General features: G+C 43.7%; 1 protein-coding gene and 1 pseudogene across 4 annotated transcripts; both read right to left on the minus strand.

Moving 5' to 3' along the window:
• Nucleotides 1-2,376: 2,376 nt before the first annotated feature.
• On the minus strand, nt 2,377-33,764 carry cnstb (consortin, connexin sorting protein b). 4 transcript variants are annotated; one of them, XR_006079283.1, is made up of 13 exons: nt 33,502-33,764; nt 31,757-31,956; nt 31,461-31,653; nt 30,613-30,710; nt 22,691-22,721; nt 20,288-20,374; nt 19,907-20,021; nt 17,958-17,979; nt 17,747-17,840; nt 16,982-17,241; nt 16,163-16,307; nt 3,669-3,788; nt 2,377-3,397 (listed from the first exon to the last, which is right to left on the minus strand). XR_006079283.1 is itself a non-coding variant. In XM_042300930.1 (12 exons), exons 3-12 carry the CDS (start codon nt 31,546-31,548, stop codon nt 15,426-15,428), a joined length of 1,149 nt encoding a protein of 382 aa, XP_042156864.1. In that variant the 5' UTR covers nt 31,549-31,653; nt 31,757-31,953; nt 33,502-33,764; the 3' UTR covers nt 14,500-15,425. The 4 variants fall into 4 exon arrangements, 3 of the variants coding, with proteins under 3 accessions (XP_042156863.1, XP_042156864.1, XP_042156862.1); XM_042300930.1 differs by lacking the exons at nt 2,377-3,397; nt 3,669-3,788 and adding an exon at nt 14,500-15,634 and having other exon boundaries at nt 31,757-31,953; XM_042300928.1 differs by lacking the exons at nt 2,377-3,397; nt 3,669-3,788 and adding an exon at nt 14,500-15,634.
• A 3,297-nt stretch (nt 33,765-37,061) lies between these two features.
• On the minus strand, nt 37,062-59,128 carry LOC112217989 (annotated as a pseudogene).
• Nucleotides 59,129-72,089: the final 12,961 nt, after the last annotated feature.

Consider the following 72,089-nt stretch of genomic DNA (forward strand, 5'->3'; position numbering starts at 1 on the left):
ACAAAAGTCATAGGTCCTAGTTGTGGGAGTCCATTTGGGATTGGTAACAGGAGTCCTTTTCTCAGACCCTGGCTATGTCACAAACGGCACCCGATTCCCTAGAGTGCACTACTCTATAGCAAATAGGGGGCCATTTCTCTTTAAAATCTCTTCACTGAGAAGACAAGGCCATGTCTGCTGAGGTGGTTGATGAGAGTGGTCCTGGCAAACGCTGCTCCTGGACTGCATGTAAACTCCTCCTCTGTTAACCACAGCACAGGGTTTAGTTCTCGCTCCTGTCTCTGTTTACATTATTGTGTATCTACCTTTACAATGTCATGAGAGAGAGAGACTTGATAGGAAGGAATTGTGGTTCATTCAGAATGGTGAAAGCTGTCTGTACCATAGCGACAGGCGTGGCTACATGGCCAGGCTCTGTGGACCAATCAAAGTCAACATAGTAAATCAACACAAATTATGTGTACCAATGATAATCAAGATGTAGATAAGAATAAGCAAAAAACTGTGGACAGTGGACAGACCATGAACAGACACAACCCTGGCCTGCATTACTAGCAAACCAAACCAACACATCAACCAGAGACTGAGCCAACCTGCTCCATGTTTCTGGGTACAGATCCTAGCGTTAGATGGAAAGAGCTTCGCTCCATCTGTTAGAGGAGAGGGAGCAGTGACAGGGAGCACTCAAAGTTGTGACTGCTAGCCTCCACTTCCATAAACGGATCAAATGAATACAGTGCCTTATTTTAAATAATAATGAATTAAATATGTTTATACTTATCTAATCAACGATACCTGCATCCAAAACTTGAATAAGCATAAAACATTTATGGCGGTTCTTCTCACTAGACACATGGCTGACTGGACCATTCATATATAAATGTCTCATCAGGCCTGAGTCGACTACAGGGCCTGCTTCCTGCTGGGTCCAGCCTTGGTGAGCACGCCAAAGGAGAACTCTGGAAACTGAGGAGCAGAAAAAATCAACCAATTAACTGGAAAATTTAGCTCATTACCTTAATGTCCAATACAGATCATTTCTTCTTGTTATCGTTTTCCAGTACAGTAACTGTGTGCTATATTCACACAGATCTGACAGCTATAGAGGTTAGCACAGCGAGGGGCTCACAGTTCAATGAAGAGGAGGCTATTCATTTGTCTCGTCTCTCTACTCTGCTCTTCTTTCACTGCCCTTAATATGGCCAACCAACTGTGACTGTCCCTTTCTTTTACAAGATTGGTAACCAAGCTTCCTGATTAAGCTAATTACCACACACATCTAATGTGGAAAAATACACTGTATGTGCCAATATGGACTCTAGTGCACTCTAGTGCACTATGTACTGTAATGAATAGGGTGTTAGGCCCTGGTCAGAAGTAGTGCACTATGTACTGTAATGAATAGGGTGTTAGGCCCTGGTCAGAAGTAGTGCACTATGTACTGTAATGAATAGGGTGTTAGGCCCTGGTCAGAAGTAGTGCACTATGTACTGTAATGAATAGGGTGTTAGGCCCTGGTCAGAAGTAGTGCACTATGTACTGTAATGAATAGGGTGTTAGGCCCTGGTCAGAAGTAGTGCACTATGTACTGTAATGAATAGGGTGTTAGGCCCTGGTCAGAAGTAGTGCACTATGTACTGTAATGAATAGGGTGTTAGGCCCTGGTCAGAAGTAGTGCACTATGTACTTTGATGAATAGGGTGTTAGGCCCTGGTCAGAAGTAGTGCACTATGTACTGTAATGAATAAGGTGTTAGGCCCTGGTCAGAAGTAGTGCACTATGTACTGTAAGTAATAGGGTGTTAGGCCCTGGTCAGAAGTAGTGCACTATGTACTGTAATGAATAAGGTGTTAGGCCCTGGTCAGAAGTAGTGCACTATGTACTGTAATGAATAAGGTGTTAGGCCCTGGTCAGAAGTAGTGCACTATGTACTGTAATGAATAGGGTGTTAGGCCCTGGTCAGAAGTAGTGCACTATGTACTGTAATGAATAGGATGTTAGGCCCTGGTCAGAAGTAGTGCACTATGTACTGTAATGAATAGGGTGTTAGGCCCTGGTCAGAAGTAGTGCACTATGTAGAGTAAAGGAGTGTCTTTCCAGGGCCGAACTTCCCAAGGAACCAAAACAGCAGGCTGCCACAGAACATCTTTATCAATCACCAGACGCCACCGACACCTACATGCACAGAGTACTGAACCTGGGGAGGGAGGAAAGGGAAGGAGGGAGAATGGGAGAGAGAGAGAGAGAGAGAGAGAGAGAGAGAGGGAAAGAGAGGGAAAGAGAGGGAAAGAGAGGGAAAGAGAGGGAAAGGGAAAGAGAGAATGGGAGAGAGAGAGGGAGGGAAAGAGAGAATGGGGGAGGGAGAGGGAGGGAAAGAGAGGATGGGAGAGAGAGGGAGAGGGAGAGAGGAGAGGGAGAGAGGAGAGGGAGAGGGAGAGAAAATATATATGAATAACATTTAACATGTGTATGTTCCTGTAAGCTACTGATGCCAGGTGAAAGGTACAGTAGAGGTAGAACACATCACAGGCATTATATTCCCTAGTGCAGCATTGTTGTCCAGAACCAGTGTTGAGACACTCCACAGACATAATGAGGAGAGAAATATGATGAATCACTTGAGACTGATGTATGACTCATTATCATCTAGCTCTCTCCACATGAAGAAAGACACGGGTTGTTTACAATCTTTTTTCTCTCCACATTGGATGTTTGTGAGTAAATGAGGCTTCACCAGAAACAGTAGTTTCATCAGAAGCTAGTAATTAAAAAAATATGTGGACGGTCGCTGTTGCTTGACCTAATTAGCTGTAGTGAAAGCAGGGAAGGGGAGAGAGTTGAAGATACTGAGGTAGACTATGGACATGGCAGGAGTTCTACCTATAATATAATACACACTTTTAGCGCATGCATTCCAGTCATGCGTGCATACATTTTAGATACTAGGTGGTCCCGGGAATCAAACACACTAACCTGGCGCTGCAAGCACCATACTGGACCAACTGAGCTACAGAGGACCACCTACATGGGTACAGGTGGGTACAGTACGCAACAGTAGATGGGCTTGAACAGTGGGCTTGGTATTGAGTAGGTTGGGTAGCCATGATGGATAAAATACTGGCTAAAGAAGGGGTAGCCAGGTTACCAGTCCATTTCTGCTTTGGTAAAACTGGTCAAAACAGCTACTCATCAGCAAGACAACAATGTAGCATTATTGAGTAATTGAATGCAGGCAGACACGGGCAGGTCCAGAGGGTCAAGGTTTGTTGTTGTGTTACATCTTAACGTTGACTCCTCCTCATACAGGAAGCGCTGGAATCTCCTGACCACCCATGGGTCTGAGCCAATGAAGGATATGGCATGCTGGACAATCTGTTTACTGAAGAACAGGCTAGCCCTGAGGAATACACACACACACACACACACACACACACACAGTCATAGTACTTCCAAATGCACTCTCGATTTGCACCATCACCCACAGAATTCAACACAGACAGATGCCATTAACTAATTTCATCTAATTTCATCTATTCATCTATAGACTTGTCCTCTAAATCCACCTCAGCATTGCCAAGAACCGACTGTCCCATACCAATAAAATGACATTACTTTGAATGGGAAGGCAGTGAACACAGACAGTCTGTACATCAGAGATCTGCCAATACCTCTTCTTGACTTTGGCTCCTACAATGGGGAGAGGTTGGTGGTCAAATTTCTTCCTCAGCTTTCTCAGGGAGCCGCTCTCTGCAAAGCCGTAGATGGCTGACTTCCATGTCACAGCCTCCCTACAGGGAAGGGAGGAACATCTCTTTAGCCAAGTCACCATCACAACAAACTGTTAAAGATATATTTCACTTCAAAAATTCAGTCTGTCAGAATTCACCATGGCAACAAACATATTTTTAAGGGATAGTCCACCCCTAAATTAACATTTGGCTGATATTTTCTATCCTCAAAAATGGTTTATGAGACCACATCTCATGCCATTTGTTGTGTCGAATGAAATGATGAAATAGACGGTGCCTATAGTTAGTTTTCCTTCAGGCAAATAGCTGGATGTACAAAATATGATGTGGACCTTGGACTCATCTTAACATTAGATCTAAAAACAGCTTTGATTTTTAAGTGAACTTTAAATACTTTAATGTAAGACTGCATTTCCCATAATGCATCTGTAGGAAACAGGAAGTGAGAGCTGTCTACCACACAGCTGTCAGTGTTCCTATTAACAGATATGACACAGAGTTATTATGTGTCCTTTGCTGAAGGAAAGACTGAACTAATACACAGATAGAAACCTCATTGGAAACCAACAAGAGTACTGATGCAGTGAGTTCATAGTGCCTGTTTGAAATGCAGTTAAAAACAAAAACATCTTCTTTGCCAAAATGGTGCTGTAATTCATAATTGATAACAGGAAAAACACCAGGAATAAAAAAAGAGCCTGAAAATTCTATGTCAAAAGCAAAAATACGTCTGAGAAGTGGAATTGTCAATTCTTCACAGATGGCTGCCGGTACAAACACGCAGACATAAACAAAAACATTCACGAACACAACTAACAGTGCAGCTCTCTGCCTTTTTAAACTGGTCCCTGGTGTACAGGATGCTCATGTCAGCTGGGATGGAGTCAAATCCACAGCTGCCAATTACACCGCTCTGCTGAGGTGGTCCAGTTGCATTCTCTCCAGGAACTATGGACCTTAACACAACACGACCGTACAAACTACCATTCAAACACTATGCCAATCGAGCAAAGGTTCTGTTGTCTTTACAGGTCTGATATCTGATTCAAGGTTAATTTTACAGTAATGCTATTGGTCAACTTCTCAGATTTTGAATGCAAACAACTCTGATGTTATAAAAGGGTCTTAGGTTCATTGTCTCTTTCTCTTTTTTGCTCCTGATCTGTGCTGGTGAATCTCTCCCATAAGCTATGGGCCATGGTACTCTCTCTCTCCCATAAGCTATGGGCCATGGCACTCTCTCTCTCTCCCATAAACTATGGGCCATGGCACTCTCTCTCTCTCCCATAAGCTATGGGCCATGGCACTCTCTCTCTCCCATAAACTATGGGCCATGGCACTCTCTCTCTCTCCCATAAGCTATGGGCCATGGCACTCTCACTCTCCCATAAGCTATGGGCCATGGCACTCTCTCTCCCATAAGCCATGGGCCATGGCACACTCTCTCTCCCATAAGCTATGGGCCATGGCACTCTCTCTCTCTCATAAGCTATGGGCCATGGCACTCTCACTCTCCCATAAGCTATGGGCCATGGCACTCTCTCTCTCCCATAAGCTATGGGCCATGGCACTCTCACTCTCTCATAAGCTATGGGCCATGGCACACTCTCTCTCTCCCATAAGCTATGGGCCATGGCACACTCTCTCTCTCTCATAAGCTATGGGCCATGGCACACTCTCTCTCTCCCATAAGCTATGGGCCATGGCACACTCTCTCTCTCCCATAAGCTATGGGCCATGGCACACTCTCTCTCTCTCATAAGCTATGGGCCATGGCACACTCTCTCTCCCATAAACTATGCGCCATGGCACTCTCACTCTCTCATAAGCTATGGGCCATGGCACACTCTCTCTCTCCCATAAGCTATGGGCCATGGCACACTCTCTCTCTCTCATAAGCTATGGGCCATGGCACACTCTCTCCCATAAACTATGGGCCATGGCACTCTCACTCTCTCATAAGCTATGGGCCATGGCACACTCTCTCTCTCCATAAGCTATGGGCCATGGCACACTCTCTCTCTCCCATAAACTATGGGCCATGGCACACTCTCTCCCATAAACTATGGGCCATGGCACACTCTCTCTCTCCCATAAACTATGGGCCATGGCACACTCTCTCTCTCCCATAAACTATGCGCCATGGCACTCTCTCTCTCCCATAAACTATGCGCCATGGCACACTCTCTCTCCCATAAGCTATGGGCCATGGCACACTCTCTCTCCCATAAGCTATGGGCCATGGCACACTCTCTCTCTCCCATAAACTATGGGCCATGGCACTCTCTCTCCCAAAAGCTATGGGCCATGGCACACTCTCTCTCTCCCATAAGCTATGGGCCATGGCACTCTCTCTCTCTCCCATAAGCTATGGGCCATGGCACTCTCACTCTCCCATAAGCTATGGGCCATGGCACTCTCTCTCCCATAAGCCATGGGCCATGGCACACTCTCTCTCCCATAAGCTATGGGCCATGGCACTCTCTCTCTCTCATAAGCTATGGGCCATGGCACTCTCACTCTCCCATAAGCTATGGGCCATGGCACTCTCTCTCTCCCATAAGCTATGGGCCATGGCACTCTCACTCACTCATAAGCTATGGGCCATGGCACTCTCTCTCCCCATAAGCTATGGGCCATGGCACTCTCTCTCTCCCATAAGCTATGGGCCATGGCACTCTCTCTCTCCCATAAGCTATGGGCCATGGCACTCTCTCTCCCCATAAGCTATGGGCCATGGCACTCTCTCTCTCCCATAAGCTATGGGCCATGGCACTCTCTCTCCCCATAAGCTATGGGCCATGGCACTCTCACTCTCTCATAAGCTATGGGCCATGGCACTCTCTCTCTCCCATAAGCTATGGGCCATGGCACTCTCACTCTCCCATAAGCTATGGGCCATGGCACTCTCTCTCTCCATAAGCTATGGGCCATGGCACTCTCACTCTCTCATAAGCTATGGGCCATGGCACACTCTCTCTCTCTCATAAGCTATGGGCCATGGCACTCTCTCTCTCCCATAAGCTATGGTCCATGGCACTCTCACTCTCTCATAAGCTATGGGCCATGGCACACTCTCTCTCTCCCATAAGCTATGGGCCATGGCACACTCTCTCTCTCTCATAAGCTATGGGCCATGGCACACTCTCTCTCTCCCATAAGCTATGGGCCATGGCACACTCTCTCTCCCATAAACTATGCGCCATGGCACTCTCACTCTCTCATAAGCTATGGGCCATGGCACACTCTCTCTCTCCCATAAGCTATGGGCCATGGCACACTCTCTCTCTCTCATAAGCTATGGGCCATGGCACACTCTCTCCCCATAAACTATGGGCCATGGCACTCTCACTCTCTCATAAGCTATGGGCCATGGCACACTCTCTCTCCCATAAGCTATGGGCCATGGCACACTCTCTCTCCCCATAAACTATGGGCCATGGCACACTCTCTCTCTCCCATAAACTATGGGCCATGGCACACTCTCTCTCCCCATAAACTATGGGCCATGGCACTCTCTCTCTCCCATAAGCTATGGGCCATGGCACTCTCTCTCCCCATAAGCTATGGGCCATGGCACTCTCTCTCTCCCATAAGCTATGGGCCATGGCACTCTCTCTCTCCCATAAGCTATGGGCCATGGCACTCTCTCTCCCATAAGCTATGGGCCATGGCACTCTCACTCTCTCATAAGCTATGGGCCATGGCACTCTCTCTCTCCCATAAGCTATGGGCCATGGCACTCTCACTCTCCCATAAGCTATGGGCCATGGCACTCTCTCTCTCCCATAAGCTATGGGCCATGGCACTCTCACTCTCTCATAAGCTATGGGCCATGGCACACTCTCTCTCTCTCATAAGCTATGGGCCATGGCACTCTCTCTCTCCCATAAGCTATGGGCCATGGCACTCTCACTCTCTCATAAGCTATGGGCCATGGCACACTCTCTCTCCCCATAAGCTATGGGCCATGGCACACTCTCTCTCTCTCATAAGCTATGGGCCATGGCACACTCTCTCTCTCCCATAAGCTATGGGCCATGGCACACTCTCTCTCCCATAAACTATGCGCCATGGCACTCTCACTCTCTCATAAGCTATGGGCCATGGCACACTCTCTCTCTCCCATAAGCTATGGGCCATGGCACACTCTCTCTCTCTCATAAGCTATGGGCCATGGCACACTCTCTCTCCCATAAACTATGGGCCATGGCACTCTCACTCTCTCATAAGCTATGGGCCATGGCACACTCTCTCTCTCCCATAAGCTATGGGCCATGGCACACTCTCTCTCTCCCATAAGCTATGGGCCATGGCACACTCTCTCTCTCTCATAAGCTATGGGCCATGGCACACTCTCTCTCCCATAAACTATGGGCCATGGCACTCTCACTCTCTCATAAGCTATGGGCCATGGCACACTCTCTCTCTCATAAGCTATGGGCCATGGCACTCTCTCTCTCCCATAAGCTATGGTCCATGGCACTCTCACTCTCTCATAAGCTATGGGCCATGGCACACTCTCTCTCTCCCATAAGCTATGGGCCATGGCACACTCTCTCTCTCTCATAAGCTATGGGCCATGGCACACTCTCTCTCCCCCATAAGCTATGGGCCATGGCACACTCTCTCTCCCATAAACTATGCGCCATGGCACTCTCACTCTCTCATAAGCTATGGGCCATGGCACACTCTCTCTCTCCCATAAGCTATGGGCCATGGCACACTCTCTCTCTCATAAGCTATGGGCCATGGCACACTCTCTCTCCCATAAACTATGGGCCATGGCACTCTCACTCTCTCATAAGCTATGGGCCATGGCACACTCTCTCTCCCATAAGCTATGGGCCATGGCACACTCTCTCTCTCCCATAAACTATGGGCCATGGCACACTCTCTCTCTCCCATAAACTATGGGCCATGGCACACTCTCTCTCTCCCATAAACTATGGGCCATGGCACTCTCTCTCCCATAAGCTATGGGCCATGGCACTCTCTCTCCCCCATAAGCTATGGGCCATGGCACTCTCTCTCTCCCATAAGCTATGGGCCATGGCACTCTCTCTCTCCCATAAGCTATGGGCCATGGCACTCTCTCTCTCCCATAAGCTATGGGCCATGGCACTCTCACTCTCTCATAAGCTATGGGCCATGGCACTCTCTCTCTCCCATAAGCTATGGGCCATGGCACTCTCACTCTCCCATAAGCTATGGGCCATGGCACTCTCTCTCCCATAAGCTATGGGCCATGGCACTCTCACTCTCTCATAAGCTATGGGCCATGGCACACTCTCTCTCTCTCATAAGCTATGGGCCATGGCACTCTCTCTCTCCCATAAGCTATGGGCCATGGCACTCTCACTCTCTCATAAGCTATGGGCCATGGCACACTCTCTCTCTCCCATAAGCTATGGGCCATGGCACACTCTCTCTCTCATAAGCTATGGGCCATGGCACACTCTCTCTCCCCATAAGCTATGGGCCATGGCACACTCTCTCTCCCATAAACTATGCGCCATGGCACTCTCACTCTCTCATAAGCTATGGGCCATGGCACACTCTCTCTCTCCCATAAGCTATGGGCCATGGCACACTCTCTCTCTCTCATAAGCTATGGGCCATGGCACACTCTCTCTCCCATAAACTATGGGCCATGGCACTCTCACTCTCTCATAAGCTATGGGCCATGGCACACTCTCTCTCTCCCATAAGCTATGGGCCATGGCACACTCTCTCTCCCCATAAACTATGGGCCATGGCACACTCTCTCTCTCCCATAAACTATGGGCCATGGCACACTCTCTCTCTCCCATAAACTATGGGCCATGGCACACTCTCTCTCTCCCATAAACTATGCGCCATGGCACTCTCTCTCTCCCATAAACTATGCGCCATGGCACACTCTCTCTCCCATAAGCTATGGGCCATGGCACACTCTCTCTCCCATAAGCTATGGGCCATGGCACACTCTCTCTCCCATAAACTATGGGCCATGGCACTCTCTCTCTCCCAAAAGCTATGGGCCATGGCACACTCTCTCTCCCCATAAGCTATGGGCCATGGCACTCTCTCTCCCAAAAGCTATGGGCCATGGCACACTCTCTCTCTCCCATAAGCTATGGGCCATGGCACTCTCTCTCTCCCATAAGCTATGGGCCATGGCACTCTCTCTCCCATAAGCTATGGCACTCTCTCTCTCCCCATAAGCTATGGCACTCTCTCTCTCCCATAAGCTATGGCACTCTCTCTCTCCCATAAGCTATGGCACTCTCTCTCTCCCATAAGCTATGGCACTCTCTCTCTCCCATAAGCTATGGCACTCTCTCTCTCCCATAAGCTATGGCACTCTCTCCCTCTCTGATCATGCTTAGAATAATGCCTTTATTAATGCATTGTAGATTAAGCTTTCTGCCTTGTGAATGTAATCATTCATTTTACAAAGTAATGAAATACACTTGTATTTAGAATTCCATTCCCCAACATTTCTTGATAGCCTATTAGTGTAACTCAACTATTTTTTATTTTTTATTTTACCTTTATTTAACTAGGCAAGTCAGTTAAGAACAAATTCTTATTTTCAAATTCAATGACAGCCTAGGAACAGTGGGTTAGATTTGTACCTTGTCAGCTCGGGGGTTTGAACTGGCATCCTTCCGGTTACTAGTCCAACACTCTAACCACTAGGCTACCCTGCCGCCCCACTATGGTCTCTTGCATGATGCTAAATCATCTTTATGGAGTCAGGTAAACATTTTAATAGGCTAATTGCATAGTCTTATTCCGGGTCGCATATGAGATATTTATAATATCATATATATCCAATAATACCTCACTACAGTAAGTGGTGACCCCGACGTGATGCTCAGACCTCCAAACAATGTCATAAAGTGTGATTGAGTCATCACGCTGGGCCTTGGTGCCTGCAAGTCGCCAGTCGCGAGTATCACCTGCTTTCATTTTTGCACTACGTGTACGTGTGTGTGTGTGTATGTTAATCAACTCATCATCACCTTATCAAAAGTCAAACGTATACTATCATCTCCTTATATGATTCCCATATCTTTGCTTTTGCCAACATATTATTATGGTCCATACATACTGATAGAGCAGAGTCTACTGTAATGTTCTGCAGTACCCAGGACACAGCTACACAGTCAGCATATTCCTTACAAGCTTAATGCGCAGCGACAGTTTTCCAATTATCATTGGGGACAGGAGTACCTTGGGAGTCTGGACGAATGACAACTCAGGCCCACAGCTGTGAGAGGCCAACCAGACGCCTCCTTCCTCCCAGGTCTCAACAACAACAACACTCATTATAACTGGCCCCACACAGTTGAGAACAACCAGTCCTTGTTGGCACATGATGGCCCATGAGTCTGCTTCGGAAACATCAGCCATGAATATTGCAACTTCAGTCCTTTAATAGCTCTGGCTTACCTGGAAACTGAGATCAAAGTTGCCCTGAATGCATGCACTGGTTAAAACACCCACGTTTACAGTGAATCATAGTAGTTGTCCTGAATGCATGCACTGGTTAAAACACCCACGTTTACAGTGAATCATAGTAGTTGTCCTGAATGCATGCACTGGTTAAAACACCCACGTTTACAGTGAATCATAGTAGCTTAATAAAATAAGCATTTAGACTGATCATACAGTTTGGAAACATTTGCGTTGTAAGACCAGTTTGCACTGTTACTGATCCCACAAGGCAGTGGGATCACTATTCATTCATAGAGTAATTGGTTTATTTATTAATTGATTAATTAATTCAGACTTAGTCATTATAAATCACATACAGTTATAACACCAACTGGGATTAAACTGCAGTATGCACCCATTTAGTGTTTAAATATTAAGTTGTGTTGTTGTTTACCCGTAGAGAACAACTACTGCGTGTGCATACTGTGAGTGCCTAGTCGTTCGAAGGCAACTGAAACCGTTGCCGCTGTAAATCATTATATAGTAGCCTAGTCAAACCATGACTAACATCAAATCTTTATTTTACTGGCAGCAGGTAGTATACACTTGCTTCTCTTTTCTGGTTAGGCTAGTGTACAACACGTATGGAGCGTCACTCTTGGAGGCGTGGTTCAGAACTCCCTCCAGCCACTGTCTGCTCTGTCCAGCCAAGGCACATTTCAGAGACCCACTGGGACCTTCGGCGCTCTGAGCCTCTTCCACCACAAACTGCCTGTTAAAACCAGAGGCTCCGAATATGATAATGTTTTCAGGCCTGGCAGAGGTTACAGTCAACATTGTGCACTAATGCCTATTTACTCAGTGCAATGTGTAAATGGATCTGGGGCAGGGCAGACTACTCTAAATCGCCCCTAGTATTGACTTGTGTTGTGATGTCAACCAATGTAACTACTATAATTTCAACCAATGCATTCGGTATTACTACAATGGTAGGCGGAATATAGCCATAATGAAATACTACACCACATGGGTTGGCATAATATGAAATAACTCAAACTTTGTCTGAAAACATATAAACTACGCAGAAGTCTTGTTTGAGTCGACTGAGCTGTAGTCTAAAGCTTAATAGTATGCAGTATAATTAATACTACACTGATATTTTTCTAGATTCATAGTGGCTGGTTGGGTTTCAAGGTTTACTGAGACATCTTGTGGCCAGTTGGTGATATTACATCTTGAGTGGAGGCACTGTGTGTAGGCTACAACGTTGCACAACTCATGCCAGTGTGAACTGTAAAATAACATCAACATACCAAGTTTCCTTAATATAATTTATATTCCATCCATATATTCCATTCTACACCTGCATTGCTTGCTGTTTGGGGTTTTAGGCTTGGTTTCTGTACAGCACTTTGAGATATCAGCTGATGTACGAAGGGCTATATAAATACATTTGATTTGATTTGATTGAGAAAACAAGTCAACAAAAATACGGCAACATTTAAACATGGATTGCATGATGCAACACAATAAACAACATACGGTGAAAATTAGAGGCAACATTCATTGACATTACTCAACCACAACCATTTAGAGAGCATGGAAAGAGAAAATAAGATGTTGACCAAAGACAACAATGTCAGGGGCAATAGATAGAACAGAAGTCTGGGACATTCCAATGGTAAACTGGGACTTCCTGTCTGATGTCCATCAAACACAGATTTGTGTGTGCTCTCTGTGCTGTCTGAACCAGCAGGAGAACACAACTGTCAGTCAACAAAGCACTGTGTGTCCTGGAGATCTACTGGGTCTAGATCAGGGTTCTCCAACTCTGGTCCTTGAGAGATACTGGGTCGAGATCAGGGTTCTCCAACTCTGGTCCTAAAGAGCTACTGGGTCTAGATCAGGGTTCTCCAACTCTGGTCCTAAAGAGCTACTGGGTCTAGATCAGGGTTCTCCAACTTTGGTCCCGGAGAGATACTGGGTCTAGATCAGGGTTCTTCAACTCTGGTCCTGGAGAGATACTGGGTCGAGATCAGGGTTCTCCAACTCTGGTCCTAAAGAGCTACTGGGTCTAGATCAGGGTTCTCAAACTCTGGTCCTGGAGAGATACTGTGTGTGCATGATTTTGATCCAGCCTTGCAATATAGTGTTCAGATTGAACCACAGTTAGCAGAATCAGGTGTTACTGCTGGGCTGGAATGAAAGCCTGCACACCCACAAGATCTCTGATTTGCAGATCCTTGACGTACAGTAGATATACGTAAACAATGTCTATTCATGAAAGAAAGGGAATGGATTTGTATTGAATACGTTAAGATCTACTCATAGAATAAAATACATAGGACATTAAAGGCTGTACGGATACATGAGCAGCACAACTAGACAAAAGTGCCTGAGATGTTGAGTAATCCGTACAGTACTGAATGTCATGACTACATTAAAATGCATTACTGTATGAACATTGACCTTAGTTCATATTGTCATACCAAGAGCCATACATACGGTATCTATCATGCATATTTGTATTGATATCGTTACTCGGTTATCGGCAAATTACTTCACAATGTGCTAATTCCAGAGTGCCGTTCTTCACAAATGTGGACTTTCATTTGCAGTGGTCAACAACCATGAGTTCCTTCAGGGGAATGTAAGAGTAATTCCAAACCCAAGTCTCCACCTACAAAAACATCTGGAAAATGTACAGGCTACATTTGACAAGTCAAGGAGTCAAGGAGACAAGTCAAGGACTCGAGGCAACAAGTCGAGGAGGAAGTGTCCTTTCAATCCCCAACAAGTCTTTGTTTTTTAATAGCATACTGTACCCCAAGTTTTACTATGAGGCTCTCAAATCCAGATAAACATATTTACTGTTTATCGAATTGTATCTGTTCTTCAGATAAACATCTTTGCAAATTCAGATAAACATATTTTCTCATGAAAAATTTGAACTGGAATATACAGGTAACTACCAAGATAAAGGAAAAACATGAGTAAATGAGGGATACAAAGGATATTGACAGCAGGTGCTTCCACACGGGTGTGGTTCCTGAGTTAATTAAGCAATTAACTTCCCATCATGCTTAGAGTCATGTATAAAAATGCCGTTGCCCACTATTTAGGGATCTAAGTGCTTCCACACAGTGTGGTACCTGAGTTAATTCAGAAATTATCATCCCATCATGCTCGCTCGCTCGCTGTCTGTCTGTCTGTCTGTCTGTCTGTCTGTCTGTCTGTCTGTCTATCAGTCTCCAGACCTCAACCAAATTGAACACTTATGGGAGATTCTGGAGTGTTTTCCACCACCATCAACAAAACAACAAACAATGTCTTGTGGAAGAATGGTGTTGCCTTCCTCCAACAGAGTTCCAGACACTTGTAGAATCTATGCCGAGGTGTATTGAAGCTGTTCTGGCAGCTCGTGGTGACTCAACTCCCTATTAAGATACTTTATGTTGGTGTTTCCTTTATTTTGGCAGTTACCTGTACTTTACAATGCTATGCTTTGTTCCTCTGTGGTTTTGGGAGCTCTTTTGTGCAGCGTCCACAAGTTAAAAGAAGAGGTTAAAAACAAGATGGGAGGCAGTGTTCTGGAAACAGATTGGACTGCATCTGAAATGTCACTCGGTAGAAACGTCTCCTGTTGGGTCACTGATTATAAGCCCATTCAGTCTTTATTTCAGGCCCTTCCACAGAACAACAATGACCTTATGACCTTGACTGCTACAGTAGGTAGGTTCTTCTGTATGTTTAGTCCATAGACTGCTGCAGTAGGTAAGTTCTTCTGTATGTTTAGTCCATAGACTGCTACAGTAGGTAGGTTCTTCTGTATGCTTAGTCCATAGACTGCTACAGTAGGTAGGTTCTTCTGTATGTTTAGTCCATAGACTGCTACAGTAGGTAAGTTCTTCTGTATGTTTAGTCCATAGACTGCTACAGTAGGTAGGTTCTTCTGTATGCTTAGTCCATAGACTGCTACAGTAGGTAGGTTATTCTGTATGTTTAGTCCATAGACTGCTACAGTGGGCTACTGAGTCTACATCGTCTGCAGCAGTAGGTAAGTGACTGTATGTCCTGACTGCAGCAATAAGTGACTGTATGTCCTGACTGTATGTCCTGACTGCAGCAGTAAGTGACTGTATGTCCTGACTGTATGTCCTGACTGCAGCAGTAAGTAACTGTATGTCCTGACTGTATGTCCTGACTGCAGCAGTAAGTGACTGTATGTCCTGACTGCAGTAGTAGTCCTGACTATGATCGTATGGGCATCCAGTGGCTGAACCTATCCAAGAAGCGTTGTACGTGCACAACGTAAAAGTCTACATTGTGAGAGAAATCAATGCAGATGCTACTGTATGTGTCCGCTAGGGTGCAGTACAGAGCCGTCCCGCCCAGACTGATCACCACGGTTACCAGGCACAACAACAGCAGGATCAAACATGAGTCTCCGCCCACCTCGTCTGCACAGAGAAAAAAACATACTAATTAATATTTTGAACAAGATAATGGTGGTTGGTGCAGATGGTATGAGGTGTTACTACAATGTTATTATATTTGTATTCATTTATTTGCCCCTGGGGCGGCAGGGTGGCCTAGTGGTTAGAGCGTTGGACTAGTAACCGGAAGGTTGCAAGTACAAACCCCCGAGCTGACAAGGTACAAATCTGTCGTTCTGCCCCTGAACAGGCAGTTAACCCACTGTTCCTAGGCCGTCATTGAAAATAAGAATTTGTTCTTAACTGACTTGCCTGGTTAAATAAAGATAAAAATAAATAAAAATAAATGTATAATATGTATAGCTTGTATAGACTGTGTGTGTGTGTGGGGGGGGCATGGTGCTCACAACACCAGGGTTGTGGGTTTGATTCCCACAGGGGACCAGTATGTGTATATATATATACACTCACTACTGTCAGTTGCTCTGGATAAGAGAGTCCACTAAAACATGCGTGTGAGAAGACAGAGGTTGTTTTTGGGCTGATCCATACCTGGTTCCATGCCGTCCTCTGGCTGGCTGAAGTGCACCTTTCGTTTGGAGTTGTGTTTGGCTGCATCGGGACCCTCGGGGGGCAGGCCATCTAACGATGCCCTCCTCCTCTTTAGAATGGACACCAGGCCGTCTGCTGAGGAGCGCTGGATGGGAGCAGAGTGCTGGGAGTCAGAGATATTATTACAGGGAATAGATGGAAAATAACAGGCTATATCTGAAATGGCACCATGTTCCCTATATACAGAGCTACATTTGACCAGCTCAATAGGGCCACCTATAGGTGAAATTATGTGTATGTTTGCACAACAAACTGCAATGATGCACAGATGTAGGATTTGATCACCCTGCTGTTGCAGGAAACGCAAACTGTATTCAAGGTCTATAAAAGGTTGTAATGTTTTGTCATTTGAGGACGTCATTGTCACAACCATTGACTGATTTATCGAACAGGACCTGTATGTGAGCTATTTGTTCTACAGGCGTCTATTGTGGCCCTTTAATGACATCATAGCCTCTGTGTCCTGTCCTCAAATCTCACTGAGTTCCACCCATGGCCACGTTGCTTGGTGTGGCACAGGACATGGAATGAAGTAACAAACACAGCCAACTCCGATTACAGACCCAGCTCCTCTGCCAAGACTTCTCTGGGCTCCCTTGAGCCTGTCCAGGGCTGTGTGTCAATCCAAAATGTGTGTCCCCTCCCAAACAAGAGACAGAGACAGAGAGAACAGGCAGAGACAGAGAGAGAAGAGACAGAGAAAGAAGTGAGAGACAGAGAGATGAGACGGTAAACATGAGGCCGTTAATGTTTCCTCACCTCCTCCACTTGAGACAGTTTGTCCAGGTCTTCGGCTGAGGCTTGGGGAACCCCCACTGGCCACTCCACCACCTGCACCTCCTCTTCTGGACTCTCCTCAAACACCTCCTCTTCATCCACCCCCTGCCCTTCCTCTTCCAACTCTTCCTTTCCTCGCTCTCCCTCCTCTCCTCCCTCCTCAGCCATGTCAGGGACAGCTCCTGTTGACGTGGTCTCCTTAACATCCTCCTCACTCTGTCTTACAGGGTTGTTGACTCTGACTGCAGAGACAAGAGAAGTGTTGCTTAAAGCACGGACACAACGGTAGCGTTTGCCAGCCAAGAGTACTCAGCACCTCTGAACAGAGTGTCGGACGTAATTTGCAAATCGAGTGCAAACCGGTTCTACATGTAGAATCACGCAAAAATGGCATCAGTTAGATGGCCACCGGCAGGGTGGTCCCTCAAACACACACAGCGAACGAACGGCGAGAAGATCAGCAGATCGATTACAGTACTACTGATCACCTGGCTTCACCATAGACAGACACACACACACACACACTAACACACTAACAGTACTGTAGATATAGCTGAGACAGTACGGAAGCATCATCTGGCATCAGATTCCATTTTATGAGCCCTTATTGATTAGAACCAAACTACAGTCTGAGGCTTTCCAGTGAACAAAGAGGACGATATCATCAACCTCGTATTCACATCTCTAGGCTAAGTGGTCATACTATAATATTGATTTAGGAATTCATATGATGTGTTTTGTGTTGACCTTTTCCATGATGGGATGGTGACCTTTCTTTCTCTCTCCCATCACACTGCCCCCTGGTGTTGTGGCTGTCTTTCAGCACCGTGTCTGCCATGCTCTGGGGGAAAAAACAGCTCTATCATGAATGTCACACCACAAAAACACATCTTATGTGATGGATTAAGAAACATGATCAAAATGATGGTGTGTAGTGTACTGTTATGTATTTTCTTACCATTTTCGCACTAAGCATTGGTCTATTACGAGAGAGAGAGAGAGAGAGAGAGAGACACAGAGAGAGACACAGAGAGAGACACAGACACAGAGAGAGAGACACAGAGAGAGAGACACAGAGAGAGAGAGAGTCAGATTGGGTAAACTGATGTTTTGAAGCCATTTGATTTAAAAATGTTAAAGCTAACATGACCGGAGGCCACTACAGCAAGTTGGTGTCTGGCATCCAGCTGAATCAATCTACCACAAGCTACTGTTGAACCAATTAGGTGCCTTTTCAGTTGTGTAACTCATAAAAAGAGTTTGAATAAAATAAAATAAAAATCCCATCTCAAAAAATAAAGTAACGGGGTTGACAATTTCGTCTTACTGTAAATCAGGCATAAATCCCCATGTGCTTGTTGTGTGCAACAGGGAGGGGCAATTGAATGCAAGCTTCACAAAACAAAAACATTTAAAAAAAATGTCTAGCCTGTCTATCTCTGGGTAACAGGGTTGACGTGTTATGTTCGACCCGCTCAGTTTTCCACCACAAAACACCAGAAAATGGTCAAAAAGAGTCAAACCAGCTCACCTGCTTTTACACTATGATTAGATGTTCAACATTTCTTTAGAAAAAAATACATTTAAAAAGGAAGAGTTTCACGATATTTAAAAGATAGTTCAGTTCACGTAAGAGGGTTGAACTTAAAATGAGGGCCAGGTTGTTGTTTTTTTTTACCTTAAAATTAATCACATGAAATAAATAATTCTCTTCAGAAATGACTAGGGCTTTACAATGATGGTGAAAACTTGGAGAAATGTTGAGGTTACATGGATTAAAATCGTCCTAAAAGTCACATAGGATACACAGAGATGCACAGAGATGCACAGAGATGCACAGAGATGCACAGAGATCACAGAGATGCACAGAGATGCACAGAGATGCACAGAGATGCACAGAGATCACAGAGAGGCACAGAGATGCACAGAGAGGCACAGAGAGGCACAAAGATGCACAGAGAGGCACAGAGAGGCACAGAGATGCACAAAGATGCACAGAGAGGCACAGAGAGGCACAGAGATGCACAGAGAGGCACAGAGATGCACAGAGAGGCACAGAGATATATAGAGATGCACAGAGATGCAGAGATGCACAGAGATGCACAGAGATGCACAGAGATGCACAGAGATGCACAGAGAGGCACAGAGATGCACAGAGACAGAGATGCACAGAGATGCACAGAGAGGCACAGAGATGCACAGAGAGCCACAGAGAGGCACAGAGATCACAGAGATGCACAGAGATGCACAGAGATGCACAGAGGGACAATTTTGGCACTTTAGCAAGTCTTTATTCATATTCAAAATCAGATTTATCGAATTTTCCAAAAGGTCTATATTAAAGGGCACTTCATTTAATAAGACAGGCTTTTAAAATGCAATAATTGTGCACAATTTCTACTTGAAATACCAAAGGGACGCAAAAAGGCACTCATTTCATGGAACGCCCCTACGAACACACCAAGCGACATGGGCGTGGTTCTGTGACTGAAAACATATCTGAGTCTATAGCTTAGTAGAGTAAGTAAGTCAATTAAATGAGCATTAGTTAATTAAGGTGTGGTTTCATGTCTAGACAAGAATCACTAGCGTGGGATGCTTATAATCAACATTCAAATATAGGGTATGATCTCACATATTATGACTTTAGCTAATAAATCATGTATAAATGAAAATATACATTTAAATGCAGACCGTGTTTGTTGTTCAAATTCCTTTGATCCCTGTATGGAGCGGTAGTATTGTGGGTGGTGACAGACTGTGACAAACTAAAGTAAATAGGCATGATTTGCTTTCCCTTCTACTGACACAATCAGTACCACTGCTGCAACTAACTGTCCAAGTGATTGTGCATTTAGTCCCAGTTCTAGAACAGCACTATAACACATCAGTAAGTATCTAGCTCACCTCTGGTGCGTCCTGCAGATCTGGCTCAGCATTTCTATGTGTTCCTGTCCAGTGCTGTTGGTCTCAGCTGGGGAGGTGCTCTCTGCTACTCTGTTACGCTCTCTCCACTGGCTCTCTGAAAGCACACAGAACACACAGGTTATGATTAACACACACACACACACACACACACACACACACACACACACACACACACACACACACACACACACACACACACACACACACACACACACACACACACACACACACACACACATACAGGTACAAACATACAGACACAGTGCAATTGGAAGAATGACAGGGTTATATTTTGTCAGTGATGGGTTTAGGACTTCAGGCTGCAGTGACAGAACAGATGTGTGGAGTAGAGTGCAGTACCCCAGTCCTCCTGCAGGGCAGCAAGATTGGACAGGAGGCGCTCATGGTACAGTTTCTCCAGCTGCAGGAACTGCACCGCCCACTGGTCTGATAACCATTAGAAGTTAAGGAAACCAGATACCACAACAGCCAATAACAGCTGTCCCTGAGGCTGTCAACTCGGGATTCAAAAGACAGGATCATATTAACAAACTTGTGACAAATAAGCATCTGGTGTTTTGAAGATGACATAAATAAATACTGGAATTTTAAAGCTACTCCAGGACATGTTCTGCTGCTCAATAAATAAAATATTTGACCAGAATATGTACTTTACTATTTTTCAGTCGACTGTGTTGGATTATTTCCAGTAGAACCCTTTTCTCTCCCCAGAACTTCCACACCAGGTCCTCCCAGAAATCAACCACCACTATGGTTGCATCTTAGGGAATAGGGTGCCATTTGAGAAGCACACTATGTCTCTGGACATAGACACAAACCTTTCACATCCACACACAACTCTCTCTATACTGCGGGGCCCAGTTACCATGGTAACAGAGCAAACAGGGCGACAGAGTAGACTCCAGCTAGGAGACTCCAGAGGAAACAGACTGCAAGGGACAAAGGGAAATCCACCCGTGACAGAACAGGCCAAATACTAAGGACCTCGCCACACACGAAAATACCCGACCAATAGAAACTCAGAAACTAAACATCATATTCCGCTCTGCCCAGCACACTTGGAAACACGTTACCTTGGTTACCCAGAGGTCAAATACCCTCGCAAATGTTTGTCATTTCCTATTGGTCTTCTGGGGAAAATGCCATTAACAATTGTGATAACCTTTGTGCAAAGGAAGGAAGCGAAGTCTCCTCCCTCTCAAATGGAAATTTGAGGCCAAACCCCTTCCCCCTGCTAATTTCACCTGTGTTTATAATGGCCAAAAGAGACTGTTTGTTTTTATGCATTTTTACAATATAGGCAATTTTGACTTTGTGTCTGTGGAATCTAGTAGAAACAGTTTATCATCTGCTGGGAAATCACTGCACAAGCACCGCCTTGGCCCAATCCAGATTCGTTCAAATAATCAATGAAGAAAACCCAAAACCAGGAACTGCTGCTGCTCGTAATCACATAGTTCTAGGTGAGCCTTGACAGATTCTCGTTTGTCCACGTGAATCTGTCCATGAGAGATTAGGAAACACTGCAAAAAAAATTGTCCCTTTCCTTCAGTCAGTTGAATGGATCTAAAAGTAACATTATAAATACTGTCACCACCGTTCCCAGAGTGACATCATAAATCACTGTCACCACAGTCCCCAGAGTGGCATCATAAATCACTGTCACCACAGTTGCCAGAGTGACATCATAAATCACTGTCACCACAGTCCCCAGAGTGACATCATAAATCACTGGCACCACAGTCCCCAGAGTGACATCATAAATCACTGTCACCACAGTTCCCAGAGTGACATCATAATTCCCTGGCACCACAGTCCCCAGAGTGATATAATAAATCACTGTCACCACAGTTCCCAGAGTGACATCATCAATCACTGTCACCACAGTCCCCAGAGTGACATCATAAATCACTGTCACCACAGTCCTCAGAGTGACATCTTAAATCACTGGCACCACAGTCCCCAGAGTGACATCATAAATCACTGTCACCACAGTTCCCAGAGTGACATCACACTGGCACCACAGTCCCCAGAGTGACATCAAATCACTTCCCACAGTTCCCAGACATCATAAACAGTCCATCATAAAGCCCTGGCACCACAGTCCCCAGAGTGACATCATAAATCACTGTCACCACAGTTCCCAGAGTGACATCATAAATCCCTGGCACCACAGTCCCCAGAGTGACATCCTAAATCAGTGTCACCACAGTTCCCAGAGGGACATCATAAAACACTATCACCACAGTCCCTGGAGTGACATCATAATTCCCTGGCACCACAGTCCTCAGACTGACATCATAAATCACTGTCACCACAGTCCTCAGAGTGACATCATAAATCACTGTCACCACAGTCCCCGGAGTGACATCATAATTCCCTGGCACCACAGTCCTCAGACTGACATCATAAATCACTGTCACCACAGTCCTCAGAGTGACATCATAAATCACTGTCACCACAGTCCTCAGAGTGACATCATAAATCACTGTCACCACAGTCCCCGGAGTGACATCATAATTCCCTGGCACCACAGTCCTCAGAGTGACATCATAAATCACTGTCACCACAGTCCCCGGAGTGACATCATAATTCCCTGGCACCACAGTCCTCAGAGTGACATCATAAATCACTGTCACCACAGTTCCCAAAGCTTCGAAAGAAACACACTGCAATTCAACAGCTCAATTAAAACAAAAGACATAGTGGAGATAAGTATTAGGAATGTGATGGCAAGGATACAGTCCTCATCCAGGGAGTAGGCCTCTGCTATCTGTGAAGAACGAGACAGAGAGAGAGAAAGAGTTAACATCTGGCAATGTTAACATATGTTTCACATGCCAATAAAGTCCTTAAATTGAAATTGAATTGAGAGAGGGGGGACATTACAAACCGACCTGCTTATTCTGTTACTTGGATAACTCACTCAGAATCAGACTTGTACGTATGTCGGGGCTTTACTTAAAAATATAATGTGCTCTCAATATGTTACATAAAGGAAATACATAAACTAGATAGTTTAATTTAGAAAGTAATTAATTTAATTTAATTAGAAAGGTATTTTGCTGAAGAAAAATGGTGTACTTGCTTTAGCTGCAGACTCTAGAATAGATATTCTCGTGCTTGGGAATGAAGTATTGGAAGGTATAGGGAAAAAAGATTCAAGATGGGACTCAGATGTCACGTGGTAAATAACAAGGCATTGTGTGTCAGGTTCACTTATAACATGACGCGCAGCAGAACTCAAAACAACTCTGCCTGTCCCTGCCTCAACTCTGTAGAGCCACACACATACTCCAGATGCCATGAGATTTCCCATAGAGGTCAACGCCTGTTTACAAGGAGTTTACTTCTCTTGGCCAGTTATTCTGCCAATACTCCACTGATTGTACCAGTCTGATCACAGAGCAACTCTTTCTTCTGTGTCAGTGTATAAGAGGCCTGTCCCAAATGGCACCCTGTTCCCTGTATAGAGCACTACTTTTGACCAGGGCCCATAGGGAATGACCATATGTAGGGAATAGAGTGCCATTTGAGACGTAGCCCTTAGTGTTGCCGGTCCTTTCTATGGGGAGTCTAAATCATAGCTGGCTCTTTGTTCCATGATGATCAGAATTGGCAAAGACAGAAAAACAACTACAAGGCTATTATAGTACTATGGGGGCCAACGTAGTGACAGAATAAGATTAGAACAGTGTACAGAGAAAGGGCATCATACCTTTAAAAATGTGCTTGTCTTGTCCTAGTGGCAATGAATTTGCTGATAACTACTTTAATGAGGGAAACAATTACATGTTTTTGTCTCACCTAGCTATCTTTAGATTAATACACTAACTGTAAATCACTCTGGATAAGAGCATCTGCTAAATGACTAAAATGTCAAATGTAATGATTTAATTTCTTAAAGCTTGATTTATTCTCCCTACAAACGAAAACAAAACAGAACGGAAAGACAAGATGTTTCAGTGGCAAAAAATAGGTGACAGAAGAGGATGGTACAAAACACAATCGGCCCTTAGGACCAATCCACAGAGGACCAATCCACAGAGGACCAGAACACAGAGGACCAGAAGACAGAGGACCAATCCACAGAGGACCAGAACACAGAGGACCAGAACACAGAGGACCAGAACACAGAGGACCAATCCACAGAGGACCAATCCACAGAGGACCAGAACACAGAGGACCAATCCACAGAGGACCAGAACACAGAGGACCAATCCACAGAGGACCAGAACACAGAGGACCAATCCACAGAGGACCAATCCACAGAGGACCAATCCACAGAGGACCAAACCACAGAGGACCAATCCACAGAGGACCAGAACACAGAGGACCAATCCACAGAGGACCACAGAGGACCACACAGAGGACCAAACACAGAGGACCAAACAGAGGACACAGAGGACCAATCCACAGAGGACCAGAACACAGAGGACCAATCCACAGAGGACCAATCCACAGAGGACCAGAACACAGAGGACCAATCAGAGGACCAAACACAGAGGACCAGAAGACAGAGGACCAATCCACAGAGGACCAATCCACAGAGGACCAGAACACAGAGGACCAATCCAGAGGACCAGAGGGACCAGAACAGAGGAGAGGACCAATCCACAGAGGACCAATCCACAGAGGACCAGAACACAGAGGACCAAACACAGAGGACCAGAACACAGAGGACCAATCCACAGAGAACACAGAGGACCAGAGGACCAATCAGAGGACCAGAACCACAGAGGACCAGAACACAGAGGACCAGAGGACCAATCCACAGAGGACCAGAACACAGAGGACCAGAGGACCACAGAGGACCAATCCACAGAGGACCAATCCACAGAGGACCAGAACACAGAGGACCAATCCACAGAGGACCAGAACACAGAGGACCAATCCACAGAGGACCAGAACACAGAGGACCAATCCACAGAGGACCAATCCACAGAGGACCAGAACCACAGAGGACCAATCCAGAACCAGAACACAGAGGACCAATCCACAGAGGACCAAACACAGAGGACCAATCCACAGAGGACCAGAACACAGAGGACCAATCACAGAACACAGAGGACCAAGGACCAGAACCACAGAGGACCAGAACACAGAGGACCAATCCACAGAGGACCAATCCACAGAGGACCAATCCACAGAGGACCAGAACACAGAGGACCAATCCACAGAGGACCAATCCACAGAGGACCAATCCACAGAGGACCAGAACACAGAGGACCAATCACAGAGGACCAAACACAGAGGACCAATCCACAGAGGACCAATCAGAGGACCAAACACACAGAACACAGAGGACCAATCCACAGAGGACCAGAACACAGAGGACCAGAACACAGAGGACCAATCCAGAGGACCAGAACACAGAGGACCAGAACACAGAGGACCAATCCACAGAGGACCAGAGGACCACAGAGGACCAATCACAGAGGACCAATCCACAGAGGACCAGAACACAGAGGACCAATCCACAGAGGACCAATCCAGAGGACCACACAGAGGACCAGAACACAGAGGACCAGAACACAGAGGACCAATCCACAGAGGACCAGAACACAGAGGACCAAACACAGAGGACCAGAACACAGAGGACCAATCCACAGAGGACCAGAACACAGAGGACCAATCCACAGAGGACCACAGAGGACCAATCCACAGAGGACCAGAACACAGAGGACCAATCCACAGAGGACCAATCCACAGAGGACCAATCCACAGAGGACCAATCCACAGAGGACCAGAACACAGAGGACCAATCCACAGAGGACCAAACCACAGAGGACCAATCCACAGAGGACCAGAACACAGAGGACCAATCCACAGAGGACCAATCCACAGAGGACCAGAACACAGAGGACCAGAGACCAAACACAGAGGACCAATCCACAGAGGACCAGAACCACAGAGGACCAATCCACAGAGGACCAATCCACAGAGGACCAAACCACAGAGGACCAGAACACAGAGGACCAGAGAGGACCACAGAGGACCAATCCACAGAGGACCAGAACACAGAGGACCAATCCACAGAGGACCAAACACAGAGGACCAATCCACAGAGGACCAATCCACAGAGGACCAGAACACAGAGGACCAATCCACAGAGGACCAGAACACAGAGGACCAATCCAGAGGACAGAACACAGAGGACCAATCCACAGAGGACCACAGAGGACCAATCCACAGAGGACCAATCCACAGAGGACCAGAACACAGAGGACCAATCACAGAGGACCAATCCACAGAGGACCAGAACACAGAGGACCAAACCACAGAGGACCACACAGAGGACCAATCCACAGAGGACCAATCCACAGAGGACCAGAACACAGAGGACCAGAGGACCAGAACACAGAGGACCAATCACAGAGGACCAGAACCACAGAGGACCAATCCACAGAGGACCAGAACACAGAGGACCAATCACAGAGGACCAATCCACAGAGGACCAAACACAGAGGACCAATCCAGAGAGGACCAATCCACAGAGGACCAGAACACAGAGGACCAATCAGAGGACCAATCCACAGAGGACCCAGAACACAGAGGACCAGAGGACCACAGAGGACCAATCCACAGAGGACCAATCCACAGAGGACCAGAACACAGAGGACCAATCCACAGAGGACCAATCCACAGAGGACCAATCCACAGAGGACCAAGAGGACCACAGAGGACCAGAACACAGAGGACCACACAGAGGACCAGAGGACCACACAGAGGACCAATCCACAGAGGACCAGAGGACACAGAGGACCAATCCACACAGAGGACCAATCCACAGAGGACCAGAACACAGAGGACCAATCCACAGAGGACCAATCCACAGAGGACCAGAACACAGAGGACCAATCCACAGAGGACAGAACACAGAGGACCAATCACAGAGGACCAGATCCACAGAGGACCAAACCACAGAGGACCAGAACACAGAGGACCAATCCACAGAGGACCAATCCACAGAGGACCAATCCACAGAGGACCAGAACACAGAGGACCAGAACACAGAGGACCAGAACACAGAGGACCAATCCACAGAGGACCAATCACAGAGGACCAGAACCACAGAGGACCAGAACACAGAGGACCAATCCACAGAGGACCAGAACACAGAGGACCACAGAGGACCAATCCACAGAGGACCAATCCACAGAGGACCAGAACACAGAGGACCAATCCACAGAGGACCAGAGGACCAATCCACAGAGGACCAATCCACAGAACACAGAGGACCAATCCACAGAGGACCAGAACACAGAGGACCAATCCACAGAGGACCAATCCACAGAGGACCAGAACACAGAGGACCAGAACCCACAGAGGACCAGGAACACAGAGGACCAATCCACAGAGGACCAATCCACAGAGGACCAGAACACAGAGGACCAATCCACAGAGGACCACAGAGGACCAACACAGAGGACCAATCACAGAGGACCAGAACACAGAGGACCAATCCACAGAGGACCAGAACACCAGAGGACCAATCCACAGAGGACCAATCCACAGAGGACCAGAACACAGACCAGAACCACAGAGGACCAATCCACAGGGACCACACAGAGGACCAATCCACAGAGGACCAGAACACAGAGGACCAATCCACAGACCAATCCACAGAGGACCAATCCACAGAGGACCAAACACAGAGGACCAGAACACAGAGGACCAATCCACAGAGGACCAGAACACAGAGGACCAATCCACAGAGGACCAATCCACAGAGGACCAGAACACAGAGGACCAATCCACAGAGGACCAGAACACAGAGGACCAATCCACAGAGGACCAATCCACAGAGGACCAGAACACAGAGGACCAATCCACAGAGGACCAATCCACAGAGGACCAGAACACAGAGGACCAGAACACAGAGGACCAGAACACAGAGGACCAATCCACAGAGGACCAATCCACAGAGGACCAGAACACAGAGGACCAGAACACAGAGGACCAATCCACAGAGGACCAATCCACAGAGGACCAATCCACAGAGGACCAATCCACAGAGGACCAATCAATCACAGAGGACCAATCCACAGAGGACCAAACCACAGAGGACCAGAACCACAGAGGACCAGAAGGACCACAGAGGACCAATCCAATCCACAGAGGACCAATCCACAGAGACAGAGGACCAATCACAGAGGACCAAGGACCAATCCACAGAGGACCAGAACACAGAGGACCAATCCACAGAGGACCAATCCACAGAGGACCAGAACACAGAGGACCAATCCACAGAGGACCAATCCACAGAGGACCACACAGAGGACCAATCCACAGAGGACCAGAACACAGAGGACCAATCCACAGAGGACCAATCCACAGAGGACCAATCCACAGAGGACCAATCCACAGAGGACCAGAACAGAACCACAGAGGACCAATCCACAGAGGACCAATCCACAGAGGACCAATCCACAGAGGACCAATCCACAGAGGACAATCCACAGAGGACCAGAACACAGAGGACCAATCCACAGAGGACCAGAACACAGAGGACCAATCCACAGAGGACCAGAACACAGAGGACCAATCCACAGAGGACCAGAACACAGAGGACCAATCCACAGAGGACCAATCCACAGAGGACCAGAACACAGAGGACCAATCCACAGAGGACCAGAACACAGAGGACCAATCCACAGAGGACCAGATCCACAGAGGACCAATCCACAGAGGACCAATCCACAGAGGACCAGAACCACAGAGGACCAATCCACAGAGGACCAGAACACAGAGGACCAATCCACAGAGGACCAATCCACAGAGGACCAATCCACACAGAGAGGACCAGAACACAGAGGACCAAACACAGAGGACCAGAACCACAGAGGACCAATCCACAGAGGACCAGAACACAGAGGACCAATCCACAGAGACCCAGAACACAGAGGACCAATCCACAGAGGACCAATCCACAGAGGACCAGAACACAGAGGACCAGAACACAGAGGACCAATCCACAGAGGACCAGAACACAGAGGACCAGAACACAGAGGACCAATCCACAGAGGACCAGAACACAGAGGACCAATCCACAGAGGACCAATCACAGAGGACCAGAACACAGAGGACCAGAACACAGAGGACCAATCCAGAGGACAGAGGACCAATCCACAGAGGACCAGAACACAGAGGACCAATCCACAGAGGACCAGATCCACAGAGGACCAATCCACAGAGGACCAATCCAGAACACAGAGGACCAATCCACAGAGGACCAGAACACAGAGGACCAATCCACAGAGGACCAGAACACAGAGGACCAATCCACAGAGGACCAAACCACAGAGGACCAATCCACAGAGGACCAATCCACAGAGGACCAGAACACAGAGGACCAATCCACAGAGGACCAATCCACAGAGGACCAATCCACAGAGGACCAATCCACAGAGGACCAGAACACAGAGGACCAATCCACAGAGGACCAGAACACAGAGGACCAATCCACAGAGGACCAGAACACAGAGGACCAATCCACAGAGGATCAGAACACAGAGGACCAATCCACAGAGGACCAATCCACAGAGGACCAAACACAGATGACCAGAACACAGAGGACCAATCCACAGAGGACCAGAACACAGAGGACCAATCCACAGAGGACCAACCACAGAGGACCAGAACACAGAGGACCAATCCACAGAGGACCAGAACACAGAGGACCAGAACCACAGAGGACCAATCACAGAGGACCAATCCACAGAAGACCAGAACAATCACCAGAACACAGAGGACCACAGAGGACCACAGAGGACCAGAACACAGAGGACCAATCCACAGAGGACCAGAACACAGAGGACCAATCCACAGAGGACCAATCCACAGACCAGAACACAGAGGACCAATCCAGAACACAGAGGACCAGAACACAGAGGACCAAACACAGAGGACCAATCCACAGAGGACCAATCCACAGAAGACCAGAACACAGAGGACCAGAACACAGAGGACCAATCCACAGAGGACCAATCCACAGAGGACCAGAACACAGAGGACCAATCCACAGAGGACCAGTCCACAGAGGACCAATCCACAGAGGACCAGAACACAGAGGACCAATCCACAGAGGACCAGAACACAGAGGACCAATCCACAGAGGACCAGAACACAGAGGACCAATCCACAGAGGACCAGAACACAGAGGACCAGAACACAGAGGACCAATCCACAGAGGACCAGAACACAGAGGACCAATCCACAGAGGACCAGAACACAGAGGACCAGAACACAGAGGACCAATCCACAGAGGACCAGAACACAGAGGACCAGAACACAGAGGACCAATCCACAGAGGACCAATCCACAGAGGACCACAGAGGACCAATCCACAGAGGACACAGAGGACCTATCCACAGAGGACCAGAACACAGAGGACCAATCCACAGAGGACCAGAACACAGAGGACCAATCCACAGAGGACCAGAACACAGAGGACCAGAACACCGAGGACCAATCCACAGAGGACCAATCCACAGAAGACCAGAACACAGAGGACCAGAACACAGAGGACCTATCCACAGAGGACCAGAACACAGAGGACCAATCCACAGAGGACCAGAACACAGAGGACCAATCCACAGAGGATCAAAACACAGAGGACTGTGTGAGGGTGAAAAAACACATACACACACAAACACACACACCTGGTGTAGAGACTGTGGCAGCAGTGTGTGGTCATTGTGTTCTCCCAATGACTGTAGTGAGGCAAGCAGGTCAGGGCATGGGCCTGGGTGACCACTTCCTGAAAGCACACACAATGTCATGAGCAATACAAAGTTGATGAATAGAGATGCAGTAGAATGAATAGGTATAACATTTTAACAGGGATGCAGTTGAATGAATAGCTGTAACAGTTTAAAAGGTATGCAGTAGAATGAATAGGTGTAACATTTTAAAAGGTATGCAGTAGAATGTATAGCTGTAACAGTTTAAAAGGTATGCAGTAGAATGAATAGGTGTAACATTTTAAAAGGTATGCAGTAGAATGAATAGGTGTAACATTTTAAAAGGTATGCAGTAGAATGAATAGCTGTAACAGTTTAAAAGGTATGCAGTAGAATGTATAGCTGTAACAGTTTAAAAGGTATGCAGTAGAATAAATAGGTGTAACATTTTAAAAGGTATGCAGTAGAATGTATAGCTGTAACAGTTTAAAAGGTATGCAGTAGAATGAATAGGTGTAACATTTTAAAAGGTATGCAGTAGAATGTATAAGTGTAACATTTTAAAAGGTATGCAGTAGAATGAATAGGTGTAACATTTTAAAATAATCTGTTAGATTTTACCTTTTGAGGCTACTCTTAAGGTGTTATCATGGCAGCCATAAAGAGTAAGGACATTCTAGTGCTCTAGTAGCAAAGATACAATTTGTGCTTGTCTCTTGAAACAGCTTGAGGTAGGTGACCCAGATATACTACACAGTAAATATGTCCCGTATACTACACATGCAGTACTGAACGAGAGGTGTGCTTTATGCGGAGTGCTAGGCTACCTGAGGCAGTTCCAGTGTTGGTTCTCTCCTCCCTCTGAGTAGTATCAGTGTCTGGGTCTCTGGAGGGGCTGCTGCTCTTGTTACCCATCCTCTCCTTCACGCTGTTGTTCTCCTCCAACTCAGTGGTTCCCAAACGGTGGGAGGGACGTGGCTGGCTGCCTTAGGGTTGCCACTTACTAGTATTGGATTCTGGCTAGAGACATTGATTTGGTTCACGATTACTCTATGGGTCACAGAAAACTCCAAAAGCTTTAGGTCAGCTTAATAAAATGTGGGATCCAATGTTCTAGGTTTACCAGTTTGTTGTTGTTGTTGTTGTTGTTGCAGTTTGGAAAATATGAGTAGACGGTTGTATCATCAGTGAGTGGATAAGGTCTATTATTTCATCTCTTTGAATTCTGATCTTCTTGTTGGGGTTGTTTGGGGCTCTCCCTGATCCTCGAAAACCCTTGACCAGCTCACCAAGGAGCTTATTCCTCTCCTCTTCAACACCCTGCTGGATATAAACAGATGTTATTGTGTTAGTATCAGCGTGTGTTTCCAACCCAGAGGTAAACTGCATTATTTCCTTACTGACTGCACTCCTACTTGAGTTAGTGAGAAAACTCAATGTGCAAAAGAGTAGGGAGTGAAATGCTAGTTATTTTGCTGAGTGAATCTTTTCTGAGAGAACTCTTTGTGTTACAAGCCTGACTTCCAGGGGACCCAACATACACAAAATAATCTTGGTTTGGGGCCACCTGGAGGTCAGGGGCCCCCCAGATTGCATATGAACACATCATAAGCAATGGCAACATGTGTAGAATTGCAGGGAATTAGCTTTAAAACTGTACAAATGTCTCTTTCCCCATGGCAAAATGTGTAGAATAGGAGGTAGACCGGCCCTGCACACACAGAGACAGAGCGAGAGAGAGAGAGAGAGAGAGACAGAGAGAGAGAGACAGAGACAGAGACAGAGACAGAGAGACAGAGAGACAGAGAGAAAGCCAGTTGACACAGTGTTTAATAAACAACCTCCATCATAAGACCTAGCCTACATTTATGCTTGAATGAATGACCAGAGAGTATGGATGGAAAATTCACAGAGAGTCAGCTCGGAACACTTGGTGCCATGTTCACAGTCATGTGGATGTGAGCGGGTTTAGAACGTAGAACTAGAAAATAGAATGTGACAGTTAGAACACAGCTTAGAGCAAGGAGGACTGTGACTCATATGGTGTGAATCCTGTCTACTGTGTAGTAGTGGCTGGCCTTTACCCTCCTATTATCAAACCACTGTGACTGAGCATTACTCATAGCTCTTACATAGATTTAAAGTGACAAAACTCACGGAACATTGGCACACCGTTTCTCAACCATTTTTGTTTCATCCAACCTGAAACTGACAAGACTACTGATTACAATGAACCTTTTTGATATATAGAGTAATATGTGTAACAGAAATGTTGTCCTTTCAGAGGTCTATTTGGTCTTATTGGGTTATTTTTCTTGTAGTCATGTGTACTTTTATTTTGTGACGTTTGCAGGACCATGTATTTAAATCAAGGCTACTTCATGTCGCCAACCAATAGTGAAGAATTGATGCTGAAGCTGATGCGTTCTGCTTTCAAGTGCGTGCTCTGCTCCGTGTTGTCGAAATGATCAGTACAAGCCAAGCCTTTCATGTTGTTTCAATTCATGTAAATACTGTTTAAGTCTACACAGTAACAGTAATACACAGGATTCATGCGCTACAATATCGCAATTTACAGTATACATGTTTACCTAATTAACAAGTTCATGTTTATTATTCGGCAAGGAAGAGCAAACATTTCAGGCTAGTCCAATAAATGTTGCCGATTCAAAAAGCCATTAATGCGAAATGTAGCCTATAGCTTTATGGGCTAACATGCTGTCATAATTATACACGAAGAGCACTCAATGATAACAACAGTACAAACTGTGGTACAACAGTACAAACTGTGGTACAACAGTACAAACTGTGGTACAACAGTACAAACTGTGGTAGGCTACCTCATCACGAGAATGTATGCATACTCACACATATGCAGTATAATGTCCCGCGGTAGACAGCAGATTCGTGGGTGACAATCACCGGAACGGTCATCAACGGTCATACAACTCAATCCCTTCCATTCTGAACGCGATGTTGTAAATGCACATGATGCTATAATCGTGAGTGTCACCGTGGGTAGTGATTTTTAGAATCTGTCAACTAAAGTGATGTTCTCTGCGGATCCATGGTTGTTTACGATCTAATCCGGGAAATTTCTGTTGCAGCTCCTCATTGCAAAATATATCACTTTATTGTACAAACAACGGAGGCAATGGGGACATCTTCTGGCTGAACTCTTATATCCCTCACCGATTGGCCTGCAGTAACTGTAACTAGAGGAATGGATTTATGGGCTTGCATGTGATTTTTTTGCCCAGTATTTACAAAATGTGGGAAAGTATTGTGTAAAAGGCATCTCCTTAGAAACCGTATATAACAATATATATTAGAGAGCTTTGGTATCATTCTCATGGAAAGCTTATTCAATATCTGACACTTGATATTGCACTGGTGTATCATCAGTAAAGTAACTGAGTCAGTGTTCTTCTAGCCTACTCCTATATGCATGTGCTTGATACCTCTGGGGTCCTCTGTGCAGGTTTCCATTATAATTAAATGGTCAAAATGTATTTGAATAATCCCATGGGTAACTTACTATTTAAAAAGATGCATAGCCTTCGTCTGTGTATATGTAGACAATATTTCTAGAAATGGTGATTCAAATTGTGAAATCCAACAGTCACAGTGTTGAGAATCCTTTGTAACAACGTGGGGGCACATCCAACACAGGCAGCTCAGTAGTATTAACCCTCTGAATGACCCTTATCATGCTGTACGTCTGTCCTTTCTAGATATAGTTGCCCTGTTCACATCTGCATTGGTATTTTCATGGAGACTTCAAATGAGTCCTAAATGACGGTGAAGTAGAGCAGAAAGAGAGAAAGGCTGGAGCTGGGAGCGATCTGTGTGTGTGGGAGGGGGGGGGGGTCTGACTTTGTAATGGGCTACCTTTAGAAGTGAACTCTGGCTGACTGGGCATCCTCATTACCTTCCCTCTGGAAAACACCCATAGCGACAGCAGCTAATGGCTAAGCTGTTGCATCATGTTACAATAATGTACCTTAAAGTCCCAGCACTGCTAAAAAACGTGACGTTCCTGTGTTTTATATACATATCCACACTAACAGGTTGAAATAATATTGTACAATTGTAAAAAATTATGATAATACCCTTTTGGTTTAAGAGCTGTTTGAAAAGACGCCTGAAATTCCAGCCTGTTTTGGTGGGATGGTCTTTTGGCCTGCCTGGTGACATCACCAGGCTGTAAATTAGTTATTTGACCAATAAGAAAGATAGTCCAAACCTCTCTGCCAATAAAAGCTAGTTTTCAGTTTCCCACTCAGTCCTATCAAAATTCTTTCTTGAGAAATGTATTTTTGCTAAAAATCTAATCACATTCCGTAAATACAATAGAGCACCACACAAGGAGGTCTTAATACCCATAAAACCTAGCGGTCAAACATGGAAATGGCTCCATTCATTTTTCCCATAGGGTATATTTGAAACACTAAAATAAGGACTGTGTTTGGTGTAGACTTCCCCTGGCTTGATGTTTTGACAACCATGTAAATCTCTCTCGGACAAGGTAACTTTTATCAATATATCTGGCTTTATTTACTCTCAGATTCAAACATGCTAATTAGTATCAAAATAGACATCATGCAAGACTACAAATACCTGCAAGCTCCTGCACGTCATCTCTAGCTGACTCTTTTGCTAACATGTATTGTGTCAATTTAAAACTTGCACAAGACAATTCACAAATTGTCCATGTAAAGAAATTTAGTCAATTTATTAATGACTAAATTTAGCTAACATTAGAAAGTTAATCCTGAGATTCTGTCCTTTGCCTCGATTCAGCAGTCTAATCCAGATCATCATGGCATTTGTACAGTAGTTTTTTATGATTGCCACATTAGCAACTAATTAGCATTTTATTTTGGGGTGTTAAATACAGGCAAATATATTGAATAAAGCCACCTTATCCTAGAGAGTTTTACATGGTTATCAAAATGTCACGCTTAAATAAAAAAGGAAATAGTAACACAATAAAAACAATAACGAGGCTGTATACTAGAAGAACCAGTACTGAGTCAATGTGCAGGGGTACGAGGTAGTTGGGGTAATTGAGATAATATGTACATGTAGGTTGAGATAATATGACTAGGCAGAGTAGGTTATGTGGTGTGACTGTGTGTGTGTGTGTGTGTGTGTGTAGCAATAAAAGTGACTAGGCAGAGTGAAAGCACTGCTCATTGGTGGAGAGAAAATGTTGCAGGTTTAAAGCTTATTTCCTGCAATTCTACACATTTTGTCATGGGGTACAGAGAACTTTTAGCTGTTTTAAAGCTCTATCATTCTATTGTATACATTTTGACATGTCTAATGCGCATTTGTGTGATATTTGAAAGACTCAAACATTACAACAAAATCTGTGGGCTAAAAAACATTAGCTGACATGGGCTAGTTGATCTGGACATTTCTGGCAAGTTATAAATATCTCTCTAAGGTACAATATACAATGACTGATATGACAAGAGGAAAACCCCATTTCAAAATGGCACCTTGTGAATTCTACTATTGCAACTTTCAACAGTAAGACTGGCTTCCTTTGTTATGATTTTGTTATTTTGTCACCAAAATAAGACCCTGGATATTTATTAGAAAGGAGCATCAAGCTCATCACCAGCTTGCACTTTCCCCACCCTGTGAAGTTCATCGTAGTTTATATCATCTGTAGCCAAATAAACTGCATGGTTTCCCGAGTCGTAGGGAGGACGACACACCATATCATCTCGTGACTCCAAGTTTACTTTGTTATGACAGTTATTATATCAATATTTGCACATAAAGCCAAAACACTTTTTTATACATTGATATAATAACCATCATTAAAACCGCCATTTCTTGCCTAATTAATTTTACCGCCGACACAAAAAGATCCCACCATGTCGAACGAACTAATTGTCTGTCGCCATTTATAAAATTGTACACATACTTTGCTTCCATCACAGCTGTCCTGATCATTTTTTACATGCGGTAACTTTACTCACATAAAAACTGTTGATGGAAGCGTGGTCAATCTTTAGAAAATGCATCCTTTATCTATTTCCATTAACCTGGGGTAACTACTCTGATACTTGGGAAAAACCTCCCTTTTCTTTGAACAACATTTCATGAAATAACTAAAAATGTGTAAACTCTAACCACTTATTTTCCTTCATAGTTTGTTTGCCTAACCATTACCATCACCCAGATAACTTTCTTTTAAAATAGCAAACTCGGCTTTTTTTGTGCAAGCAATTGTTCTTGGGGGGGGGGGGCTAGTTACCCCATGTTACCCTATGCAAGTTGCAACGTTGCTTTTGTCAAATGAACCTGGGTCAATGGAAATCTACTGTTACTCTTGTTTACTGTGGTAGTGTTTTGTCACCCTTCTCCAACTAGTGTTTAAAACAGTAGTCTGTGTTGGCATTAATAACACATCAACATGTTGTGCCAAGCTTCCAGCTCTCACACGAAGCCATTCGACTCAGCTGAATGAACAAAGCACAAGAGGGTACACAACCACTCTAGAACAGTTTCAACTTTGGCATGAAAGTTGTAGGACACAGTACATACCAATACCATAATAAATACAGAGAAATATGAAGACATGTAGCTTATAAAGTGTTGACACACAACCTGCTGATACTGTAAATAAGATTCATAAAACAAACATCATGGAGTGTGTGTCAGAGGAGGCTGGTGGGAGGAGCTATAGAAGGATGGGCTCATTGTAATGGCTGGAATGGAATCAATGGAATGGAGTCTAACATGTTGTTTCCATGTGTTTGATGGATTTGGAACCATTCCATTGATTCCATTCCAGCCATTACAATGAGCCTGTCCTCCTATAGCACCTCCCACTAGCCTCCTCTGGTGTGTGTGTGTGTGTGTGTGTGTGTGTGTGTGTGTGTGTGTGTGTGTGTGTGTGTGTGTGTGTCATCCAGGTGAAGCTGTGGTATATGTATCAGTGAGTCATTGTGATTAGTTGGAGTGTGTGTTGGAGTGCCTTGAGCTGATCTATCAACATAACAGTGAATATTGATCTGCATGAGTCAGAACATACATCATTCAGAGCGAGTGTGCTCTGTGATCTTCTGCGATTTCACTCCCTCTTCTTCATGAGAAGTCCACACTGAGTGATACTTCAACCTACTGGTTGGGAGTTGAAATACAAATGTTTATGTTTTCAAGAGGAATTCAGATAAGCACCAAAAAAATTGTCAAAACTTTTCTGTGACGGTGGTATTACATCGTGGCGTTCTCTCTGTACCACTATTAACAACACTGGGAACAAAATTACACAAAATGAACACTAAATACCCATGAATCCTTGTTGCTGTCCGTCCGACGACATCTCCTCGCTTGCCGGCCCTTGGTGGCAACGTCGAAGCATGTGACCATCATGATGTTGGCCTTGCAGAGGTTGACCCTGCTCTCCAGCCTCGCCGTGACAACCTCCAAGGCTTCCAGGCGATCCAAAGAGTCCACCTCAAACGTCTGCCATGGGTCAACTACACCAACACAACGTGAGATTCATGTTTCTAGCCATCATCTCAAAATAACATGAATGAGGAAGGCCTCTGATGACCAATATTAGTCACCTAGCATAACATATACTCACCAACACACCAGACAAGCACAGGAGAGAAGAAGAAGTGTCACGCCCTGGTCGAAGTATTTTGTGTTTATCTTTATTTATTTGGTCAGGCCAGGGTGTGGCATGGGTTTTTGTATGTGGTGTGTATATATGGGGGATTGTAGCTAGTGGGGTGTTCTAGATAAGTCTATGGCTGTCTGAAGTGGTTCTCAATCAGAGGCAGGTGTTTTATCGTTGTCTCTGATTGGGAACCATATTTAGGCAGCCATATTCTTTGAGTTTGGTGTGGGTGATTGTCCTTAGTGTCTTTGTTCCTGTCACTGTGTTAGTTGACACAAGTATAGGCTGTTTCGGTTTTCGTTACATTTATTGTTTTTGTAGTGTTTGTTATTGATTCGTGTTTTACGTTCGTTATTAAACATGGATCGCAATCTACACGCTGCATTTTGGTCCGACTCTCCTTCACACCTAGAAAACCGTAACAGAATCACCCACCACAAACGGACCAAGCAGCGTGTCAACAGGCAGGAGCCGCAGGAGAAGCAACAAAGGCAGCAACAGCGGCGCAATGAGGATTGGACATGGGACGATATATTGGATGGCAAGGGTTGCTACACATGGGAGGAGATCCTGGCGGGAAGGGATCGCCTTCCATGGGAACAGGTGGAGGCACTTAGGAGAGCAGAGGCAGCCGGAGAGAGGAGCCGGCGATACGAGGGAACACGGTTGGCAAGGAAGCCCGGGAGTCAGCCCCAAAAATTTCTTGGGGGGGGCTCACAGGGAGTATGGCTACGCCAGGTAGGAGAACTGCGCAAACTCCCTGTGCTTACCGGGGGGTTAGAGAGACCGGGCAGGCACCGTGTTATGCAGTGGTGCGCACGGTGTCCCCAGTGCGGGTGCATAGCCCGGTGCGGTATATTCCAGCTCCTCGTATCGGCCGGGCTAGAGTGGGCATCGAGCCAGGTAAGGTTGGGCAGGCTCGGTGCTCAAGAGCTCCAGTGCGCCTGCACGGTCCGGTCTATCCAGTACCACCTCCACACCCCAGCCCTCCGGTAGCAGCTCCCCGCACCAGGCTTCCTGTGCGTGTCCTCGGTCCAGTACCACCAGTACCAGCACCACGCATCAGGCCTACAGTGCGCCTCGCCTCTCCTGCGCTGTCGGAGTCTCTCGCCTCTCCAGCGCTGTCAGAGCCTTTCTCCTCTCCTGCGCTGCCGGAGTCTCCCGCCTATCTAGCGCTGTTAGAGCTTTCCTCATCTCCAGCGCTGCCGGAGTCTCCCGCCTGTTCAGCGCAGCCAGAACCTTCCTCCGACACAGTGCTGCAGGAGTCTCCCGCCTGTTCAGCGCAGCCAGAGCTGCCAGTCTGCATGAAGCAGCCAGAGCTGTCAGTCTGCATGGAGCAGCCAGAGCTGTCAGTTTGCATGAAGCAGCCAGAGATGTCAGTCTGCATGGAGCAGTCAGAGCTGCCAGTCTGCATGAAGCAGTCAGAGCTGTCAGTCTGCATGAAGCAGCCAGAGATGTCAGTCTGCATGGAGCAGTCAGAGCTGTCAGTCTGCATGAAGCAGTCAGAGATGTCAGTCTGCATGAAGCAGCCAGAGATGTCAGTCTGCATGGAGCAGCCAGAGCTGTCAGTCTGCAAGGAGCTGTCAGTCTGCAAGGAGCTGTCAGTATGCAAGGAACTGCCAGTCTGCAAGGAGCTGCCAGTCTGCACGGAGCTGCCAGTCTGCACGGAGCTGCCAGTCTGCAAGGAGCTGCCAGTCTGCAAGGAGCTGCCAGTCTGTAAGGAGCTGCCAGTCTGCAAGGAGCTGCCAGTCTGCACGGAGCCGCCAGAGTTGTCAGCCTACATGGAGCAGCCAGAGCCGCCAGTCAGCATGGAGCAGCCAGAGCCGCCAGTCAGCATGGAGCAGCCAGATCTTTCAGTCTGCCAGGATCCGCCAGTCAGCCAGACTCTTCCAGATCCGCCAGTCAGCCAGACTCTTCCAGATCCGCCAGTCAGCCAGACTCTTCCAGATCTGCCAGTCAACCAGACTCTTCCAGATCTGCCAGTCATCCAGACTCTTCCAGATCTGCCAGTCAGCCAGACTCTTCCAGATCCGCCAGTCAGCCAGACCCTTCCAGATCTGCTAGTCAACCAGACTCTTCCAGATCTGCCAGTCAACCTCTTCCAGACTCTTCATCAGATCTGCCAGTCAGCCAGACTCTTCCAGATCCGCCAGTCAACCAGACTCTTCCAGATCTGCTAGTCAACCAGACTCTTCCAGATCCGCCAGTCAGCCGGGATCGCCAGATCCGCCAGTCAGCCAGGATCTGCCAGTCAGCCGGGATCTGCCAGTCAGCCAGGATCTGCCGAAACCACCAGCCAGCCAGGATCTGGTAGATTTATCTACATGCCTGAGCTTCCTCCCACTCCTGAGCTTCCTCTCACTCCTGAGCTTCCTCTCACTCCTGAGCTTCCTCTCACTCCTGAGCTTCCCCACAATCCCGAGCTGCCTCAGTCCCGAGCTGCCCCTCAGTCCCGATCTGCTCCTCAGTCCAGTGGGTTTCTGGGTGAGGACTACTAGGCCATGGTCGGCGGCGAGGGTGGACTATCCAGGGACGCGAGGAGAGGGGACTAAGACATTAATTGAGTGGGGTCCACGTCCCGCGCCGGAGCCGCCACCATGGACAGACGCCCACCCGGACCCTCCCTATTTGTTTTGAGGTGCGTTCGGGAGTCCGCACCTTAGGGGGGGGGGGTTCTGTCACGCCCTGGTCGAAGTATTTTGTGTTTATCTTTATTTATTTGGTCAGGCCAGGGTGTGGCATGGGTGTTTATCGTTGTCTCTGATTGGGAACCATATTTAGGCAGCCATATTCTTTGAGTTTGGTGTGGGTGATTGTCCTTAGTGTCTTTGTTCCTGTCACTGTGTTAGTTGACACAAGTTTAGGCTGTTTCGGTTTTCGTTACGTTTATTGTTTTTGTAGTGTTTGTTATTGATTTGTGTTTTACGTTCGTTATTAAACATGGATCGCAATCTACATGCTGCATTTTGGTCCGACTCTCCTTCACACCTAGAAAACCTTAACAAGAAGTTTAAGGGCCACAGTAGGATGGAATATTCTCTCTATTAGACTGATTCTATGACAATACCAAGAGTCAATGCAATGGTTGCTGAAAAGAACTTCATAAGATAAATGCTTTTGTACAGTTGCTATTGCATTAGTCATTCATGAAAAGAGGAATGTTCACACACCTTAAAGTGTAAGTCCAGTTGCTAAGAGAAATAAACTGACTAGTTCATTAATGTCTGATGAATCTACAGAAAACACCCACACTCCTGGTTCCATTTCCCTGGCTCCAGCCTGAGGTTCTGTTTGGCCAGCTCCAGCTCTGTCTTCAGGCTGTTGTACTTAGCTCTCATCTCCTCCACCCTCTGCTGACGGTGCTCCAGGAACTTGAGTTTGGCACTGAAGCAAGCTATCCCCTGTTAACAGCAACACAGCCATTTAAGGGCAAGTTGAGCTTCAGCTAAATATCTGATCCAACTCAGAGTTTTTCACAACAACAAACCTAAGTATCCTGGATGTGTCCCAAATGGAACCCTATTCCTAATACATAGTGCACTACTTTTGAACAGAGCACTATGGGCCCTGGTCAAAATGTTTCACTATATACAGTACCAGTCAAAAATGTGGACACAGCTACTCATTCCGTGGTTTTTCTGAATTGTTTACTATTTTCTATATTGTTGTATAATAGTGGAGCCGTCAAAACTATGAAATAACACATATAGAACCCTGTAGTAACAAAAAAAAGTGTTAAACAAATCAAAATACATTTTAGATTCTTCAAAGTAGCCACCCTTTGCCTTGATGACAGCTTTGCACACTCTTGTGAAGCTGGTTGAGAGAATGCCAAGAGTGTGCAAAGCTGTCATCAAGGCAAAGTGTAGCTACTTTGAAGAATCTAAAATATATTTAGATTTGTTTAACACTTTTTTCGTTACTACATGATTCCATGTGTTATTTCATAGTTTTAATGTCTTCACTAATATTCTACAATGTAGAAAATAGTAAAACATTTAAGAAAAACCCTTAAATGAGTAGGTGTCCAAACTTTTGACTGGTTCTGTATATGTAGGGATTAGGGTGCCATTTGTGACACATCTTCTGACTATATTCACCTTAAATGAGAAAATAGTACATTTTCAATGGCTAGTTCATAATTCTATGTATTTATGAATGTATGTATGTACGGTATGTACAGTGTCTTCAGAAAGTATTCATGCCCCTCGACTTTTTCCACAATTTGTTGTGTTACAGCCTGAATTCATAAATGTATTTGTCATGTCTGCTCCTGCTCCTCCCCTCCGGCGTACGACGTCGCCAATGTACTAACCACCGGTCCTGGGATTCATCTTTACACACATCTGGCACTCATCATTACACATACCTGTTACTCATCATTACACGTACCCGTTACTCATCATTACACACACCTGTCACTCATCATTACACGTACCTGTTACCCATCATTACACACACCTGTCACTCATCATTACCCGTACCTGTTACTCATCATTACACACACCTGTTACTCATCATTACACACACGTCACTCATCATTACACACACCTGTCACTCATCATTACATATACCTGTTACTCATCATTACACACACCTGTCACTCATCATTACACACACCTGTTACTCATCATTACACACACCTGTCACTCATAATTACATGTACCTGTTACTCATCATCACACACGCCTGTTACTCATCATTACACACACCTGTCACTCATCATTACACGTACCTGTTACTCATCATTACACACACCTGTCACTCATCATTACACACACCTGTCACTCATCCTTACACGTACCTGTTACTCATCATTACACACACCTGTCACTCATCATTACACACACCTGTCACTCATCATTACGCGCACCTGTTACTCATCATTACACACAACTGTTACTTATTATAATTCACACCTGGACTCCAGTACCTTCATAATTTCCTCCCCTTTATATGTCACTCTCCCATGTTCACTCACTAGTTGGTATTGTTGTTGTGTATTGGCATTCTGCCTTATGTTTATGTCATGTTCTTGATTTGGTTTTATTAAAACGTTTCACCTGCACCTGCTTCCGCCCCATCATTACAATATTAAATTGATTTGTTTTCTCAACCCCATAATGACAACGTGAAAACGTGTTTTTAGAAATGTTTTTAGACATTTATTTAAAATAAAAAACATAGTTTGTAGAATACTTTGTCGATGCACCTTTTGCAGCAGCTACAGCTATGCGTCTTTCTAGGTACGTTTCTAAGCGTTTTCACACCTGGATTGTGCAACATCTGCCCATTATTCTTGAAAGAATTCTTCAAGCTCTGTCAAATTGGTTGTTGATTATTGCTGGACATGGAGCTGGTTAGTACCTTCAAGTACCTGGGAACAGTGCTGGACAACAAGTTGATGTTTGAGGAGAACACATCTGTGAAAAGGGACAGCAGAGGTTTTTTCTTTCCTGAGAAAGATGAACTTGTTTAGTATCAGCAAGACAGCCAATAACACTGTTTTACAGGAGTTTTATTGAATCCGTACTGATGTTCTCAATGGTGGCCTGTTTTGGCAATCTTAATGTTTTCAACAGAAATAGGTTCGACAGGGGGGTTAAGGTGGACAGCAAGGTCATCGGGTGCAATAGGCACATCTCTCAGTGACATTCAGAAAGCAAGTGGTGAGGAGAGCTAACAGCAACTCTCCTCCTAGACTGGCCTGATCACCCCCTTAACGATTTTGCGCTTCTCCCCTCAAGTTGTTGTTTTAGACTTCCCAAACTCAATAGCAACAGATACAAGAACTCTTTTATCCCACAGGCCATACACTTTTTGAATCTGCACGTGAAATTACATGTATCTCTTTTGCTCTACTTCTGCACTATGACCACTCCTTTTGATTGACTTCAAGATTGCAACCGATCTCAATATTTCATGTGGTGTATATCTGTTGTATTGTTGTCACTGTCAAAGAGTGTGAATACTTTCTGAAGGCACTGTATGTAGTGCACATGGAGATTATGTACATGCTAGTATCATGTAATGCATGGTAAGTTTGCGATTGTGCTTGGCTATTTTTTTTTGTACACAAACTCAAGAAAAGCCCTGATTTCCCCTGATAAACTAAACATGTATCCAAGCCAATCTTTAAACACCAACATCTCGTCCCCTCACCAGTTTGTCTGCTCCTCCTCCTCTCCTCTGAAGCCTCCCCACGTCATCTATCTCATACACCTTGATCTCATAGGCCTCTGGGATGTCACTCTCTATCCAGCGAGACCTGGGGGCACTGGCTGACCTCCTGAGAGAGAGGGACGTGTCATGGAAGAGACGCCGCGAGTGGGAGCCTACAGGTCAAGTAGAATGGAATAGAATGGAGTACAGATGTAAGATCTAAATTGGACCTGTATTGTCGCAGAAAAATAATCATGCAGCAACAGGATTTGAATGTTTAGTCCATAGTGTTGCTTGTCAGTGGTTAGGCTATAAGCTGGAGAAAATGAGGCTACATGAAAAGTAGACTGTGTTAAGGAAAAAAGAGACATTGATGAAAGTTGTTTTAGGAAATTGTGAATCCATTGCCCGGTTACCTGGCCCCGAGCAAAAACATAGGCCGCATATAGGAAAAAGGCTGCAGATTTGCCTGTTTCTCTCTGCCCCTGGACCCTGGCCACAGACCTTTCTGTCTGGGTCCGGATTCTCCACCCTTCCCAAAGTGTGCACTTGCATACTTGGGCTCCCGAGTGGCACGGTGGTCTAAGGCACTCTATCACTCAGTGATAGAGTTTGTTTCCTGGCTGTATCACAACCAGCCGTAATTGGGAGTCTGATAGGGCAGCACACAATTGCCCCAGCGTCGTCCGGGTTAGGGTTTGGCCAGGTAGGAAGTCATTGTAAATAAGAGTTTGTTCTTAACTGTCTTGCCTGGTTAAATATAAATAAATACTTTCTCATGGAATTCAGCTAAACAAAAAGGGAAACTCCAATGTTCACACCAATCCCATACTTTTAAATCCATGCCGGGAAGTGAGAACTTGGGAAAGGGTGTAGAAAGCCCTCAGTAACCTTATTGCCAGTGTGTTATTTTGTTATTGATCCAAATGGATGAGGTCATGATTGGGACGTAGGAAGAGAGACAGGAGGCTGCAGTAATGTTGAGATGCCAGCAGGAGGAGCTCTAGTCTAGAACAAATCAAATCAAATTGTACTTGTCACATGCGCCAAATACAACAGGTGTAGACCTTACAGTGAAATGCTTACTAACAAGCCCTTAAAATATAATTGTGTGTTTGTGCAGGTTTTCAGTGAATTTACAGTACGTAAATCACAAAGCTCACCTGCATTTCCTGCGATGCAGGAAAATTCTCAACAACAAGAGTTATCAAATTAAGATCCTATATGAGTAGAGTAGAATACTTTAGAGCAGGAGACAAATACCCCAATAAGCCCACTAATATCTAAGAGTAGTACTTTCACTTGACAATTCAAACACTTTTCATTAGGCTCTTTTAAAATGATGCCAAATAAGAGGACAGGAAATAGTAATCTGTGTAACTGCAATGAATGACATAAAAAGCTAATTTTTCTGAACTCTGAAAACGCATGTCACACACATATCAGTGTTTTTACTGCTGTTAACACAGAGGACCTTGTTTACCATATCTGCACCTGTGTACAGCTCACACCTGATATTTTAACACAGCGCAAAATGGAAAATATGAATCAGGCACTTGTATCTACAGCAACTTACAATATGACCATCATTATCACGTCATTTCAACCAGTTTTGTCCAGTTTTGCTTGCTGGGTGTGCATTCAACTAAGGAATTACTCAGATCAGATCTTACCATTGTTGCTCCTCCTATTAGGGTTCCTCCCAATCTGGGTCACACTGATAATAGATCAGCTCTTATCGCTGATAGAGTCTCTGTTGGGTTTGTTGCTCCTTGTGGCTTCGCTGTCTCTTACCATGCTCTCATAGCCACTGCTCACCATGCTGTCCCTATTGGTCAATAACGCTGTCTTCCCCATGGCCGGGGGCAGCTCCCCGCTCAACACGCTAGTGACATCACTGGCATGCCCGCTGAGGTGGTTGGGCCTGCGAGGGGCGGTCAACCAGGCATAGGGCGAGGGTACAGGGTGATCAGGATGAGCCTCTCCCATCGATCCACAGGTAACTCCGGCCGCTGCCGGGGCTAGTCCTCCGGAGGCCCCTCTAAGCAGCTCTAAGATGTGCCCATTGATGACCTGGACGGGGGACTTTGGTGCAAGGCTCGGTGGTGGGGTCTGAGGCGATCAGGTCTGGTTACGGCTTAGAGACTGGGTGGACCAGGGTGGACTTTGCTCAGGACTCTTCCCATCGGGGACCGGTGCTCCTGTTGAGGGACTGATGGAGATCCTTGAGAGAAAAGCTGAGGTTCTTGGTACTAGGGATGGAGATCCGGCAGGCATTAGGGCTGGTCATCATCAGTTTCCCTGCCGCAGAGAGCTTAGACCGGCCGGATCTTGGAGGCTGTAGGGCTGTGTTGGGGTCAGTTATAAAGGTTGACCTGCTGGTTTTGGGAGAATGGGCTGTGTTGGGGGTGTTGTTATGTGTCAAGGGAATGGGCCTAGGGGCCCTCCTTGGGCTCCTGCTGGCCCAGGATAGTGTGGGATGGTTTGACTCCCATTCAAAACTTTGGACTCCTTGGAGCTCACAGAGGACAGGCTACTGCCTCGGTCCAGAGTGTGGAACTCCAGGGGTATTCTACCTAAAGAGTTGGTCCTGTTAGCCAACTGCTCTAGTTTAGCACTGAACAGCCTACTGCATTCCTCTACAGGGAGTTTCAGCTTCCCGCTATCATGTCTAACACTCAGAGTGGATGACATGGGCTCCAACGGTGAACTACTGGCTGTGCTGAGAGACCTGTCACTAGTTCTCTGTCTCTGGGTATGCTGCTCCAGGCTGTACTTCCGAGCTGGTGAGAAGGTGAGAGAGAAGATCTCCTGCCTGGCTGAGGATGGCCTTCTCTCCAGGGTCACCCTGGGACTACCAGGGGTGGATGATGTAACATCTGGTTCCATATTTGTATACTCCTCTCTCATCAGACTATAGCTCTCCTGCTTGTTGATATTATGCCTGCCTCTTGGTAGACTGGCTATTCTGTGTTGGTTAGCTGCAGGGTAACCAGGGTTACAGTTCTCTGGTGTATTCCGGCTGCTTTCCCTACAGTCCCCAGACAGCTTTGCAGTAATTAAGGAAGAGGGAACAGGTAGGACTCTGTCATGACAGGTGAGGGAACAGGTGGTAACGTCCTCTCTTCTGGGATAGCACCTATTTGCTTGGTTACCATCCCTCCCACTGGCCCTATTGTCTGATGACATTGTCTCATAGCAATCGGCCTCCTTCCAGGAATGTGTGTCACATGATGCTGTACCACTAGTTTGACCCAGGAAAGACATCAACACGCTCTCGTTGGTCTTCCTCTCGTAATTCCTTTCATTTCCTGAACCTTTTAGATGATCGTCCTTCTCAGGTTCAGCTGAAGTATCCACTGGCATGGCGAGAGTGTTAGACACCCCTCTGGGATGAGACCCCTCCACATCACTACCCCTATTAACATCAGTGAGTAAGGATTTTATAAAGGAGGGCAAGAACCTGTTCTCCACCCTGTAAAGAGAAGACATGGCCTTGGGTTTGGTGTTGACTTCAACAGCCATGGTCTTAGTGGTATTAGCGTGGTCCATAGCCTTGATAGTGGAGCCTGTAGTAGAAGCTGGATCTTCACTGAAGTTACTGATAATCCTGATGGGAAGGGAACCCAGTACAGACACTGAAGCCTGGCCAGAGGTAGGAGTGGGCATCCCTGATTTTGATGATGTACCTCGCCCGACCTCTACTCTCCAGAGCCCCACTGATGGTCACCTCCTCCACCGTATTGAACACCAGCTCGTCCTGACCCGTCTGGCCCAACGGCTGCTGGACCATCACTGTGATGGTAGCCTTCATATCCTTTAGGTCTAACTCTGTGGTGGACAGCTGGGGAAGCTGGGGAAGGATAATCTCTCCTATGGGAACACTGGTAGCCAAGGAGGAGGTGGAGGACTTGGGGGAGAAGAGGGATAGAGAGAGGGGAGGGATATCAGGGAGCTCTTGACCGCCTGAGAGGTCCTGGTCTTGGGTTGCAGCCAGTCAGACATCTCTGGGTATCCAGCTGGCTCCAGAGACAGTGGAAGAGGAGGATGTGAGGTCGGCACAGGGCTGACCTGAGAGTAGATTTCACAGTGCTGTGGTAGGTAGCTGTACTCAGAGGTGTTGCCCTGGCTCAGGCTCTGGCAGACTGAATGTAAACTGATAGAGCCACAGGGGTATGGTTGGTCCTTGTTGGAGCTGGCTGCACTGCCATCCTCACAGTCATACAGACCAGAGTCCTCTTTCTGAAAACTGTCGACCGGAAGACTGCCATCTGTCACCAAGCTCTCTTTCTCAGCCACAATGGAAAACTCACAACACTTCAAATCCATATTCAGTGGTTTAAAGAAAGAGGTATTCTCCCCAGTCTCAGGTCGACCTGAGCCATCTTGGGGGACTGGAGGGGACTGTGGCAGAAGGTTCTTTTAAGAATGACTTGGTAACCGTCTCGCTCCTGTTGATGCACCCGAGTCGCTCCTGCAGCTTGGCGAACGTGTCACACTTAAGACTCAAGTCCCTCTCACACTGGCCAACTTCTTCTGCTGTATTCTGAAAGTTGTTCTTGGATGATGCTCTCATTCTCCTTCCTCTCATTCTCCTTCCACCGCGCACCAGCGACTCCTGTGGCGGGCCGGGCGCAGTGCGCGCTAACCAAGGTTACCAGGTGCACAGTGTTTCCTCCGACACATTGGTGCGGCTGGCTTCCGGGTTGGATGCTCGCTGTGTTAAGAACCAGTTGGTTGGGTTGTGTATCGGAGGACGCATGACTTTCAACCTTCATCTCTCCTGAGCCCGTACGGGAGTTGTAGCGATGAGACAAGATAGTAGCTACTTTAAACAATTGGATACCACGAAATTGGGGAGAAAAGGTGGTAAAAATTCAACAACAACAAAAAATGTGTCTTATTTTATTTTTATTTTATTTCACCTTTATTTAACCAGGTAGCCTAGTTGAGAACAAGGTCTCATTTACAACTGCGACCATGCCAAGATAAAGCAAAGCAGTGCGACACAAACAACAACACAGAGTTACACATGGAATAAACAACCGTACAGTCAATAATACAATAGAAAAAAAGAAAGTCTATATACAGTGTGTGCAAATGGCGTGAGGAGGTAAGGCAATAAATAGGCCATGGTAGGGAAGTAAAATGAACACTGGAGTGATAGATGTGCAGATGATGATGTGCAAGTAGATATACTGGTATGCAAAAGAGCAGGAAAGTAAATAAAAACAATATGGGGATGAGGTAGGTAGATTGGATGGGCTATTTACAGATGGACTATGTACAGCTGCAGCGATCAGTTAGCTGCTCAGATAGCTGATGTTTAAAGTTAGTGAGGGAAGCTTGCCGAAGTCGAGGATCCGTAGGATAGTCAGTTTTACGAGGGTATGTTTGGTGGCGTGAGTGAAGGAGGCTTTGTTGCGAAATAGGAAGCAGATTCTAGATTTAATTTTGGATTGGAGATGTTTAATATGAGTCTGGAAGGAGAGTTTACAGTCCAGCCAGACAACCAGAATATGTGGACAACTACAAATCCCTAAGTCGGAACTGTCCAGCGTAGTGATGCTAGTCGGGCGGGCCGGTGCGGGCAGCGAACGGTTGAAAAGCATGCATTTAGTTTTACTAGCATTTACGAGCAGTTGGAGGCCACGGAAGGAGTGTTGTATGGCATTGAAGCTCGTTTGGAGGTTTGTTAACACAGTGTCCAAAGAAGGGCCAGATGTACACAGAATGGTATACAAGAGCGACATCATTGATATATATATTGTGTTACTGTCTACTAAGAGTTAGGCCACCCAAGGTTAATTGAATAATACTTTTGTCACCATTATTGGCACCATGGTAAGAAATCTCTAATTCAGTCATTTACATACTTTAGCCTTCTTCTGTGTCCTACGAATGTGTGAGGCGATCTGGACAGTTGACAGTGTCTCTGAGCAGTGTTCTGGTAAGTCAGTCACATGGGCCAGCACGGTTGTACGACAGTTAATATTACCCAGAGAGTCCTGTAGCAGCATGGTCACTTTATTGTCCCTGTGGCGAGCACAAAATAAAACCATCCTCGTCATCACCACCATCCTCATCACCGTCATACATTATACATAAAGAATACAATTATAGTATATACCAGTATTATACATACAATTTCATTTTCTACTGCATGAATCAATAATTTCCTGTTTCATTGCAATGTAATACAATCAATGTTAGAGTCTCCCGTATCTAACCTGTTAGGGATGTTTTTGTTTCCATTGTTGAGTAAGGCCAGGATAACACTGCCCAGCTCTGACTCAGGACGTTCAGTTCTGCTGTCAGGGGTTCTACTGGATCCCTTTATACTGTCAGCCAGGTCTATCATAATCAACCTGCTATGATCCCCTAGTACTGAGGGTGGAGAGAAAATTAAATACAGGAAACAAAGGAGGAAACTACTGAGATCGTCAGAGAGAATATTTGAGAACTGAACAAAGTATTCAAAGTATTCTTGGAAAACAAATTTGGTACAGTTTATTAAGTCAGAAGATGAAATCACCAGATGCTTATTAGTTGGATAGCTTACTCACAAGTCTGCAGGGGGACACAGAGTTAGGCACAGGTCACTGACCAAAGAGCACACAAATAAATAACTAATATTATGTTATTGTCTTGGAAAAGGTCTCTGAACTAAATGTGTACACATTAAAGGGAGGTATCATAAACTTAGCCATGTGTAACATATGGATTTGCATTAGTATACGCATCAAATGTTCCAATGCAAAGTTACACATCTCTTTTCAAATGTCTTTGTTATTACATAAAACCGATCAGTCATGTCGGTAAATATTTTTCCGGGGTATGATGTCATATGGAGGACCCGGCAAGCCAGCCTATTCCCTATAATGTAAACTCCAACAGAAATAACTTTAAATCTATAACTTCAAATTAAATCAAATTGGTTTAAATGTCATTTTCAGCCAATTTACAAGCAAATACTTTATTGCTCCAAATCAATTCAGAGTTAGCCAACTAGCCAGCTAATGTTAGCCCTACTAGCCTGCTAACATTAGACCTACCGCATGAGTCAGACAGTTGCTATCAACACCTAGCTTACAGCTACATTAAACCAACATTTTGTAATTACAAAACCCCATCTAACCAGTTATCAAAGAATGTTAGCTATATGCAGTTATCTTAGCCAGCAAGCTAGTGTTATATAAATAATCTAATATCAAGCATTACTAGCAGACCAACGCTCTGGTTAAACCAGATGTCCTCAGATAACTCTGGGCCCAGTGTCCTCAGTCAAGTTTAGAGCCTACGTGCAATAACATGATTATCCGAAGGACACACAGCTGCCATCACGCAAATATACTCCCCTGTAAACTACAAAGAACATCCTGCAACACTAACGAGCTTAGAGTGCCAAACTATCTCACTGACATTGACCCTTGCATGCACTCCTGCAAAGACAGGAAACACCTGAGCCTAAAGCAGACATTGCCAGTCCCCCTATATCCACGCTTCCTTGAGCACTGTACACTCACACTCTACCCCCCCCTACTGGTCGGGTGCCAAGAGCAGAGGACTTTGCTGTGCACCAATGGGGCTCCTGCTCTGGCTAGAGCAGGCCCGCCTCCAACTCTTCAGGACCAGTCAGAAGACCAACACGACGAGACTCCACCTACATTATTCTGTGTATACATTCTGCTGTAAACTCTGGCTGAGCAGCTTAATTTAGCTGACTCCTCACAGAGTCATATTGCTTAGGTCCGTGCACGATGTAGAACAAAGATATCTCTGACTTTAAATAAACTGCCTTTTTGCTACACCTGATTCCACTCTGTCCAGCATCGTTGTTTTGCTCTCCCTCTCCTGTATGTGATCACCAACACTAGCCAGCCAGCTAACGTTAGCAAATCAGCTACTAGCCTAGCCAGCCTAGCTAATCACCATGGTTATGGTCGATGAGCTAGAGCCCAAATACTGGAGACCAGGTAGAACACAATTACCCAACACAACTAAAACATAACCACAGATTAAAAACAAAGTGAGAAAAAATTTAATAAAAAAGAGATGTACAGATTGACAGCTGGGGCCCATCCGGCTCCGTTAGCTGATTCTCGGCTTCACCGGGAATCAGAGAAATCAAAAATAGATTACAGATGTCCATAAACTAGCACTAAGCCAAGGTGGAAAAAGTTACAAAACTCCCATTGCCTACATCACAGAGAACATACCAAATAGTTGACAAAACAAAAAGGAGAACCGACAAGGTACTACACAATTAGAGCTAGCAGGTATGATTTTCTCTTTCGTTTTGAGCCATGGCAAGAAGGCATCAGAGCCTGCCATGCTAATGGGTTCCTACTAATCAAATCAAACTTTATTTGTCACATGCACTGAATACAACAAGTGTAGACCTTACCGTGAAATACTTACTTACAAGCCCTTAACCAACAGTGCAGTTCAAGAAGAGTTAAGAAAATATTTACAAAATAAACTACAGTAAAAAAAAAAAAAAAGTAACACAATAACATAACAATAACGAGGCTATATACAGGGGGCACCGGTACCGAGTCAGTGTGATGGGGTTCAGGTTAGAGGTTTTTGTACATGGAGGTAGGGGTGAAGTGACTATGCATAGATAATAAACAGCGAGTAGCTGGGGGGGGGGGGTCAATGTAATAGTCTGGTGGCCAGCTGATTAATTGTTCAGCAGTCTTATGGCTTGGGGGTAGAAGCTGTTAAGGAGCCTTTTGGTCCTAGACTTGGCGCTCCAGTACCGCTTGCCATGCTGTAGCAGAGAAAACATTAAATGATTTGGATAACTGGAGTCTCTGACAATTTTCCTCTGACACCGCCTATTATATAGATTCTGGATTGCAGGAACCTTGGCCCCAGTGATGTACTGGGCCGTACGCACTACCCTCTGTAGCGCCTTACGGTCAGATGCTGAGCAGATGCCACACCAGGCGGTAATGCAACCGGTCAGGATGCTCTCGATGGTGCAGCTGTAGAACTTTTTGAGGATCTGGGGACCCATGACAAATCTTTTCAGTCTCCTGAGGGGGAAATGTTTTGTTGTGCCCTCTTCATGACTGTATTGGTGTGTTTGGACCATGATAGATCGTTGGTGATGTGGACACCAAGGAACGTGAAACTTTCAACCCGCTCCACTACAGCCTTGTTCATGTTAATGGGGGCTTGTTCGTCCCGCCTTTTCCTGTAGTCCACGATAAGCTCTTTTGTCTTGCTCACATTGAGGGAGAGGATCTTATCATTGTCGTCAGCAAATTTGATGATGGTGTTGAAGTCGTGTTTGGCCATGCCAAACTGAGGGGCCCCGGTGTTGAGGATCAGCGTGGCAGATGTGTTGTTGCCTACCCTTACCACCTGGGGGCGGCCCGTCAGGAAGTCCAGGATCCAGTTGCAGAGGGAGATGTTTAGTCCCAGGGTCCTTAGCTTAGTGATGAGCTTTGTGGGCGCTATGGTTTTGAACGCTGAACTGTAGTCAATGAACAGCATTCTCATATAGGTGTTCCCTTTGTCCAGATGTGAAAGGGCAGTGTGGAGTGCGATTGAGAATGTGTCATCTGTGGATCTGTTGGGACAGTATGCAAATAGGAGTGTGTCTAGTGTATTCAGAAGGATGCTGTTGATGTGAGCCATGACCAGCCTTTCAAAGCACTTCATGGCTACCGACGTAAGTGCTACGGGGCAGTAATCATTTAGGCAGGTTACCTTCGCTTCCTTGGGCACAGGGACTATGGCGGTCTGCTTGAAACATGTAGTTATTACAGACTCTGTCAGTGAGAGGTTGAAAATTTCAGTGAAGACTCTTGCCAGTTGGTCCACACATGCTTTGAGTACACATCCTGGTAATCCATCTGGCCCAGCGGCTTTGTGAATGTTGACCTGTTTAAAAGGTTTTGCTCACATCTGCTACCGACAGTATTGTCACACAGTCATCCAGAACAACTGGTGCTCTCATGCATTCCTCAGTGTTGCTTGCCTCGAAGCAAGCATGAAAGGCATTTAGCTCGTCTAGTAGGCTTGTGTCACTGGGCAGCTCGCGTCTGGGTTTGCCTTTGTAGTCGGTGATAGTTTTCAAGCCCTGCCACATCCTATGAGAGTCAGAGCCGGTGTATTGGGATTCAATCTTAATCCTGTATTGATGCTAAGTTTGTTTGATGGTTCACCTGAGGGCATAGCGAGATTTCTTGTAGGTGTTCGGATTAGTGTTCTGCTTCTTGAAAGCGGCAGCTCTAGCATGTAGCTCGATATGGATTTTGCCTGTAACTCATGGATTCTGGTTGGGATGTGTACGTACGGTCACTGTGGGGACGACGTCGTCGATGCACTTATTGATGAAGCCGATGACTGAGGTGGTATACGCCTCAATGCCATTGGATGAATCCCAGAACATATTCCAGTCTCTGCTAGCAAAACAGTCCTGTAGCATAGCATCCGCGTCATCTGACCACTTCCGTATTGAGCGAGTCACCGGTACTTCCTGCTTTAGTTTTTTCTTGTAAGCAGGAATCAGGAGGATATAACTAGGGTCAGATTTGCTGAGTGGAGGGTGGGGGAGAGTATGCATCTCTGTTTTTTCTCTGGTTGCACATGTGAGATGCTGGTAAATATTTGGTAAAACTGATTTAAGTTTGACTGCATTAAAGTCCCCGGCCACTAGGAGCACCGCTTCTGGGTAAGCATTTTCTTGTTTGCTTATGGCCTTATAGAGTTGGTTGAGTGCGGTCTTAATGCAAGCATCGGTCTGTGGTGGTAAATAGACGGCTACGAATAACATAGATGAGAACTCTCTTGTTAGATAGTGTGGTCTACACCTTATCATAAGGTACTCTACCTCAGGCGAGCAATACCTCGAAACTCATCTTGCACCAGTTGTTCCTGACAAAATGACACACACCCCCACCCCTCATCTTACCAGACGTAGCTTCTCTGTTCTTCCGGTGCATTGAAAATCCCTCCAGCTCTATATTATCCGTGTCGTCGTTCAGCCATGACTCTGTGAAACATAAGATATTACAGTTCTTAATCTCCTGTTGGTAGGATAATCATAGGTCATCAATTTTCTTTTCCAATGATTTCATGTTAGCAAGTAGAATTGATGGCAGTGGGAGTTTACTCGCTCGCCTACGGATTCTCAAAAGGCAGCCCGATCTGCGTCCTCTTTTCCTCCGTCTTTTCTTCACACAAATGACAGGGATTGGGCCTGTTCACGGGAGAGGACTATATATTTCTTGTCGGACTCGTTAAAGAAAAAAGCAAAAAAGTAAAAAAATATAAAAATTGGTTATGGCATGTAAAACGTCATCCATTTCTCTTCGACGCCATTTTAACTAGATAACACATCCACAAAGTCTCCATCTGCTCCTTGTTTACATCACACTTCCTCATGATTGGTGGATTATACCTCACATCCTCCAACACTTAGTTTGGAATGTAATTACATACTAGCATGGCTAGTGGCTAATGTTAGCCAGCTTGAACTAGCTACTGAGCTACCATACGAATTTGGTAGCACAGAGTAGATCCTCCATATGGCGTTGAGAAGTTTAGAAGATATCTGGAAATAAGTTAATAAGTATTTAATAACCCAAAAACATAACTATGTTTGTACTTATAGGTAACCAGATCGTGACTGCAACTAATTTACTAAGTCTTTGACCACACTGTGTTGTTACATTGGTGAGTAAAAACTCCTACCCTTCACATGAAGCAACATGCAAAGTTATTAATGGTTGCATCCCAAATGGAACCCTATTCACTATGTGGTGGACTACTTTCAACCAGAACCCTATGGCCTCTGGTCAAAAGCAGTGCACTGTATAGGGAGTAGGGTGCAACCATAGTTTTTGCAGGAGTTCTTCAATCTACAATGTACAGAAATTGAAACCTTTGGCACCGCCCTCTGAGAGCTGCTGTTGGACGTGCAGAGTAAAGAACATAGGGGAGCCGCTGCAGGAGGACGATGGTGAGGTGATGTCACTGCGAGTTCTGCTCGTCGGGCCGTTGGCACGGTGGCGTGATGCGATGGCTACATCCAGGAGAAAAGCAGCTTTCTCAGCGTTGGGGCAGAAACTACACTGAGGTGCTTAAGCTGCAGGGAAGGAAGACAACATGTTTTATTTAATTATTTAGATTTAAAATTATATACACTGCTGTTCAAAAGTTCGGGGTCACTTAGAAATATCCTTGTTTTTGAAAGAAAAGCCATTTTTTGTCCTTAAAATAACATCAAACTGATCAGAAATACAGTGTAGATATTGTTAATGTTGTAAATGACTATTGTAGCTGGAAATGGCAGATTTTTTATGGAATATCTACATAGCCATACATAGGCCCATTATCAGCAACCATCACTCCTGTGTTCCAATGGCACAATGTGTTAGCTGATCCAAGTTTATCATTTTAAAAGGCTAATTGATCATTAGAAAACCCTTTCGCAATTATGTTAGCAGAGCTGAAAACTGTTTTACTGATTAAAGAATCAATAAAACTGTCCTTTAGACTAGTTGAGTATCTGGAGCATCAGCATTTGTGGGTATGATTACAGGCTCAAAATGGCCAGAAACTTTCTTCTGAAACTTGTCAGTCTATTCTTGTTCTGAGAAATTAAGGCTATTTTATGTGAGAAATTGCCAAGAAACTAAAGAGCTCGTACAACGCTGTGTACTACTCCCTTCACAAACAGCGCAAACTGGCTCTAACCAGAATTGAAAGGACAAGTACATTAGTGTGTCTAGTTTGAGAAACAGACGCCTCACAAGTCCTCAACTGGCAACTGTTATGATTGGGGCAAATCCAAAACAACCCATCCCTGTGTACCACTCTTCATATTTCCAAGCATGGTGGTGGCTGCATCATGTTATAGCTATGCTTGTCATCGGCAAGGACTAGGGAACAGAGCCAAGCACAGGCAAAATCTAGAGAAAACCTGGTTCAGTCTGTTTTCCAACAGACACTGGTAGACAAATTAATATTTCATTAGGACAACCTAAAACACAACCTAAAACACCTTAATCAGCTTGATATTCTATGGCAAGACTTGAAAGTGGCTGTCTAGCAATGATTAACAACCAACTTGACATAGCTTGAAGAATTAAAAAAATTATAATATGCATAATACTTACAATATAGGTGTGCAAAGCTCTTAGAGACTTACCCAGAAAGACTTGCAGCTGTAATCGCTGACAAAGGTGATTCTAACATGTATTGACTCAGGGGTGTGATATTTCTGCATTTCATTTTTTGTAAATTTGCAAATACTCCTAAAAACATGTTTTCACTTTGTCATTATGGGGTATTGTTTGTAGATGGGTGAGAAAACATATCTTTATTCAATTTTGAATTCAGGCTGTAACACAACAACATGTGGAATAAGTAAAGGGGTATGAATACTTTCTGAAGGCCCTGTATGTAGAGAGGGAGAGAGGGGGATAGAGGGACTCTAGCACTCCGGACCTGCACAGCAAAAATTGTAAATGTTGTTCAATGTGACAATGCCAAAGTCATTATGTAACTGGGACTATGTAGCGTAAATACGTTAACTCCCACTACTTGGCTTTTTTGACAATACATCTGAATAAGGGATGTATTGTCAAAAAAGGGGCCTTCAATAAGGGATGTATTGTCAAAATAATGGGGCCTTCAAATGAACAAACAAAACACAGTCATTATACAAGATACCCTTAATGTGACATGACACCTTAGTGGCATGCTGTATGTAGTCAGTGGTGGAAAAAGTACCCAATTGTCATACTTGAGTAAAAGTAAAGATACCTTAATAGAAAATTACTCAAGTAAAGGTGAAAGTTATCCAGTGAAATACTACTTGACTTAAAGTCTAAAAGTATTTGGTTTGAAATATACATATAATATAAATAATTTCTAATTCCTTATATTAAGCAAACCAGATGGCACCATTTTCTTGTTTTTTAAATGTATGGATAGCCAGAGGCTATCTTCAACACTCAGACATCATTTACAAATAAATTATTTCTGTTTAGTGGGTCTGCCAGATAAGAGGCAGTAGGCATGGCCAGGGATGTTCTCTTGATAAATGTGTGAATAGGACCATTTCCCTGTGCTGCTAAGCATTCATACTTTTGCATGTCAGGGAAAATGTATGTTGTAATCAGTACAATATTTTTTTAGTAAAGTACAGATACCCCCCAAAACGACTTAAGTAGTACTTAACTACTTTACACCACTGTATGTAATGATAACAGTGCAACTACAGCAGCACATGTTTTTCTGTGTTCTTAAGGGGCTTCATTAAGAAAATGTACTTATGCACAGATTTCACACGAATGAAAAAAATAAAATGCAGAACTGACGATTCCATGTTTAGCGTAACAAAGATTCAAGTCTGTTCTATAAGCGTTTCAAATTTCTATCTGATCTGAACCGTCCACAACAATAACACCATCGATCATAATTTACCTGCATTCCATAGATGGGGTCCTCATAGAGATATAGGTCTGCTGGTGGGCTGTCCTGGAGGTTGCCTGACAGTAAGTCCCTGAGGACCTCGTCCTCCCCACAGACATCCATAGCAGAGACAGACACAGCCAGGCTGGCCCCAGTCCTCCCCCTCCTCCTCTCCATGTGACTGTAGAACCAGGAGATGGCACACGGGATGACCCCTAAACTCTGGCTACTGCTATCACTACCCATCATGGTGTGGGACTTATCTGTTAAATACAGCAATAAGGCACACAACACAATCAGTTTGGGTTCTCGTTCTGTGTGTGTGTGTGTGTGTGTGTGGCACGCATGTGTGTGCTTGAGAGAGAGAGAGAGAAAGCGAGTGAGAGCATCTTGGGGAACAGCTTGTGGGGGGGGCTTAATGCCAAGCTTCTTAAGACGAACGTGATCTAATTAAACAAACCACAACAGGCTCATTGGAACTAGCAGTATTTACAGTACCTAGAGACCCTCAACTGCACTGCCATCCAGCATCATGTTATGTCCCCATTGTAGGGTTAAATTGGAAGACAGAGGGGATGGAAAGGACAGATTTCCCCCAGGTTCTAACTAAGCAGTGTCAATTGTCCTTACCCAAACAGACAAAATACAGTCCTCTGAAATGGCAGTATTTACAGAACATATTTCCCTGATTTTAAGAAGAAAATGTATTAATAATAACAGATTGGATTTACGAACAACACTTTACATTGTATATCACTGTCACTTATTATCAGACACGTATCCTCCTCCATTACACTCTTTGAAAAAAGATGGCACTTAAATCACAAAGGGTTCTTCCCTGATGCCCACAAGGAACCCTTTCTCAGTATTTGTTTTTTTGTATTCTTCTTCTTTATTTATTCAGTCAAAACCCACTGAGACCATGGTCTCATTCCCAGTGGTGCCCTGATCACAACAGTACAACAACCAATACAATGTAAAACAAAACAGAAATCAATACAAAACACAACATTTATGAAAAACAGTTACAGTCCTCAGCTACTAGGTTAACACCCTAAATGAGATTAATTAGACTATCCTTACAAACAGGTGGCCAGCTGAAGCAAAATGGTAATTAAAAGCCCCACAAATGTCCATTTTGTCTAGTATGGGACAAGAGGCTGTTAAAACCTGCTGGGGCAAAGAGGGGGTGGAGTTTTGCTCCAAAGATTTGACCACTTTCCAAAGGTTAGCTGGATTACCACCACTATCTGACACAATTCAAGAAATATGTTGATTTTGCTTTTGTAACCAGAGATAGACATATATTTCTAAAATGTCTGAAGGACCAATAAGACGTGGAATCAGTGAGCATGGTTACATGCACATAATAATGTGATTATTGTGGATAGTCAAATTAATATAATAGTTTGTTTCAAATGTTTATATGCTTTGCAGGAAGAACAGTTTCCTTAATTATTCTGTTTACATGGACACATCTGAAATCAGGCTACTGATGGGGCTTTTTATAAATGCAGAAAATTGGCAATCAAAATCAATGTTATACCACAGTGACTATGCTATTTGATTCTGAGTTTTGACATATAAAGAGTGTATGTGAAAACTATTTACAAGGTGCATACTTTCAGTTTTTCTGAACTCACTTCTCTCATGGATAAGAGGGAAGCTTGCGCTACCCGGTGCTGGTACATGTGCAGATCAAATACACCACTTGATTAAGCTGTTTACACGTCATAATATTTAGAAAGATTGCTCAGAAAACCAGGTGTTTTAATCGGCGTATGCTTACTTCAAGTAAGGCCTGAAGCCGATTAAGATAAACAGAGTAAGGGGTTTACATGAATAATACCATACTCGGCCTTCTGCCATAATCAGGATAATATAAAATGATTAGTCTGCATGTAAACTTACTCAGTCAGTCTTGCCTTAGCCCAAGCTACATTTCTTTCCTGTAATTTCACAGACAACTCATGCGTGAACCAAGGATTAGATCTGTCTTTCACCCTTAGTATTTTGTGCGGTGCATGTTTATCTGCAACATAGTTAAACAGGGAAATAAAACAATTAAGAGCCTGATCCGAGTAAGTGATAGTTAACACAACCCAACAGTCACTCAGCCTCAGCACAGACAAAAAAATGTTGCTCATAAAAACTCCTAAAACATCTTTTATAATAATGCATAAGCGAGATTTGGGTATCTTAACATCTCTTATGCAGGCAACTGGACAATGGTCACTGAACTCAATGGCGAATATCACATTTGCTGTAAACTTTTGAGGGGTATTTGTTAGAATAAATATCTAAAAGAGTAGGTTTTTTAAATGGGATTTAGCATAGTTGGACTGCAGGTCAGACAATTTGTAAAGAGCACATAAGGAGACCGAGGAAGGGCAATAAATTCCCATTACTGTCATGTAATAGAGACAGTAGATCTAGCTGGTCTGTCAAAATATAATAAGAGACAGTAGATCTAGCTGGTCTGTCAGAACATAATAGAGACAGTAGATCTAGCTGGTCTGTCGTAATATAATTGAGAGAATAGATATAGCTGGTCTGTCATAATATAAGAGAGACAGTAGATCTAGCTGGTCTGTCATATTATAATAGAGACAGTAGATATAGCTGGTCTGTCATAGTATAATCGAGACATTAGATCTAGCTTGTCCATCATAATATAATCGAGACAGTAGATCTAGCTGGTCTGTCATATAATAATAGAGACAGTAGATCTAGCTGGTCTGTCATAATAAATAGAGAAATTAGATCTAGCTTGTCTGTCATAATATAATAGAGACAGTAGATCTAGCTGGTCTTTCATAATATAATAGAGACAGTAGATCTAGCTGGTCTGTTATAATATAATAGAGACAGTAGACCTAGCTGGTCTGTCATATTATAATAGAGACAGTAGATCTAGCTTGTCTGTCATAATATAATAGAGCCAGTAGATCTAGCTGGTCTGTCATAATATTTAGTGACAGTAGATCCAGCTAGTCTGTCATAACATAATAGACACAGTAGATCTAGCTGGTCTGTCACAATGTAATAGAGACAATAGATCTAGCTGGTCTGTCATAATATATTAGAGACTGTAGATCTAGCTGGTCTGTCATACAATAATAGAGACAGTAGATCTAGCTGGTCTGTCGTAATATAATAGAGGAATTAGATCGAGCTGGTCTGTCATATTATAATAGAGACATTAGATCTAGCTGGTCCGTCATAAAATAATAGAGGCAGTAGATCTAGCTGGTCTGTCATATTATAATAGAGACAGTAGATCTAGCTGGTCTGCCATATTATAATAGAGACAGTATATCTAGCTGGTCTGTCATATTATAATAGAGACAGTTGATCTAGCTGGTCTGTCATAATATAATAGAGACATAGAGACAGTAGATCCAGCTGGTTTGTCATACTATAAAAGAGACAGTAGATCTAGCTGGTCTGTCATGATATAATAGAGACAGTAGATCTAGCTGGTCTGTCATAATATAATAGAGACAGTAGAACTAGCTGGTCTGTCATAATATAACAGAGACAGTAGATCTAGCTGGTCTGTCATAATATAATAGAGACAGTAGATCTAGCTGGTCTCTCATAATTGAATAGAGACAGTAGATCTAGCTGGTCTGTCATAATATAATAGAGACATTAGATCTAGCTGGTCTGTCATAATATAATAGAGACAGTAGATCTAGCTGGTCTGTCATAATATAATAGAGACATAGAGACAGTAGATCTAGCTGGTTTGTCATATTATAATAGAGACAGTAGATCTAGCTGGTCTGTCATAATATAATAGAGACATTAGATCTAGCTGGTCTGTCATAATATAATAGAGACATTAGATCTAGCTGGTCTGTCATAATATAATAGAGACATTAGATCTAGCTGGTCTGTCATAATATAATAGAGACAGTAGATCTAGCTGGTCTGTCATAATATAATAGAGACAGTAGATCTAGCTGGTCTGTCATAATATAATAGAGACAGTAGATCTAGCTGGTCTGTCATAATATAATAGAGACATTAGATCTAGCTGGTCTGTCATAATATAATAGAGACATTAGATCTAGCTGGTCTGTCATAATATAATAGAGACATTAGATCTAGCTGGTCTGTCATAATATAATAGAGACAGTAGATCTAGCTGGTCTGTCATAATATAATAGAGACAGTAGATCTAGCTGGTCTGTCATAATATAATAGAGACAGTAGATCTAGCTGGTCTGTCATAATATAATAGAGACAGTAGATCTAGCTGGTCTGTCATAATATAATAGAGACAGTATATCTAGCTGGTCTGTCATACTATAAAAGAGACAGTAGATCTAGCTGGTCTGTCATGATATAATAGAGACAGTAGATCTAGCTGGTCTGTCATAATATAATAGAGACAGTAGAACTAGCTGGTCTGTCATAATATAACAGAGACAGTAGATCTAGCTGGTCTGTTATAATATAATAGAGGCAGTAGATCTAGCTGGTCTGTCATAATATAATAGAGACAGTAGATCTAGCTGGTCTGTCATAATATAATAGAGACAGTAGATCTAGCTGGTCTGTCATAATATAATAGAGACAGTAGATCTAGCTGGTCTGTCATAATATAATAGAGACAGTAGATCTAGCTGGTCTGTCATAATATGAATAGAGACAGTAGATCTAGCTGGTCTGTCATAATATAATAGAGACAGTAGATCTAGCTGGTCTGTCATAATATAATAGAGACATTAGATCTAGCTGGTCTGTCATAATATAATAGAGACAGTAGATCTAGCTGGTCTCTCATAATACAATAGAGACAGTAGATCTAGCTGGTCTGTCATAATATAACAGAGACAGTAGATCTAGCTGGTCTGTTATAATATAATAGAGGCAGTAGATCTAGCTGGTCTGTCATAATATAATAGAGACAGTAGATCTAGCTGGTCTCTCATAATTGAATAGAGACAGTAGATCTAGCTGGTCTGTCATAATATAATAGAGACATTAGATCTAGCTGGTCTGTCATAATATAATAGAGACAGTAGATCTAGCTGGTCTGTCATAATATAATAGAGACATAGAGACAGTAGATCTAGCTGGTCTGTCATAATATAATAGAGACAGTAGATCTGGCTTGTCTCTCATAATATAATAGAGACCGTATATCTATCTGGTCTGTCCTAATATAATAGAGACAGTAGATCTAGCTGTTCTGTCATAATATAATAGAGACATAGAGACTGTAGATCTAGCTGGTTTGTCATATTATAATAGAGACAGTAGATCTAGCTGGTCTGTCATAATATAATAGAGACATTAGATCTAGCTGGTCTGTCATAATATAATAGAGACATTAGATCTAGCTGGTCTGTCATAATATAATAGAGACATTAGATCTAGCTGGTCTGTCATAATATAATAGGGACAGTAGATCTAGCTGGTCTGTCATAATATAAAAGAGACAGTAGATCTAGCTGGTCTGTCATGATATAATAGAGACAGTAGATCTAGCTGGTCTGTCATAATATAATAGAGACAGTAGATCTAGCTGGTCTCTCATAATATAATAGAGACAGTAGATCTAGCTGGTCTGTCATAATATAATAGAGACATTATATCTAGCTGGTCTTTCATAATATAATAGAGACAGTAGATCAAGCTGGTCTCTCATAATATAATAGAGACAGTAGATCTAGCTGGTCTGTCATAATATAATAGAGACAGTATATCTAGCTGGTCTCTCATAATATAATAGAGACAGTAGATCTAGCTGGTCTGTCATAATATAATAGAGACAGTATATCTAGCTGGTCTGTCATACTATAAAAGAGACAGTAGATCTAGCTGGTCTGTCATGATATAATAGAGACAGTAGATCTAGCTGGTCTGTCATAATATAATAGAGACAGTAGATCTAGCTGGTCTGTCATGATATAATAGAGACAGTAGATCTAGCTGGTCTGTCATAATATAATAGAGACAGTAGATCTAGCTGGTCTGTCATAATATAATAGAGACAGTAGATCTAGCTGGTCTCTCATAATATAATAGAGACAGTAGATCCTAGCTGGTCTATCATAATATAATAGAGACATAGAGGCAGTAGATCTAGCTGGTCTGTCATAATATAATAGAGACAGTAGATCTAGCTGGTCTCTCATAATTGAATAGAGACAGTAGATCTAGCTGGTCTGTCATATTATAATAGAGACAGTAGATCTAGCTGGTCTGTCATAATATAATAGAGACATTAGCTCTAGCTGGTCTGTCATAATATAATAGAGACTGTAGATCTAGCTGGTCTCTCATAATACAATAGAGACAGTAGATCTAGCTGGTCTGTCATAATATAATAGAGACAGTAGATCTAGCTGGTCTCTCATAATTGAATAGAGACAGTAGATCTAGCTGGTCTGTCATAATATAATAGAGACATTAGATCTAGCTGGTCTGTCATAATATAATAGAGACAGTAGATCTAGCTGGTCTGTCATAATATAATAGAGACATAGAGGCAGTAGATCTAGCTGGTCTGTCATAATATAAGAGAGACAGTAGATCTGGCTGGTCTCTCATAATATAATAGAGACATAGAGGCAGTAGATCTAGCTGGTCTGTCATAATATAATAGAGACAGTATATCTATCTGGTCTGTCATAATATAATAGAGACAGTAGATCTAGCTGGTCTGTCATAATATAATAGAGACATAGAGACAGTAGATCTAGCTGGTTTGTCATATTATAATAGAGACAGTAGATCTAGCTGGTCTGTCATAATATAATAGAGACATTAGATCTAGCTGGTCTGTCATAATATAATAGAGACATTAGATCTAGCTGGTCTGTCATAATATAATAGAGACATTAGATCTAGCTGGTCTGTCATAATATAATAGGGACAGTAGAGCTAGCTGGTCTGTCATAATATAATAGAGACAGTAGATCTAGCTGGTCTGTCATAATCTAATAGAGACAGTAGATCTAGCTGGTCTCTCATAATATAATTGAGACAGTAGATCTAGCTGGTCTGTCATAATATAATAGAGACAGTATATCTAGCTGGTCTCTCATAATATAATAGAGACAGTAGATCTAGCTGGTCTGTCATAATATAATAGAGACAGTATATCTAGCTGGTCTGTCATACTATAAAAGAGACAGTAGATCTAGCTGGTCTGTCATGATATAATAGAGACAGTAGATCTAGCTGGTCTGTCATAATATAACAGAGACAGTAGATCTAGCTGGTCTGTTATAATATAATAGAGCCAGTAGATCTAGCTGGTCTGTCATAATATAATAGAGACAGTAGATCTAGCTGGTCTCTCATAATTGAATAGAGACAGTAGATCCTAGCTGGTCTATCATAATATAATAGAGACATAGAGGCAGTAGATCTAGCTGGTCTGTCATAATATAATAGAGACAGTAGATCTAGCTGGTCTCTCATAATTGAATAGAGACAGTAGATCTAGCTGGTCTGTCATATTATAATAGAGACAGTAGATCTAGCTGGTCTGTCATAATATAATAGAGACATTAGCTCTAGCTGGTCTGTCATAATATAATAGAGACTGTAGATCTAGCTGGTCTCTCATAATACAATAGAGACAGTAGATCTAGCTGGTCTGTCATAATATAACAGAGACAGTAGATCTAGCTGGTCTGTTATAATATAATAGAGGCAGTAGATCTAGCTGGTCTGTCATAATATAATAGAGACAGTAGATCTAGCTGGTCTCTCATAATTGAATAGAGACAGTAGATCTAGCTGGTCTGTCATAATATAATAGAGACATTAGATCTAGCTGGTCTGTCATAATATAATAGAGACAGTAGATCTAGCTGGTCTGTCATAATATAATAGAGACATAGAGGCAGTAGATCTAGCTGGTCTGTCATAATATAAGAGAGACAGTAGATCTGGCTGGTCTCTCATAATATAATAGAGACCGTATATCTATCTGGTCTGTCCTAATATAATAGAGACAGTAGATCTAGCTGTTCTGTCATAATATAATAGAGACATAGAGACTGTAGATCTAGCTGGTTTGTCATATTATAATAGAGACAGTAGATCTAGCTGGTCTGTCATAATATAATAGAGACATTAGATCTAGCTGGTCTGTCATAATATAATAGAGACATTAGATCTAGCTGGTCTGTCATAATATAATAGAGACATTAGATCTAGCTGGTCTGTCATAATATAATAGAGACAGTAGATCTAGCTGGTCTGTCATAATCTAATAGAGACAGTAGATCTAGCTGGTCTCTCATAATATAATTGAGACAGTAGATCTAGCTGGTCTGTCATAATATAATAGAGACAGTATATCTAGCTGGTCTCTCATAATATAATAGAGACAGTAGATCTAGCTGGTCTGTCATAATATAATAGAGACAGTATATCTAGCTGGTCTGTCATAATCTAATAGAGACAGTAGATCTAGCTGGTCTCTCATAATATAATTGAGACAGTAGATCTAGCTGGTCTGTCATAATATAATAGAGACAGTATATCTAGCTGGTCTCTCATAATATAATAGAGACAGTAGATCTAGCTGGTCTGTCATAATATAATAGAGACAGTATATCTAGCTGGTCTGTCATACTATAATAGAGACAGTAGATCTAGCTGGTCTGTCATGATATAATAGAGACAGTAGATCTAGCTGGTCTGTCATAATATAACAGAGACAGTAGATCTAGCTCGTCTGTCGTAGTATAATATGGACAGTAAATCTAGCTGGTCTGACATAATATAATAGAGACAGTAGATATAGCTGGTCTGTCATAATATAACAGAGACAGTAGATCTAGCTGGTCTGTCATATTGAATAGAGACAGTAGATCTAGCTGGTCTGTCATATTAAATAGAGACAGTAGATCTAGCTGGTCTGTCATAATATAATAGAGACAATAGATCTAGCTGGTCTGTCATAATATAATAGAGACAGTAGATCTAGCTGGTCTCTCATAATACAATAGAGACAGTAGATCTAGCTGGTCTGTCATAATATAATAGAGACAGTAGATCTAGCTGGTCTCTCATAATTGAATAGAGACAGTAGATCTAGCTGGTCTGTCATAATATAATAGAGACATTAGATCTAGCTGGTCTGTCATAATATAATAGAGACAGTAGATCTAGCTGGTCTGTCATAATATAATAGAGACATAGAGACAGTAGATCTAGCTGGTCTGTCATAATATAATAGAGACAGTAGATCTAGCTGGTCTGTCATAATATAATAGAGACAGTAGATCTAGCTGGTCTCTCATAATAGAATAGAGACAGTAGATCTAGCTGGTCTGTCATAATATAACAGAGACAGTAGATCTAGCTGGTCTGTTATAATATAATAGAGGCAGTAGATCTAGCTGGTCTGTCATAATATAATAGAGACAGTAGATCTAGCTGGTCTCTCATAATTGAATAGAGACAGTAGATCTAGCTGGTCTGTCATAATATAATAGAGACATTAGATCTAGCTGGTCTGTCATAATATAATAGAGACAGTAGATCTAGCTGGTCTGTCATAATATAATAGAGACATAGAGGCAGTAGATCTAGCTGGTCTGTCATAATATAAGAGAGACAGTAGATCTGGCTGGTCTCTCATAATATAATAGAGACCGTATATCTATCTGGTCTGTCCTAATATAATAGAGACAGTAGATCTAGCTGTTCTGTCATAATATAATAGAGACATAGAGACTGTAGATCTAGCTGGTTTGTCATATTATAATAGAGACAGTAGATCTAGCTGGTCTGTCATAATATAATAGAGACATTAGATCTAGCTGGTCTGTCATAATATAATAGAGACATTAGATCTAGCTGGTCTGTCATAATATAATAGAGACATTAGATCTAGCTGGTCTGTCATAATATAATAGGGACAGTAGAGCTAGCTGGTCTGTCATAATATAATAGAGACAGTAGATCTAGCTGGTCTGTCATAATCTAATAGAGACAGTAGATCTAGCTGGTCTGTCATAATATAATAGAGACAGTATATCTAGCTGGTCTCTCATAATATAATAGAGACAGTAGATCTAGCTGGTCTGTCATAATATAATAGAGACAGTATATCTAGCTGGTCTGTCATAATATAATAGAGACAGTAGATCTAGCTGGTCTCTCATAATATAATAGAGACAGTAGATCTAGCTGGTCTGTCATAATATAATAGAGACAGTATATCTAGCTGGTCTCCCATAATATAATAGAGACAGTAGATCTAGCTGGTCTGTCATAATATAATAGAGACAGTATATCTAGCTGGTCTGTCATACTATAAAAGAGACAGTAGATCTAGCTGGTCTGTCATAATATAATAGAGACAGTAGATCTAGCTGGTCTGTCATAATATAATAGAGACAGTAGATCTAGCTGGTCTGTCATAATATAATAGAGACAGTAGATCTAGCTGGTCTGTCATAATATAATAGAGACAGTAGATCTAGCTGGTCTGTCATAATATAATAGAGACAGTAGATCTAGCTGGTCTCTCATAATTGAATAGAGACAGTAGATCTAGCTGGTCTGTCATATTATAATAGAGACAGTAGATCTAGCTGGTCTGTCATAATATAATAGAGACATTAGCTCTAGCTGGTCTGTCATAATATAATAGAGACTGTAGATCTAGCTGGTCTCTCATAATATAATAGAGACAGTAGATCTAGCTGTTCTGTCATAATATAATAGAGACAGTAGATCTAGCTGGTCTCTCATAATGAATAGAGACAGTAGATCTAGCTGGTCTGTCACAATATAATAGAGACATTAGATCTAGCTGGTCTGTCATAATATATTAGAGACAGTAGATCTAGCTGGTCTGTCATAATATAATAGAGACATAGAGACAGTAGATCTAGCTGGTCTGTCATAATATAATAGAGACATAGATCTAGCTGGTCTGTCATAATATAATAGAGACATTAGATCAAGCTGGTCTGTCATAATATATTAGAGACAGTAGATCTAGCTGGTCTGTCATAATATAATAGAGACATAGAGACAGTAGATCTAGCTGGTTTGTCATATTATAATAGAGACATAGATCTAGCTGGTCTGTCATAATATAAAAGAGACATAGAGGCAGTAGACCTAGCTGGTTTGTCATATTATAATAGAGACAGTAGATCTAGCTGGTCTGTCATAATATAATAGAGACATTAGATCTAGCTGGTCTGTCATAATATAACAGAGACATTAGATCTAGCTGGTCTGTCATATTATAATAGAGACAGTAGATCTAGCTGATCTGTCATAATATAATAGAGACAGTAGATCTAGCTGGTCTGTCATAATATAATAGAGACAGTAGATCTAGCTGGTCTGTCATAATCTAATAGAGACAGTAGATCTAGCTGGTCTCTCATAATATAATTGAGACAGTAGATCTAGCTGGTCTGTCATAATATAATAGAGACAGTATATCTAGCTGGTCTCTCATAATATAATAGAGACAGTAGATCTAGCTGGTCTGTCATAATATAATAGAGACAGTATATCTAGCTGGTCTGTCATACTATAAAAGAGACAGTAGATCTAGCTGGTCTGTCATGATATAATAGAGACAGTAGATCTAGCTGGTCTGTCATAATATAATAGAGACAGTAGAACTAGCTGGTCTGTCATAATATAACAGAGACAGTAGATCTAGCTGGTCTGTTATAATATAATAGAGCCAGTAGATCTAGCTGGTCTGTCATAATATAATAGAGACAGTAGATCTAGCTGGTCTCTCATAATTGAATAGAGACAGTAGATCCTAGCTGGTCTATCATAATATAATAGAGACATAGAGGCAGTAGATCTAGCTGGTCTGTCATAATATAATAGAGACAGTAGATCTAGCTGGTCTCTCATAATTGAATAGAGACAGTAGATCTAGCTGGTCTGTCATATTATAATAGAGACAGTAGATCTAGCTGGTCTGTCATAATATAATAGAGACATTAGCTCTAGCTGGTCTGTCATAATATAATAGAGACTGTAGATCTAGCTGGTCTCTCATAATACAATAGAGACAGTAGATCTAGCTGGTCTGTCATAATATAATAGAGACAGTATATCTAGCTGGTCTGTCATAATATAATAGAGACAGTAGAACTAGCTGGTCTGTCATAATATAATAGAGACAGTAGATCTAGCTGGTCTGTTATAATATAATAGAGGCAGTAGATCTAGCTGGTCTGTCATAATATAATAGAGACAGTAGATCTAGCTGGTCTCTCATAATTGAATAGAGACAGTAGATCTAGCTGGTCTGTCATAATATAATAGAGACATTAGATCTAGCTGGTCTGTCATAATATAATAGAGACAGTAGATCTAGCTGGTCTGTCATAATATAATAGAGACATAGAGGCAGTAGATCTAGCTGGTCTGTCATAATATAAGAGAGACAGTAGATCTGGCTGGTCTCTCATAATATAATAGAGACCGTATATCTATCTGGTCTGTCATAATATAATAGAGACAGTAGATCTAGCTGGTCTGTCATAATATAATAGAGACATAGAGACAGTAGATCTAGCTGGTTTGTCATATTATAATAGAGACAGTAGATCTAGCTGGTCTGTCATAATATAATAGAGACATTAGATCTAGCTGGTCTGTCATAATATAATAGAGACATTAGATCTAGCTGGTCTGTCATAATATAATAGAGACATTAGATATAGCTGGTCTGTCATAATATAATAGGGACAGTAGAGCTAGCTGGTCTGTCATAATATAATAGAGACAGTAGATCTAGCTGGTCTCTCATAATATAATAGAGACAGTAGATCTAGCTGGTCTCTCATAATATAATAGAGACAGTAGATCTAGCTGGTCTGTCATAATATAATAGAGACAGTATATCTAGCTGGTCTCTCATAATATAATAGAGACAGTAGATCTAGCTGGTCTGTCATAATATAATAGAGACAGTATATCTAGCTGGTCTGGCATACTATAAAAGAGACAGTAGATCTAGCTGGTCTGTCATGATATAATAGAGACAGTAGATCTAGCTGGTCTGTCATAATATAATAGAGACAGTAGAACTAGCTGGTCTGTCATAATATAATAGGGACAGTAGAGCTAGCTGGTCTGTCATAATATAATAGAGACAGTAGATCTAGCTGGTCTGTCATAATATAATAGAGACAGTAGATCTAGCTGGTCTCTCATAATATAATAGAGACAGTAG

The sequence above is a fragment of the Oncorhynchus tshawytscha genome, linkage group LG18 (assembly GCF_018296145.1).
Source record: "Oncorhynchus tshawytscha isolate Ot180627B linkage group LG18, Otsh_v2.0, whole genome shotgun sequence".
NCBI classification, from domain to species: Eukaryota; Metazoa; Chordata; class Actinopteri; order Salmoniformes; family Salmonidae; genus Oncorhynchus; species Oncorhynchus tshawytscha.

Coding starts and splice junctions, on each gene's coding strand:
- cnstb (XM_042300929.1), bottom strand. CDS start 31,548: ATGGGTAACAAGAGCAGCAGCCCCTCCAGAGACCCAGACACTGATACT. Junction 20,375..22,690: donor CTACTCCCTGGATGAGGACT/GTATCCTTGCCA, acceptor AATGGTTATCAG/ACCAGTGGGCGGTGCAGTTC. Junction 17,841..17,957: donor CAATGCTTAGTGCGAAAATG/GTAAGAAAATAC, acceptor TTTTTCCCCCAG/AGCATGGCAGACACGGTGCT.